General features: G+C 39.7%; 2 non-coding genes across 2 annotated transcripts; both read right to left on the reverse strand.

Annotated features, from left to right (window-relative positions):
• Positions 1 to 34,685: 34,685 nt before the first annotated feature.
• LOC148561724 (small nucleolar RNA R71) lies at positions 34,686 to 34,789 on the reverse strand. Its single transcript, XR_015886903.1, has one exon. It is a non-coding gene; the product is annotated as a small nucleolar RNA R71 (small nucleolar RNA).
• A 5,294-nt stretch (positions 34,790 to 40,083) lies between these two features.
• On the reverse strand, positions 40,084 to 40,191 carry LOC148561725 (small nucleolar RNA R71). Its single transcript, XR_015888198.1, has one exon. It is a non-coding gene; the product is annotated as a small nucleolar RNA R71 (small nucleolar RNA).
• Positions 40,192 to 72,089: the final 31,898 nt, after the last annotated feature.

The raw sequence follows: 72,089 nt of genomic DNA on the forward strand, positions 1-72,089 counted from the left end.
ACCACCATGCCAAAGGGAATCAAGCGGATTTACTTGAATGATGAGGCTCGGCTATGGCATCAGATACTTAGCAACTTCATTATGCCGAGTACTCACGAGACTGAGATACCAGCCGCTATGATCACCCTCCTATGGTGTGTGATGGAGGGTAAGGACCTGTACCTGCCACGCTTTATCCGGTACCATATGGCCAGGGTCCACGTCCGAGGCACTCTTCCCTTTCCTTATTTGGTTACACAGCTAGGCCGTCGAGCTGACGTGCCTTGGGAGGATGCTGATGAGAAGCCGCCTGCTGCAGAATGCAAGAAGATTATCCCTCACAGCAGGAACTTTCTAGCTTTGGGCTACAGACCTCCATTCCTCACTGCTACTGCCGACATAGCCACACCATCTGCCGGCCCCTCTTCTTCCACAGCTACCCCTGCCACCACCACTGCACCTCCACCTGCCCCAGAGCCCATCTATCATCTAGTGCACCGCCTGTTTCGATGGCTTGACCAGATGGAACGTCGCAACAAGCGACGCTATGAGCACCTGAAGCTGATGATACGATCTGGCGACATCCCTTCCTAGCCTGACATACCATCTGAGGCATCTGAGGAGGAGACGGATGATCACGAGGCAGAGACCCATCCCAGAGCGAGGCAAAGCAGGCAGGCACAGAGCAGGCCACATCACATCAGGAGGCTCTGCCTCAAATTTAGGCTGTAGACCCCGAGATCCCTATCCAGTCAGCACCTCCTCTGCAGCAGGCTGATCCTCCGACCGCCACCACAGAGACTCCAGCTACCTACCTTTCCAGTGATGACACCCCTTCATACCCTGCTTGAGTGAGCATCGGGGACGATGCTACATTTTAAGTGTGGGGAGGTCGCCATCTCTGGCGTTCTTTTTTGGTGAACCACTACATACTCTTTTTATTTATTTTGCTACTTTTCTGTATTTTTATTTTTATTTTTATTTTTATTTTCTCAGTACTTATATATATTGCTATTTTTATGTATTTATTTTATGTTGCACTCTAGTTCATATTTTAGCCATTTAGTTTTAGTAGCAATTCTAACTTATTAGTTATAGAAATTGTGGATTAATTAGTATAGTTTACCCTTTTTAGCATAAGATAGCTTAGTTTAAATTGAAAAATATAAAAAAGAAGTAAACTAGGAACTTGAACATAATAGAAACAATCCACACAACTTGTATATATAGCATTACATGTTAGTTAGTTAACAACATTTCATCAAGGAGAAACACTAGAACTTTAAAGCCATTCAATATAAGTTTTACATTGAGAATAATGGGAATTTTTAACTAAACCTGCATGACAACTGATAAATGATTTTTGAGCTAGAGAACACACACCCTGTGAGTTTTGAGCTTAATTGTATGGTTACATTCAAACCATAATATTTTATTCCTGTGTGTTCTGCCCTTCTTTTTTATTCTGATATTCTTTACTTTGTTTTAATCTATATGTCCGATTATAGAATATAACTACATACCAAGAGAGTGATTGAGGCCATTATTTGATTTTAGCTCACTTATCCCAAAATAGCCTACCTTTTACATCACCCTTGTTAGCCCCCTTGAGCCTTTAAATCCCCTTTTATTCTATAAACCACATTACTAGCCTTAAGCAGAAAAACAAAATAAAAATCCCAAGTTGAATCCTTGGTTAGCTTAAGATAGGAAGTATGTATGGTTTAAATGTGGGAAAACCTATTGGGAACATGGATGATGAAAACAAAAGGGTAGAAAAGTTAAAAAGAATGAAATAATTCAAAATAAAAAAGTTTTGGGAAGCATGCTCATGTAAAATCAAAATAATTGAATTACCATGTGCATTAAAAAAATTTAGTTTTCAGTATTTAAATAAAGGGGACACAAAAGAATTCCCCAAATGTGAAATAAAGCAATGCACATGGGATAAAAATAATAAACATTGAAACATGAGCATGTAACATCAAAAGTGAAAAAATATGGGAAAATAGGTAAAGAAGCTTTGCTTTACAAAGTATGTATGTTAGGTGAGATCTTAGACTAATTAAGGATTCACTTATTAGCTCACTTAGCCTTATACATATACCCTTACCTTTACCTTGGCCCATTACAACCTTAGCTAAAGACCTCATGATTTTTGGTATGTCTATATTCTATAATTGTTGATTGGTTAGATGAAGAACAAAGTTATAGAAAGTAAGAATAAAAAGAAGAATAGAGTGATTAACCCAATAAACACTGAGTGACTAGAGAGTAAACACAAAATCCAGTGAGGGTTCAATAGCTCATTAACATATATCTCTGCTAAAATTATTAATTGTTTTGCAAGTTTATAAAATGTTTTTCTCTCCCATCTCAATTGTAAAGGCACTTTATCATTATCTAAGGTTTGGCTCTATATATATGACTCCTTGAGAATGTGAATTAATTCAACTACATGTAAGCTTTATATACAAGTGAATAAAAATTAGAATTGCATCATTCATTTAGGTAGTTGCATTTAGATTAGATTGCATTGCATGACATTCCACCACTTTAACCTAACATTACTCTTGGACTTAGCATGAGGACATGCTATTGTTTAAGTGTGGGGAGGTTGATAAACCCATATTTTATGATATATTTTGTGCTTAATCTGAGTGATTTATTCAATCCTTCACCCACTTATTCATATTAATTGCATGATTTTATTTTCCCTTCCTTATTATGTGATGTATGTGAAAAACATGTTTCCTATGCTTTAAAATTAACTATTTTAATTACCTTTATTTCCATTTGATGCCGTGATTAGTGTGTTGAGTAGTTTAAGATCTTCTAAGGCAGGAATGACTCAAAGGATGGAAAGGAAACATACAAAAATGGAAGGAAAGCATAAAATGGAGTTTGTGAAGAAACTGGCAGCCACGCGATCGCATGGACGATGCGGACGCATGCCAAGCGCGAAGAAGCAGCGATGCGGCCGCATGACTGACGCGACCGCGTGCCTTAAGCAGAACACATATGACGTGGCCGCATGACTGACACGACCGCGTGATAAGGAAAACTTCGAATGACGCGACCGCATGACCCACGCGGACGCGTGATAGAGGCCACGCACCAGAAATTGCAGAAAACGCTCCCAGCAAATTTCGAAGCCCTTTTTGGCCCAAATCCAAGTCCAAAAGGCATAGACCAGAGGTTATGAAGTGGGGGAATGCATCCATTCAAAGGAGAGTTTACTATGACCTCTAAACCATCAATCTCCCGCTCTTTCAATGCACTCTTGTTGGATTTAGTTTTCATTTAATGCAATTTTATGTTTTCATGTTATTGATGTTTAATTGAGCTATTGTTGTTATTTCCTTGCATTGGGTAGTTGTAGAATTTATATTTCTTACAATTTACCATGCTTTTATTTTATGCCTTCTAAGTGTTTGACAAAATACTTGGTTGGATTTTAGAGTAGCTTTTTGAGCATTCTTTTCTTGGCTTGGAAAGAGAAATTAGGCAATCTTGAGCCATTAATACCTAACTTATGTTGGTGATCTAAGGTTGTTAGTTAATATTGTTTCGATTGACTCTAATCTCTGGTAATTCAATTAAGGAGTTGATTAGGACTTTTGGATTGAGATTAACTAGTCTTATTTGACTTTCTCTCAATGTGAAGATAACATTATACCTTCTTCCTATGTTGAAGATGACTTAATAGGATTAACTCTTGTTAAGTAATGTTGTATGATCATTAATGACTAGGATAGAAAGCTTAAATTCTCAATCCTTGCCATGAATGTCTCTCTCTTTATTACTTGCTTCCTTTAGTTGCTTGCTTTACTTTTGTTGCCTTTTTAATTTCTTGTTTTATCAACCCAACCCCCTTAAACCTCATAACCAATAGTTGGGCATTCGATTGCAATTCCTAGGGAGAACGACCCGGGACTAATACTCTCGGTTATTTTTATTGGGTTGGACTTATGACAACAAAAAATTAAACTTGTGACAACCGGGACTAATACTCTCGGTTTAGGCTATGCTCACAACGAAATTATTTTGTTAAATTCTGAACCGGTATAAATCCTCATATCAGATCCTATGCCAAAAAGTTTAGTTGGGTTTTACTAAATGTGAAGCAATGTAGTGTAATTAGAAAAGGTGTGTAATTTGTTGTGATGTTATTATGTTGTTACAAGTTGTATTCTATTTTTAAGAAAATACACTAAATTGATAAAACTCAGGGTATACCATATAAATATACCCTAAAAGTTGTGGAGAATAAAGGTTGATATTTCTGTGATCATTGTTAAAAAGTGGGATTTAATGATCCGTTGAGGTCACAGTTTCTTTGTGATGAATTCTCTGCAACCTTTTAACAGCAAACTTCTTTATGTGACCATGTTTTCTGCACTCAATGCTAAACTCTCGATTTTCAGAATTTTGATTTCTTACACCTTGCTGATTACAAATAACACTTCAATTCTTAGAGCTGATGAAGTTTCACTCATTAGGGTGATCTTATAGCAAAAATTTCAGTTGGGTTTTACTAAATGTGAAGCAATGAGGTGTGATTAGAAAGGGTGTGTAATTTGTGGTGATGTTATTATTTTGTTACAGAATTCTATTCTATTTTTAAGGAAAAATACTGATGGCCAAAACACTAGGTATACCATATAAATAAAAGCTATGCATTTATACTTTTATCTAAATTTCACACATAACTATAAACATGAGTCAGTCTACTTAACTAATTATATTTTGAGGAAAAAGAACTGAATGGCTAAAACTCAAAGTATACTACATGAGTAAGGGTATTTGACTTAGGTTACTATTCAGCGCTTTGTATTCGTGCTAATAATAGAACTTGAATAAGTTTTTCTCTAATTGAATTCCTTTATCTATGTCAACTAAGTCATGTGTCCAACTAACGTATACACATATTCTTTCAAACTGTGTTTCCTTGGCTGTTGGTGTAAGAATCAAGCCTAATTAACTAACTAATTAGATAATTAAATTGCCCAAAATAGAATCCAAAAATTTAGAACGAGAATTTAGGGATTTGAATGTGATTTTTGGACTCAATGGCTTTTTCTGAGTCAGAAAATGTATTTTCTACAAAAAACCGAGAAAAATTGCGATCCGACAGTTGAACCGGTTGAACTGGTTCAAGTCTGCCCGGTGCAGTGCGAGAGAAAATGAAAACAGTAAAAAACCTTAGAAAAATATTAGAAATACAAAATCGGGCGTTAATTTTAAAGGTTTGGCCCAAAGTTGGGCCGAACGGGATAAAAATGCTAACGGGTTTGACCGGGCCCAAGTTGGGCCGAAGCCCAACACATAAATAGGTTCATTTAGTGAACGCATTCAGCAACAACACTTAAAACACAACACCCACACACAGCTGAGAAGAGACGATGGAGAAAACCCCCATGAACACTATTCACTCTCATCTTCTCAATCTCATATCTTGAGCTACGGAGCTCCGATCGCCGTGCCGTCTACGGCCACGCGTTCCTTGTGAAGAGCTCTACAAAATCCACACAAGAAACTGTTAAGAAAATCACAGAATCTTTTCAGTTATTCTATCCAAATTTTCGAATCCCAAGGTGTTTGATTAAGTGAAATTTTGTGATTTTGGGTGTTTAGGTGCGCTCTAGCCTTTGATTAGCTTTGGATTTGGCATCCAAAACTATTGGGTAAGGTGAGTTATTCTTGAACCCTTGTAAATTGATTTATGGTGAGTATTATGTTTTGATTTATGTGAAATATGTGATATTAGCTTGAATACTGGAGCTTTTTCGTAACTGTTGGTGCTTGTGGGAGTTATATTAGTAGCTTGGATTGTGGTTGGAAGCTAGCTTGTGCTCATTTGGAGGTTTGGTTCATATTGGAAATTAGCCAAGGTATGATTGCAGTTTCCTCTATGTAGTATATAATATTCATGGATACTTAGGCTAGTGACCCATAGGATAGGTTTGAATTAAAATGGTTGTTAAGTTGTTGAATGATGATGTATGATGATTTATGATGGGTTGATGATTTTTGAGTTTAATTATGATGATTGATAATGATATGATGATGATGAATGATTGTGTGGATTGAAAAGTGGTTTGGTATGATATATGTGGTGTTGAGGTTGATGAAATGGTAATGTGGATGGAAAATTTGAATGAGTATTGATTATAGTGTTATACATTTGATGTTGAGGTTGAGAATAATGCAATGTGAATCAAAATTTAGTAAGAATGGTGTAATATGATACCAGGGGTAGATTTTGACGTAAAATGGAGTTTGGAATGGTTTTATTTGGTTTTGGTTGAGTATTGCAAGGAATTGAGAAATTAGTGAAAATTGGTAAAAACTGGTTTTTAGTAAACTTTGACAGGTCATAACTTGTATCTCAGTTTTCAAAATTGGTTAAAAGTTGTTTGGAATTAAAGTTTATTGAAAGGTCTTCAAATTGATATAAACTTTGTAAAATTTAGATTTTCGTAGAGGAAGTTATGATCATTCAAAGTTTGGTGTCAAAATCTGAGATTCTTCAAAGTTGTAGAATTTTGTGATTTCTGGTATGTGCGCACGCACAGCCTTGTGCGTACGCACACCCCTGTGAAAATTTAAACCTGTGCGCACGCACAGCCCTGTGCATACACACAGGCAGGGGAAGGTTTCCTAAGAGCGCTAGCACAGCTTGTGCGCGAACATAACCAATGAAGAATTACAGCCCTGTGCGCACGCACACGTTGGGAAAGGCAGTCTGTTGGGGGCGCTAGCACAGCTTGTGCGAGCGAACAGAATTGTAAAAATTTGTACTTGTGCGTACGCACACCCCTATGCGTACGCACACGTTTAAAAATTCTCTTGGACGTGCGCACGCACAGCCCTGTGCATACGCACACGCCTTGTTTAATAACTTAAACTTTGTTTTTAAACTATTTCACTTTCCCAACAAGCTTGTAAGCTTCTGTGACACCATTTTAAGACTCTTGGGCTTATTTTTAGGGCATTGAAACATGGGAAAGGTCTTAGGAGAAATGATTTAGTTTTTTATTTGAAAATGAGAGAACGGAGGCTTAGGTTTCTGGTGTACTGAGGATTGGTTTGGTGGATTGAGAAGGGCGAAAGATGTATGAGTTGAGAAAGTGACGAACTAATGAGTTCGGAATAGGAATGTTGAATTGTCAGTGGTTGAGATGAGTCGAGGACTTGGAACGAGATGATGGATCCACGATATACTGAAAGTTTTTTTGAAAACCACTGATGTATCATTTAATCCTGCCAGTTGATGTAGCGGCGGTGGCGTAAAGACGGTGGTTAATCCCGCTTATGTTGAGATGTAAGGTCTGTGGCAAGAGTATCCTCCTCGCATCCCTTCGGATCAATAGAGTGTGCCGGCACAAAATCCTGGAAGGTGATCCAAGCACCATATCTCAGGGGTTCCCAATGATGATTCCAAAGGGCGATATCTCCATGGAGATGTGTCGGGTTGGTAGTTGAACCGATAATGTGATATCACAGCCAATAGGACAGGCATTCATCATGTGCATCTTCTACCTGTTTATTTGCTTTGCCGACTTGTAATTGTATGCCTAATTGTATAATATGCCTAATTGCTTACTTGAATTACTTGTCTTATATGCTTCTACCTGTGTTTTACTTGCATTGAAATTATCTGTGTTTTCTATTGGGATTGAAGAGGTTCGAAAGGCGGTGGCAATGGGATCGCATGGAGGATAGGTTGGTGCAGGCTGTGGGACAGCGGAGAACTGTTAGACTAGAAAATCCTCTATGTTAGATTACCCTTTTAATATGTTAAGGTTTTGTATATGCTGTACTATTTTTACTTATGTCTTAGGATTGAATCTTGTGATGGATATGAAGTCTAAGATTGCCTTTGGCATCCCGGGGTCTTATATCTTACATCACTAGGTACTGTTACCATACTGAGAACCTCCAGTTCTCATACCATATTTCTGTTGTGTTTTTCAGATGCAGGTTGCAACCTACCTCGGTGAGTTGCTCTGATGGTGACAAACACGGAGGATCATGGATACTTTTTGGAGTCTTTTTGATTATTTTGTTTACATATCTCTCACTTTTGTATTTTATTTTTGCCCAGAGGCTTAATTTGAGAGAGAAAAACTTGTATAAACTATTTTTAAACTTCAGTTTCTGTTTGGTCTGTGTATACGGCTAGCCAGCTTAAACTCCGTGAGCCATGGCTAGATTCTTATGATATTAAGTTCTTATCTTTGTTATATTATATCTATATCTTGTGCTTTAAGTTAGTAGCTCTGTTAGTATGTTTTACGCTTTTCAAATCCTATTTTTGAGCTATACCCTTCATCGGGCTTCTAGAATATATTGTTTCTTTCTAAATATTATATGTCTGAGCTTAGAACTGTTGTAACCTTTGATTAACCTGTGCTTTACGATGCGAGGTAAAGCTTAGGCTAATTAGGGTGTTACATTTAGTGGTATCAGAGTGGTTCGTTCTCATGAGCCTGAGGTCTGGACCGATTTTACTTCATTGCATACTCTGTGTGTATTTTATTTGATGCTATTAGGTTATCTATTTGATATTGCATAGCATGCTTGTTTGTGAGTGACTATTTGGGATAATTGAAGCACTAGGCTTTTGATATTGAGACTGATCTCCTTGATATCGATTATTTGGTGTAGACAGGAACCCTGATGGCCACTCATAGACGAGGTCGTACACGTTATTGAGCTGAGAGTAAGAATACACAACACTATGGAGGCTAATACTACTGCGACTCTGCAAGCTGTGCAGAGGTTAGGCCAACCTGCTGGGAATGGAAATGGAAATGGCGAAGGAAACACGAATGAGAATGCTGAGGGAAACAGCGATAACATGGTAGGTGTTCCGATGACCTTGGCCACTTTTCTCAAGGTTCATCTGCCAAGTTTCAGAGAATTGACTAACCCCACGAAAGCAGACAGCTGGTTCCAGGCCATGGAGCATGCTTTACAGGCACAACATGTCCCAAACAACCAATATTTGGAGTTTGCCGCTTACCAACTTTCGAGAGAGGCCCAGCATTGGTGGCAAGTAGAATGCCGCTTGCTACAACTTCAGAATGCCGACGTTCCTTGGGATGTATTCCAAACGGCCTTCTATAGGAAGTATTTTCCTGAGTCTGCAAGGGAAGCGAAAGAGATGGAACTTATGCAGCTGAAGCAAGGTTCCTTGTCTGTGGCAGATTATACTAGAAAATTTGAAGAGCTTTGTAGGTTTTCTAGGGTGTGTCAGGGTGTCTGGAGACCTATAAAAGCTGAAAATGTATTAAGTACTGACGTTAGGATTTTATGGTGGTAAAGAATTTTATAAAAACAGTCGCGTTATAGATATAGTCTCTAAACCAACAGAAATCCCTTCGTACAAACGTTTTGGTTGTCACAAGTAACAAACCCCTAAATAAATTGATAACCGAAGTATTCAAACCTCGGGTCGTCTTCTCAAGGAACTGCAGGGAAGTATGTTCTTATTATTGGTTACGGAGATTGTAAATTGGGGTTTTGAGAATGAGGAGCGAATAGTCTTATTAGCAAATACAGTAAATGAAGAACAAGCAATTTAAAATAAATAAATGACTGTAAATAAACTTTTGGCAAGGTATGAGAAATTGGAGGTCCTATCCTAGTTATCCTTATCAATGATGATGAGAATTGAATCTTAATTCCACTTTGTTAACCTTTACTAAGATAAAGGAAGGTCAAGGGATTAATTGGTTTGATCTTTGGATCCTATTTATTTCCTAAGAAAAGATTGGGATTATTGAAGTTCAATTTAATTAACAAAGATAACAACTATCAATCATGTTTGAGTTTGATAACTCTTGAGTTATTGATTCCCTAACCAAGACCAAAAGGAGAAAAGTAAATCTACTGGAATAAAAATGTCTTCAGATGGGAATAACAATAATGTAGATAAAATAAAGCAAGATTAAACTGAAATACCTCAAATAACATTAATTCAAAAGAGTAATCTGTAACATGGAAGAATTCATAAATTAAATTGCAAAAGTAAATAAAAAGGAATATTGAACCTGATAAAGAGATAATCCTGAAAGCGAATAAAATTCTAATTCTAATTTCTAATCCTAAAGACAGGAGAGAGAGGAAAGAACCTCTCTCTAAACTAAATCTAAATCATGAAAACTAACTAAAGTGGATACTCCCCTTGAATGGATGCATTTTCCCACTTCATAACCTCTGGTCTATGCCTTCTGAACTTGGATTTGGGCCAAAAAGGGCTTCAGAATTCGCTGGGAGCATTTTCTGCAATTTCTAGTGCGTGGCCTCTATCACGTGTTCGCGTGGGTCACGCGATCGCGTCATTCAGAGTTTTCCTTGTCACGCGGTCGCGTCAGTCATGCGACCGTGTCATATGTGTTTCGCTCGATGCGCACGGTCGCGTCAGTCATGCAACCGCGTCGCTGCTTCTTCGCACTGGCATGCGGCCACGTCGTCCATGCGATCGCGTGGCTGCCAGTTTCTTCACAAACTCCGTTTTATGCTTTCCTTCCATTTTTGTATGTTTCCTTTCCATCCTTTGAGTCATTTCTGCCTTAGAAGATCTGAAACTACTCAACACACTAATCACGGCATCGAATGGAAATAAAGGTAATTAAAATAATTAATTTTAAAGCATAGGAAACATGTTTTTCACATACATCACATAATAAGGAAGGGAAAGTAAAACCATGCAGTTAATATGAATAAGTAGGTGAAGGATTGAATAAATCACTCAGATTAAGCACAAAATATATCATAAAATATGGGTTTATCAACCTCCCCACACTTAAACAATAGCATGTCCTCATGCTAAGTCCAAGATAAATAGTAAGGTAAGGTTAAAGTGGTGGAATGCCATGCAATGCAATCTAATCTAAATGTAACTATCTAAATGAATGATGCATCATGCAATTCTAATTTTTATTCACTTGAATATAAAGCTTGCATGTAGTTGAATTAATTCACATTCTTAAGGAGTCATATATATATATATATATATATATATATATATATATATATATATATATATATAGGCAAGCCTTAGATAGTGATAAAGTGCCTTTACAATTGAGATGGGAGAGAAAAAAAACATTTTATAAACTTGCAAGACAATTAATAATTTAAGCAGAGATATATGTTAATGAGCTATTGAACCCTGACTGGATTTTGTGTTTACTCTCTAATCACTCAGTGTTAATTGGGTTAATCACTCTATTCTTCTTTTTATTCTTTCTTTCTATAACTTTGTTCTTCATCTAACCAATCAACAATTATAGAATATAGACATACCAAAAATCATGAGGTCTTGAATTAAGGTTGTAATGGGGCCAAGGTAAAGGTAAGGGTATATGTATAAGGCTAAGTGAGCTAATAAGTGAATCCTTAATTAGTCTAAGATCTCACCTAACATGCATACTTTCTAAAGCAAAGCTTCTTTACCTATTTTCCCATATTTTCCCACCTTTGATGTTACATGCTCATGCCTTAATGTTTATTATTTTTATCCCATGTGCATTGCTTAATTTCATATTTGGGGAATTCTTTTGTGTCCCCTTTATTCAACTACTGAAAAATAACACTTCTTCTTTTTTTTTTAATGCACATGGTAATTCAATTATTTTGATTTCACATGAGCATGCTTCCCAAAACTTTTATTTTGAATTATTTTATTCTTTTCAACTTTTCCACCTTTTGTTTTTATCATCCATGTTCCCAATAGGGTTCTCATACTTAAACAATTACACAATTTCTATCTTAAGCTAACCAAGGATTCAACTTGGGATTTTTATTTTGTTTTTCTGCTTAAGGCTAGTAATGTGGCTGATAGAATAAGAGGGATTTAAAGGCTCAAGGGGGCTAACAAGGGTGATGTAAAAGGTAGGCTATTTTGGGATAAGTGAGCTAAAATCAAATAATGACCTCAATCACTCTCTTGGTATGTAGTTATATTCTATAATCGGACATATAGATTAAAACAAAATAAAGAACATTAGAATAAAAAAAGAAGGGCGGAACACACAGGAATAAAATATCATGGTTTGAATGTAACCATACAATTAAGCTCAAAACTCACAGGCTGTGTGTTCTCTAGCTCAAAAATCATTTATCAGTTATGTATGTCATGCAGGTTTAGTTAAAAATTCCTATTATTCTCAATGTAAAACTTAAGGTGGCTTTAAAGTTCTAGTGTTTCTCCTTGATGAAATGTTGTTAACTAACTAACATGTAATGCTATATATACAAGGCGTGTGGATTGTTTCTATTATGTTCAAGTCCCTAGTTTACTTCCTTTTTATATTTTTCAATTTAAACTAAGCTATCTTATGCTAAAAAAAAGGGTAAACTATACTAATTAATCCACAATTTCTATAACTAATAAGTTAGAATTGCAACTAAAACTAAATGGCTAAAATATGAACTAAAGTGCAATATAGAATAAATGCATAAAAATAGCAATATATATAAGTACTAAGAAAATAAAAATAAAAATACAGAAAAGTAGCAAAATAAATAAAAAGAGTATGTAGTGGTTCACCAAAAAAAATGCCAGAGATGGCGACCTCCCCACACTTAAAATGTAGCATCGTCCCCGATGCTCACTCAAGCAGGGTGTGAAGGGGTGTCATCACTGGAAGGATGGGTAGCTGGAGTCTCTGTGGTGGTGGTCTGAGGAGCTGCCTATGGCAGAGGAGGTGCTGACTGGATAGGGATCTTAGGGTCTACAGCCTGAATCTGATGCGGGGTCTCCTACTGGTGTGCTGCCTGCTGGGTGCCTGCCTGCTCTGCCTCCTGCTGTAGATGAGTCGCAGCCTCGGGCGCATCCGCCTCCTCCTCAGATGCCTCGGATGGTGTGTCAGGCTCGGAGGGGATGTTGCCAGATCGTATCATCAGCTTCAGGTGCTCATAGCGTCGCTTGTTGCGATGCTCCTTCTGGTCAAGCCGTCAAAACAGGCGGTGCACTAGATGATAGATGGGCTCTCGGGCAGGTGGAGGTGCAGTGGTGGTGGCAGGGGTAGCTGGGGCAGCTGTAGAGGAAGAGGGGCCGGCAGATGGTGTGGCTGTGGTACCAGGAGCAGTGAGGAAAGGAGGTCTGTAGCCCAAAGCCAGAAAGTTCCTGCTGTGAGGGATAACCTTCTTGTATTCTACAGCAGGTGGCTTTTCATCAGCATCCTCCCAAGGCACGTCAGCTCAACGGCCTAGCTGTGTAATCAGATAAGGAATGGGAATAGTGCCTCGGACGTGGACCCTGGCCATATAGTACCGGATAAAGCGTGGCAGGTACAGGTCCTTGCCCTCCATCACACACCATAGGAGGGTGATCATAGCGGTTGGTATCTCAGTCTCGTGAGTACTCGGCATAATGAAGTTGCTAAGTATCTGATGCCATAGCCGAGCCGCATCATTCAAGTAAATCCGCTTGATTCCCTTTGGCATGGTAGTGTTCTGACCCATAATCCAAGGAACGGTCGGGTCAAGGGCTATCCGGGCCTTGACTGCATCCCAATCAAACTTCATGAAGCGCATATCCTCCTCAGCTCTTTGATAACCATCCAGCTGATCAATTTTAGGCAGAAGTTTCAGAACATCTTCAATGGCCTCTTCAGTGACCAGAATTTGCTTCCCTCTAAGGTTCACTGCATCTAGGAAAGTTTTGAAGTAATTGCAGTAGAATTCCCTAACCCAAGATGCATTGACCTCAGTCAGGTTTCTCTCCAGAAAGAACCAGCCTCTTTGTTTGATCTGATCAGAGGTGTATTGCTGGAGTTCTTCTGGGATCTTCAAAGTCCTCTCCAGGTATAGGTTCCTGGAGGTTGCAAACACCGGATACTTCAGCTCATAGTATCAGTTTGCAAACTTTACTAGATGATTAGCAGGGAGTAGCTGGTCAGCCTTCTCCTGCGGGGTAAAATTTTTCTCCCGCCAGGAGTCATCGTGCATGATGTGCATGATGGACATGGAGGATTCTCCTCTTTTACGTTTGCTAGTAGTTGCCTTTGCTTTTCCCTTTCTCTGGGAGGCAGACATCCTGAAAAATAGAAAACCAGGATATAATAAAAACAGGAAAATAAATAGGCAAATAGTCAAAAGAAACACAAAGTGGCAAAGGAGCAATAGGATAAGGAAAATGAGTTAAGTAAATGTGCATTAAGGATTGTATAGGAGTTAAAAGTTCGAAAGGAAGAATTCACAATCCAAAATGTAATAGAAGGCATGTTAATTAGGAAAAAATTGTCAGTATGCCATGGTTAGAAGGTTAAAAGAAAGTGAAAAACCAGAAGAGATGTTTTGAAAGGTTAGTTTGGTTAGAATTGAAAAAGAGTTCAGGAAGTTAAAATTAGTGAGTTAGTGAAAAATGGGGTAAGGTAAGTGGCATAAGGATAAGTTTCTAAGTAACAAGCATTCATAATTAGAAGCTACATGTAACTCACAACCAAACAAGGAAAATAGGTTGATGATGATTCAGATAGATATAGAAATAGCAAAAATTGGAATCAAACATGAATGGAAATATTTTACAGAAATTTGGGCAGCATTCCGGCTAAAATTGGATTGTCCAGGAAAATAAACAGCAACAGAATAGTTCATATGAATCAAAAATAAAGCTGCAATTACATATAAGGAATAAGAATCATGAAAAATCAGAGTAAAGAGCAGCATGAAACAAGAAATTATAGCATATGAACAAAACTAACATCACAGCAACGGCAGAATTACAAAAATAATGAAACAAGAAACACGAACAGCGCAATTAAAAAGACCTAAATCCACTAACCACATCCTAGGCTACCTAACAACCTAGAATCCACTACAACATGCATATCTAACTAGCCTAAACATGAACATAAATAGAAAAATATGAATTAACTACGAATTGATAGAAGGGTGGCGTTCGTCGGAACCTGGTAGGCCAAATAAGGAGAGTGGGGCAGCGAGGTGGCTAGGGATGGCGGTGGTGGTGTCCGGCGCAGCGGAGGAGGGTGGCGCGGCGGCGGTGGCTGCTGTTTGGAGGAAGGGAGGGAAAAGGGAGGGGAATGGGGGTAGGGGGTAATAGGGGAAGGAAGGGGGGCTGTGGTTGGCGCTGGGCAGTGGTGACGACGGTGCGGTGGTGGTGATCGCGGAGGAGGGTAGTGGCGGTGGAGGGAGGAAGAAGAAGAAAGAGGGGGGAAAGGAAGGGGGATGGGTGGCCGGCGGGGTCTGAGGGGTGGTCGGCAGTGGCGGCGGTGGGTGATGGTGGCTGGGTGGCGGTGCTTGGTTGGAGAAGAAGAGAGGAAGAAGAGGGATTTGGGGGGGTGGGGGCGCGACTGATAGGGTTCGCATGACTGGAGGTATAAATTTGAATCCACGCGATCGCGTGGGGCACGCGGTTGCGTGGTTGGGGTGAAATGGGGGTCAACGCGATCGTGTGAGTGGCGCGATCGCGTCGAGGGCAAAAAGAGTGAATGATGCGATCGCCTGGGGCATGCGATCGCGTCGTTGGAATTTGTGCGAAACGCACAGTTTCAGCGTCGTTTCAGCGCAACTCTCTGTCTCCTTTTGGGTGTTTGTGCAATCCATGCGACGCGATCGCGTCGCTCACGCTGTCGCGTGAGATGTGTGTTGTGCAAGTGACGCGATCGCATCAGGGACGCGACCGCGTGGGTCGTTTGTGCTAAACGCACAATGGCCGCACGATTCCAGCCTAACTTTCTGGACGTTAGATGTTTACGCCGATCTCCAGGTCATGCGGCCACGTGAATGACGCGGTCGCGTGGGAAGTATTTTTCGCAACTTGACGCGATCGCATGAATGATGTGGTCGCGTGGCACACCCTTTTTTTTATGCAGGTATGCAATTATGCAGTATGCAGAATGCAATGATTAATATGAATACGATGCAAAACTCCAGGTTCAATATAATAAAATGAAATAAAACTTGTAAACAAATAGAACTAAATAAAAAAAATTGAAAAAGGAACGATCATACCATGGTGGGTTGTCTCCCACCTAGCACTTTTAGTTAAAGTCCTTAAGTTGGACATTGGATGAGCTTCCTGTTATGGCGGCTTATGCTTAAATTCATCCAAAAATCTCCACCAATGCTTGGAACGCCAATAGCCTCCGGGGTCCTGAACTAGGCATGTGAAGCTTCTGAGCAGCTTCAAACAGATTGTCAGGCTCCTGGGGTGATGATTGTCAGCATAGATTCCAAGATCCCAAACTTGGCTTTGAAATCCGCCTTCGTCTTGATCTATACTTTTCCATCTGGGCGGTTTAGAAATTGGATTCTCACCAGGATATCCAAACATTTTCCGAGATCCATCTGATTGATCATGATGCCAATCCGTGCACTTCGAGTTGAAGCGTGGAACCTTATTAAACCTTTTGTACCAGCTCTGAGTACGAGCTATTTCCCGCTTACTCTTAAAGCCGCAAAGAGCTCTAAGCTGGCCATCAGTTTCAAGCAAACCATATTCAAGTAGAAAAACACAGTTAAAGGTTAAGGATTGTTCTAGGTGGTTCCAGTGGTTCTGTAGGTTCTACTCCCTTGTGATCTTCTGTGAATTTCTCCACTTCTTTGCAAGATTCTTCAAATGTATCCATGTCCTGATCAAAGCCATCTATGTCTTCCTCATCACTTAAGTCATAGACTAGAGGTTGAGAGAAATCTACCTCCGTATCATCTTCGTAGTCACTTGGGGAAGATCCTTCGATCTCAAAGAATTCACTTGCGGATGCAAGTTCATTACTAGAAGAACTTGACTTGAGATTATCATCATCAAGGAAACTTGCTTCTTGGGTTATTCTGTCTAGTTCTTTATGAAGGACTTGCTCTGGAGATTGCGCACAATCCTCCTTAGCATCAATTGTAACATCCTTGACAGAATGCTCCACAACTCTGGATTCCCATGGAGGTTCAGCGTCTCCTAAGTCTTCAACCAACTCTTCTTCTTTAATAATGACATCTTCCTCTACTTGTTCCAGGATGAAGCTATGCTCTGTCTTGTCCACTGGAGTTTCTAGTATCTCCTTCATGCTACGCTCTTCTTTAGATTGTCCACATGGGGCTGTGGGAGGTCCTTGAATGTTCGAACGTCTAGAAGATAACTGACGTGGGTGGAAATTGGCTAATTAAGAATGATTATAAAATATGCATTGCAAGTATAGTTCTCAACCAACCAGAAATCCGCTTTATCAATTTAGAAGGGTGTCACAAAATTAAAATTAAAATACTGGGAGTATAGATCCCAGGTCGTCTCCCAACGAGTTGCAGGAAAGTGTGCTATTTTATTAATCAGATGTTTTCAAAAGAAGTTGAGTTGGGTAAACAGGGAATTAAATTGGGGAAATTAAGTAATTTAAATAAAAGCCTTGACTGGGAGTTGATTAGATAGAAGCCCTATTCTTGTTGCAGTACTCTCAAGATTAATTGCCAATTGAGATTTATTGTGTTTAGTTGTCCCTTACTAAGTAAGGGAAAGTCAAACAAATTGGAATGCTGTTCTATCCACAGGTTCCAATCCACTCTTGGGAGGATTGGTGTTAGTGACTAGAGAGCAATCCAACAATAAACCCAATTACAATCTTTCTCTTGAGCATTCCAACTCAAGGATTCCTTTCATCGACTCCCCATCAAGTTAGGGGACTACTCGCTCATTGTAAATGTAAATTCATAACGTAAGAAAAGGAATTAAAGAAAGACATGATAAATAATGATCAAGGATTAATTAAAAATAAAAGTAATTCTTGTATTAATAAATGCTAAAATAATCCAATAGTAAAATTAAGTAAATCAAGGAACATGGGAGAGTAAAAGACAAGTGAAGAGAACGAACTAGAATGTCGAAGTCTTGATGAGGCAATAACTCTTCTCAATATCCCAATGCAAAACAATGAACATAGCAAATCCTAAAAAAAACTATGAATGTGTAGAGAGAAAAAAACCTAGAGGAGGAGTAAAACTAGATGTAAAAAGTAAAACTATGCGAAATGAATGTTCTCTCTGGTTTCTGCATGTTCTCTGGCTCTAGTCCGCTTTTCTGGGCCGAAAACTGGGTCAAAATGGGGCCCGAAATCGCCCCCAGCGATTCTGCAGATTATGCAGATCGCGCATGTCACGCGATCGCGTCGCTCATGCGGACGCGTCATTCGGCGTTCTGCTTTTCCACGCGGTCGCGTCATCCATGCGGCCGCGTTACTGCGATTTGCTCTTCTCCGCGCGGTCGCGTGATGCCAGGGCATCTTGGCCAGTTTCACTGACCTTTTCTTTACTGTTTTTAGGATAGTTTCATACATTTCTTTAGGAAATAAGCTAGTTTTGGGTAAATATTCACTTATGCCTTTATTCAAGCATACATTGTGCATTTTACATAATTTCATGAGGATTTTGCATAAGTTTAGTGACAAATATTATGTTGCATTACTCATGACTTGGACTAGAGCTTTGATGCACTTTATTGCTGGATTTCAGGACCAAAAAGGAAGCAAGAAAAGGGGAGGTAACTTGCAAGATTAATGAGAAAAGTGATTGCCAATAACATTCTCAAAAAGCCATCAATGCCCACGTTAGAGATTCACTTTAACTAAGTTAACGTGAACTCTAACGTGGAGAAGAGAAGTTGAGCCAACGTTAGTGACACTTAACATTGTCACTAACGTTGGCAATTACTCATAAGTGGCCACGTTAGAAGCCACGTTAACCTAGTTAACGTGGCCTCTAACGTTAAGGGGGGGGGAAGAGGAGCCAACGTTAGTGACACTCAACATTGTCACTAACGTTGGCCTATGGTGCAAAGTACCACGTTAACTCCCACGTTAACTTGGTTAACGTGAGAACTAACGTAAAGGATGAAGAGTTGTCGACAACGTTAGCGACACTCAACATTTTCACTAACGTTGAAGCAACCACACAACCCCTAAGAGTCACGTTAACCTCCATGTTAACTTAGTTAACGTGGAAGCTAACGATGAGGAATGAAGGATGAGCCAACGTTAGTGACACTCAACATTGTCACTAACGTTGGGATGGCTAAAGATGGCTACGTTAGAGGCCACGTTAACCTAGTTAACGTGGACTCTAACGTGAGACCCAGGGGCACATTGGAACGTTAGTGACAATGTTGAGTGTCACTAACGTTCTCGAAGGTTGGCAAGGACCATGTTAGAAGCCACGTTAACCTAGTTAACGTGGGCTTTAACGTGAAACAAGAAGGGGCACACTGGAACGTTAGTGACAATGTTGAGTGTCACTAACGTTCTCGAAGGATTAACAAGGCAACGTTAAAAGCCAGGTTAACCTAGTTAACGTGGGTTTTAACGTAAGGCAAAGGGGTGCATTGGAACGTTAGTGACAATGTTAAGTGTCACTAACGTTCTCGAACTTATATTCTCACTAAATATTAACACCCCTAACGTCCTGAGCTGAAGTCTCTGCCCACTTAGCACTTTCTCTCTGCAAATAAAGCCAAGCCCAAATGAAGAAAAGAACTGCTTCAAACTCAAGATCCAAAGGCCCAAGACTTGAAGAGTAAACTAGAAGCTGAGAAGAGTAGTATATATAGGAGTAGCTTTGAATTGTAAAAAAGCTCTGGAGGCTGGGAAAAAGAGAACCAGTCTCTGTATTTTACTTTCTTTGCAAATTCTAGTTTTATGATGTATTCTCCATCTTTGTTTTCATTTTCAAGAGCTATGAACAACTAAACCCCTTTCGTTGGGTTAGGGAGCTCTGTTGTAATTGGATGGATCAATACTAATTTTCATTATTCTTCTTCTATCTTTCCTCTTGATTTTACTTGAAAGCTTTCGATCTTCATCCAATTGAGTAGTTATCTTGGAAGAGAAGCTATTCAAACTTGGATCTCTTTTGAACCTTGAAAGAGGAATGAAGAGATCAAGCTAGAAATGCTTTCTCATGCTGGACCAAATTGGGTTTGGATGGGTATGTGACTATAACCCTCTCAATACTTGATTTGGGAAATGCATGTGGTATAATCAGTGACCATACTTCATCTCTTCTCATGAGCAATTGACCAAGGAATTGTCTATTGATCAAGATTTGAGAGATTGAATTGCAAGAAATTGTAATTCAATCACTTAAGATTGCCAAGGAGATCAATGAGTGCATTGATTGAGGAAGAGATGAAAATGAACTTGATCCGGAGAATTGCAACATCTCCTAAGCCCAATGAACTCCCCATCTCTGATCTTACCCATTCTCTTTAATTTCTGCCATTTACTTTTATGAGCAAATCCCCCATTCCCATTTACAATTCTGCAATTTATTTTCAGTCATTTACTTCCAGTCCTTTAATTCTAGCATTTACTTTTCTGTTATTTACATTCCCGCCATTTTATTTTCTGCAACTCTCAACCCAAATCCTGGTTTCGCTAAACTAGAACATTCTTCTAATTAAAGTTGCTTGATCAATCAATCCCTGTGGGATTCGACCTCACTCTATTGTGAGTTTTTACTTGACGACAACTTCGGTACACTTGCCGAAGGGAGATTTGTTGAGAGACAAGTTTTCCGCGCATCATCGCGTCGTCCATGTGGCCGCGTCGCTTCTCGCTGGTCAACTCCTTAATTTCTTGTGTTCCTTCCGTTTTTGCAAGCTTCCTTTCCAATCTCCAACTCATTCATGCCCTATAAAGCCTGAAACACTTAACATACAGATCACGGAATCGAATGGGATAAAGGAGAAATAAAATACGTAATTAAAAAGTCTCTAGAAAGCAGTTTTCAATCATGCAATAATTTTAGGAAGGGAATGTAAATGCATGCTAATTTAATGAATAAGTGGGCAAAGATCATGATAAAACCACACAATTAAACACAAAATAAACCATAAAATAGTGGTTTATCAACCTCCCCACACTTAAACATTAGCATGTCCTCATGCTTTGTTGAAGGAGATGAAATAAATGAGTAAGAACATGTAAAACCTATGAAATGCAATGCAATCTATATATATGAATGCAACTATATGACTTTTGTCCACTTGATCAAAAGTAAATAAGATCTTCAAAACAATTACAAATCCAATTCCATTAACTCAATTCTTATACAGTAAGAACAGACAAAAATGCAAGAAGATAGCTCATGAAAGCAGGGAACATAGAAATTCAATCATGGAACCCTCACTGATAATGTATGTACACTCTAGTCTCTCTAGTGTATAGGGTCATCACTCTATCCTTCTCTAATCATGCTCTCTAATTTTTGTTCTTCTCTTAACCAATCAACAACATTTAATATACCAATGCAAATATCATGAGGTCTTTTCAGGGTTGTAACGGGGCCAAGGTAAGGGTAAGGATATATATGGCTAAGTAAGCTTATAAATTGAATCTTTAATTAACCCAAGCTTTAACATAACCTATATATATTCTATATAACTTCTAAAATTCACACCTAGCTACCCAGAAATCTCTTTCACATCCATACTCATGTATCAACCTTTTTATTTTGATTTTATCATACATGCATTGATCTTTTGAATTCTTAACTTGGCATTGGGGTAATTTTGTTCCCTTATATATATATTTTGCATAAACATAAAAATGAACATAGCTTATCAATGCACATAGAGTTTTAATTCTTAAAGTTTCACATGAGTAACTATCCAAATTTACAGTATATTATCATGACTCATTCCTTTATTATCCTTTGTTCCCACAATTTCCCATACTTAAATAACACTCACAATTCTATCTTAAGCTAACCAAAGATTCAATTTGGGATATTTAATTGTTTTTCCGCTTAAGACTAGTAATGTGGTAAAATATAGAATAAATGGGATTTAAAGACTCAAAGTGGCTAACAAAGGTAATTGAAAGGGTAAGCTTATTTTGGATAGTAAGCTAAACAAATAATGGCCTCAATCATATGCAAGCATGTAAATATAATAAACATTGGACATATAAGATGAAACAAAATATAGATTACAATCATAGAGAAGTAAACACACAAGAATAAAATAATTATGGTTAAATAATGTAACCATTCATAAAGGCTCAAATCTCACAGGTAGTGTGTTCTTTAGCTCAAAAATCATGTTCCAAATACAACTTCAAGCAAATTTAACATAAAAGTTTTAATTAAAATTAGTGAAATTTTGTTCCAAAGATAGAGTCTTAGAAGAAACTTATTGTCTTTTCAATCAAACAGAACATGCATGCAACTAATCTATTACTATGCAATTTATCCTATTCTACAAAAGAAAAACTAACTGAATATCCTAATTTATTGGTGTATAGGGAAGAGAAATTACCTCCGAAAGTCAGGTACTGACCGACCTCCCCACACTTAAGGCTTTGCACCGTCCTCGGTGCCATCTGTCAAGAACAAAGGTGGGCTGGTAGCAGTATCTCCACAGTTGGGACCATCATGGCTCCCTGTGCTGGTAAAGAAAGTGGAGTCCGGGGTGTCTGAGTCCTTGAAGTGTTCCTTGAGTAGCTCCTTGAGGTGTTTGAATCGGCGCTCGTTACGGTGCTCTCTCATCTTAGCTTTGTGTTCCTGCCAATCCAACCTTTCAAGTATCTGATAGAGCAGTTGGGCTGTTGTAGGTGCTTGTGGTGTTGAAGAAGGAATATCTTCAACTGGTTCAGTATGCTGGCTAATAGTGGCTGCTGGAAGTCTAAGGTACTTCCCATTGGGGACATACTGATCATCTCGCGAAAGCATGGCTTTGGTGTCCCCAGCTCTGTAGGAGACTCCGGCGGCTGAGACAAGATCTGAGACCAAGGCGGGAAAAGGTAGGTTGCCCGCAATTTGTACGTGTCCCATGGCATTCCGGATATGTCTTGGTAGATTCAGAGGTTGGTCTGTAAGGATGCATGATGCCAGGGCATCTTGGCCAGTTTTACTAAACTTTTCTTTACTGTTTTTAAGGTAGTTTCATGCATTTTCTTAGGAAATAAGCTAGTTTTGGGTAGATATTCACTTACATCTTGATTCAAGCATACATTGTGCATTTTACGTGATTTCATCAGGATTTTGCATGAATTATATGATAAATTGGATGATGCATGATCCATGATTAAGAGCAAGACTTTGATGCACTTTGTTTGATTGATTTCAGGCCAAAAGAAGAAGAGAAGAGCCACGTTAGTGGCTACGTTAGTTACACTAACGTAGGCACTAATGTGGAAGGAAGGAAAGCCCCAACGTTAGTGAGAAAAGTTAGTGGCATTAACTTTGAAGAAAGGAAATGGAGCCAACGTTAGTGACAATTAACATTATCACTAATGTTGGACCAAGCTCATAAGTGGGCACGTTAGTTGCCACGTTAACTTAGTTAACGTGGCCTCTAACGTTAAGAAAGGGGGAAAGCCAACGTTAGTGACATTCAACATTGTCACTAACGTTGGCCTAAGTTACAACAAAGCCACGTTAGCTCCCACGTTAACTTAGTTAACGTGGAGAAAGGTGGTGATCGACAACGTTAGTGACACCAAACATTCTCATTAACGTTGGAGTGAACTCACAAGCCCCCAATAAGCCACGTTAACTCCCACGTTAACTTAGTTAACGTGGTAGTTAACGTGGGCAAAAGTCCCACCTGGCAGCCTGACCATGCCTTCTTCAAACATGCATAACTTGAGCCACAAAGCTCCAAATGAAATGATTCCAGTGGCATTGGAAAGTAGGATTCCAGAGCTTTCCAAGCATATATAGAACTACATGGTTGACACTAAATTTGAGGGAGAAAACCTGCCCCGAAAGTGCAATGATGAACATGGTATCAGCCTGTATTTAGGCCAACTGACCTCTTCACCTTCCAAGAAGTATAACTCGAGTTGTATAGCTACAAATGATGCGCTTCGAAAAACATTGGAAAGTAGACATCCAGGGATTTCCAATGATATATAATAGTATGGGGTGGACACTAAGTTTGAGCTTCAGAAACGGGAAATCGCTAGCGTTATTGGCAATCAACATTTCCAGTAACGTTGGCATATATGCCAGTGATCATTTCCACTTCAAAGGAGCATAACTTGAGCTACAGAGGTCCAATTGAGGTGATTCCAGTTGCGTTAGAAAGGTGACATTTAGAGCTTTCCAATGATATATAATACTCTATAGTGGGCATGAAATTTGAGCACAAACAAGAGGCATCTTTTAAGCCCCAAAAATACCAACTGGGCAGCAAGTGCAACGTTAGCCACAATAACTTTAGCACTAACGCCACACTTGTAGCATTAGTGTGGCTAACTTTAGCACTAACTTTAGCACCTGGACCTCAACTTAACTCACTTCTCTCTCAAGTCCACTTCCAAGCTCAAGCAAGCAGGCCCACAATTGTCAACCAATCAAGGCCGCAAGAAGCATCTAGAATAGGAATTTTCATTTAATTGTAATTTGCTTTTAATTTCATTTTGTAATTTAGGAGAGCCTATATAAAAGGCCTTAGTCTTTACATTGAAAGAAGCCCGGAAAAAGGGAGAATTCTGAAAAGGGGGATTGAAGAGGGGTCTTCGGACTCCCTTCCCTCACACACTTTTCTTTTTCTTTCTTTGTACATTTCATTTATAAATTTTGAAGTTTTATTTCTAGTTTTAATCTTCATCTTTACTTTTCTGCACTTTCTTTCTTTTCTATTTTTGTAGAGCAATGATCAACTAACTCTTTACATTGGGTTAGAGAGCTCTATTGTGATTCAATGGATCAATTGTAGTTCTTATTCTTCTTCTTCTTTCTTTCCTCTTGATTTTACTAGAGAGCTTTCGATCTTCATCCAATTGGGTAGTTATCTTGGAAAAGAAACTATTCATACTTGGATCTCTTCTGAACCTTGAAAGAGGAATGAAGAGATCATGTGAGAAATGCTTTCTCATGCTGGACCAAATTGGGTGTGGATGGATATGTGACTATAATCCTTCCAACACTTGATTTGGGAAATGCATGTGGTATAATCAGTGACCATACTTCATCTCTTCTAATGAGCAATTGACGAAGGAATTGGCTATTGATCAAGATTTGAGAGATTGAATTACAAGAAATTGTAATTCAATCACTTAAGATTGCCAAGGAGATCAATGAGTGCATTGATTGAGGAAGAGATGAGAATGAACATGATCCAGAGGATTGCAATATCTCTTGATCCCAATGTTCATTTTATTTTTAGTTCTTACATTTACTTTTCTTGTCATTTTACTTTTTTGCACTTTATTGCTTTCTTTACTTCTCTGTCAATTTACATTTCCTTGTTACTTATCACTCCATTATGATTCGTCTAACTAGGATAATCAATTAACCATTGATTGCTTAATCCGTTAATCTCTGTGGGATTCGACCTCACTCTATTGTGAGTTTCACTTGACGACAATTCGGTACACTTGTCGAAGGGAAATTTGTTGAGTGACAAGTTTTCCGTGCATCAAGTTTATGGTGCCGTTGCCGGGGATTAATTGTGATTAACAAACTACCGGTTGATTGATTTACTAGATTAGACACTTTTCTTTTGTCTTTGTTTTCTTTTATTTCTTTATTTTCTTTTGCTAACTAACTGTTTGTGATATTGCCTCACTGAAAATTTCCTCATCTGTGACAATGGAGATTCCAATTTCTTTTGGTGATTATTGTTTGAGACAGAGCTTTCTGCAGGAAAGAAAGGAGCATCCATCATATTCTAGTCAATCAAATTTCATGGGAAACTCTCCACCACCACAGAATGATTCAGTTTACTATGCTCATGGTGGGTGGGAGTATCAAGAACATGAAATGGGGTACTTTCCAGAGCCACAAAATGATCCATATTTTGGTGAAATTGATCACTACTCAAGTTGTGGCTGGGAAGATCAAAATCAAGGAGATTTCACTCATTCATACCCCATTCATCAAGAGCCATCACCTCTCAATTATACAACCTCACCTCCAAGTTTCACATGCCTAAATCCTTCATCATTTGAGTATGCCTCAGCACAAAAGTCTATCCAAAATCCATACAATTCATTTCACCATCCACAAAACTCAATCCACTACCCACAAGAGTTATACCACTTTCAGAACACACAACCACAAAACAACCAATTCCATTCACAAACCAACCCCGCCCAACCATTACAACCTACCCAACCACCTTTAGATAGACTTGCTAGGATGGAACTCTTCATGGAAGAGCTCAAAAGAAGTAGAGAAGAAGAGAGACTCACTAGGATAGAACTCCTCCTTGAAGAAATAATGAAGACAAACAAAGAGGAGAAAATAGCAAGGGACCATGAAGAAAAATTGAGACAGAATGCACAACTCTATTCTAAAGAATAATGCATTGAAGAGCTGAGAGCACAAAGAGAGACCACTTCACTCTCTCCAGAAACAGAGGAGTTCATTCAAAGGTCAAGAACAATGGAGGAAGTCAATCAAGGGAGCCCACACTCCAATGAAACAGAGAGTTGCATAGAGGGTGAGTTCATTGAACCACCAATTCAAGAAGTTCTTGATGAAGAGGATGCTTCAACCATCATACAATACCCAAATCCTGAAATCAAGGTCGTAAAGGCAATCAACATGAACACTAACAAAAGGATGGTGACCAAGAAAAGAAGGACAATATTCATGAAGAAGAAAAGGTCAACTAAAAGCTATCCCACCCCTACCCCCAACAAGCAAGTTTACTCAAGCTAACAACAGAAGAAGGCTTGCTGGGGAGAGGCACTCAAAACAAGGGGCATTAACTTGCTCCTCTTTCCTCTTGAGGTCATTCCTCTTAACAAACTGGAAGAAGAGGAAGAAAGTTGTGAACAACATGTCAAGCTAATGACATTAAAAGAGCGCTTGTTGGGAGGCAACCCAACCGTAGGTAACATTTTCTTGCTTTGCTTAGTTTACTTTCAATAATTTGGCATATGATTGCACTTTAAGTTTGGTGTTGCCATGCAACAATTTGATTTCCAATCTTCACTGGGTACTTGCAACAGTCTAAATCGACAGTGGCACACTAAGTTTGGTGTTGCCACTTAACTTTCATGCAAAGTACCATGCCAACACCACTCATCAATGCAATCACATTGTCTCTGTTTTACTTCTTGTGCTTTTGTTGTGATCCATAATCTTGCTTGCTGAAACACATGCATACTCACACTTTATTTTAAGACATTCATGATCCATCATAAACCCCGTCACCACTGTTTTAATTGTTGCTTGAGTATAAGCAATCATTCTATGTCTGGTGTGGGAAGGGGAAGAATAGGAGGAAAAGGGCAACAACAATGAAGATAAAATACAAAGTGGTAAAGTTCCTTTCTCCTCTTACTTATTTCCAGAACTTTAATTTGCATGATTGTCTTCTATGTTCTTTGTATGCATGTGTGATTTCTCCCTGTGAATAAGCATGTCAATTCTGTCTTTTAAGCTTTTTGTTGATTAGAGCTGTGTTTGCTAGTCTGAATGTCATTACTGCATCATCTCCTTACTTACTTGTATGCTTGTCCTTTTGAATCAAATGAAAGGAGAATGAGTGTTTTTAAAAGACCAGAGTAGAGTTCATACTATGAAATGAGTTCATGAGTTTGTGGTGTGGTCATAAGTTAGCTAAGTTGGTTCAACCACAAGGGTGGGAAGACAACTATCTGTCATGAATACTATGCTGGAGACACACCCCATGAGACTAGCTAAATAAGAAGATCCTTATAAGAAAGAGGGAAAGAACAATGAAAGTGGAAGAATAAAAGAAAAAAAGTAAGCAATAAGGCTAGGCACCAATGGTTTTAATCTTGAAGCATGTGTCTGTGGTGCACCTGTGTGAGGGATCTACTTGGATGAATAAGCACTTTGGGGTGCTTCATCACTTGGTAACTTGGGTTAACTAACCCGGGATTATCAGCTGAAAGTCCACTATCAAGAGTAACCCTCACTACAGAGCATTTAGTAACCCAAAGAGGTGCTGGACACCAAGGTCTCAAGAAAAGAAAATAAATAAACTATATGCCTGTGGTGTGTATGTATGGGGGAGAGACTTGAGCAAGTAAGTCCTTAGGGGTGCTTCAACACCTAGCACCTTGAACCAACTGGTTCGGGAGTGTTGGCTGAAAGCTTATTTTAAAGAGTTGCCCCTTACAGAGCACTTAGCTTAAAGAACACAAATAAGCCCTAAAATGACAACAAAAGGATCAATGAATAAAAGTCTCATGGGATGCAATCACAGTGAGTATTCTAGGACATGATAAAGGTCTGAAAGCCAGTAAAGGAATGAACCTAAGTTGCTATGCATGAAACCACCATAAAACCAGGGACATGACTTCCACAAGAATGACTCATTTCTCTTGGAATTCATTCATCATTCTCTTGTTGCAGTACTTGCTTAGGGACAAGCAAGCTTTAAGTTTGGTGTTGTGATGCCAGGGCATCTTGGCCAGTTTTACTGACCTTTTCTTTACTGTTTTTAAGGTAGTTTCATGCACTTTCTTAGGAAATAAGCTAGTTTTGGGTAGACATTCACTTACATCTTAATTCAAGCATACATTGTGCATTTTACGTGATTTTATCAGGATTTTGCATGAATTATATGATAAATTGGATGATGCATGATCCATGATTAAGAGCAAGACTTTGATGCACTTTGTTTGATTGATTTCAGGCCAAAAGAAGAAGAGAAGAGCCATGTTAGTGGCTACGTTAGTTACACTAACGTAGGCACTAACGTGGAAGGAAGGAAAGCCCCAACGTTAGTGAGAAAAGTTAGTGGCATTAACTTTGAAGAAAGGAAATGGAGCCAACGTTAGTGACAATTAACATTATCACTAACGTTGGACCAAGCTCATAAGTGGGCACGTTAGTTACCATGTTAACTTAGTTAACGTGGCCTCTAACGTTAAGAAAGGGGGAAAGCCAACGTTAGTGACATTCAACATTGTCACTAACGTTGGCCTAAGTTACAACAAAGCCACGTTAGCTCCCACGTTAACTTAGTTAACGTGGAAGCTAACGTGGAGAAAGGTGGTGATCGACAACGTTAGTAACACCAAACATTCTCACTAACGTTGGAGTGAACTCACAAGCCCCCAATAAGCCACGTTAACTCCCACGTTAACTTAGTTAACGTGGTAGTTAACGTGGGCAAAAGTCCCACCTGGCAGCCTGACCATGCCTTCTTCAAACATGCATAACTTGAGCCACAAAGCTCCAAATGAAGTGATTCCAGTGGCATTGGAAAGTAGGATTCCAGAGCTTTCCAAACATATTTGGAACTACATGGTTGACACTAAATTTGAGAGAGAAAACCTGCCCCAAAAGTTCAATGATGAACATGGTATCAGCCTGTATTTAGGCCAACTGACCTCTTTACCTTCCAAGAAGTATAACTCGAGTTGATAGCTCCAAATGATGCGCTTCCAAAAGCATTGGGAAGTAGACATCCAGGGCTTTCCAACGATATATAATAGTATGGGGTGGACACTAAGTTTGAGCTTCAGAAACGGGAAATTGCTAGCATTATTGGCAATTAACATTTCCAGTAACGTTGGCATATATGCCAGCAACCATGTCCATTTCAAAGGAGCATAACTTGAGCTACAGAGGTCCAATTGAGGTGATTCCAGTTGCGTTAGAAAGGTAACATTCAGAGCTTTCCAAAGATATATAATATTCTATAGTAGGCATGAAATTTAAGTACAAACAAGAGGCATCTTTTAAGCCCCAAAAACACCAACTGGGCAGCAAGTGCAACGTTAGCCACAATAACTTTAGCACTAACGCCACACTTGTAGCATTAGTGTGGCTAACTTTAGCACTAACTTTAGCACCTGGACCTCAACTTATCTCACTTCTCTCTCAAGTCCACTTCCAAGTTCAAGCAAGCAGGCCCACAATTGTCAACCAATCAAGGCCACAAGAAGCATCTAGAATAGGAATTTTCATTTAATTGTAATTTGCTTTTAATTTTATTTTGTAATTTAGGAGAGCCTATATAAAAGGCCTTAGTCTTTACATTGAAGGAAGCCCGGAAAAAGGGAGAATTCTGAAAAGGGGGATTGAAGAGGGGTCTTCGGACTCCCTTCCCTCACACACTTTTCTTTTTCTTTCTTTGTACATTTCATTTATGAATTTTGAAGTTTTATTTCCAGTTTTAATCTTCATCTTTACTTTTCTGCACTTTTTTTCTTTTCTATTTTTGTAGAGCAATGATCAACTAACTCTTTACATTGGGTTAGAGAGCTCTATTGTGATTCAATGGATCAATTGTAGTTCTTATTCTTCTTCTTTTTTCTTTCCTCTTGATTTTACTAGAGAGCTTTCGATCTTCATCCAATTGGGTAGTTATCTTGGAAAAGAAACTATTCATACTTGGATCTCTTCTGAACCTTGAAAGAGGAATGAAGAGATCATGCTAGAAATGCTTTCTCATGCTGGACCAAATTGGGTGTGGATGGATATGTGACTATAATCCTTCCAACACTTGATTTGGGAAATGCATGTGGTATAATCAGTGACCATACTTCATCTCTTCTCATGAGCAATTGACGAAGGAATTAGCTATTGATCAAGATTTGAGATATTGAATTACAAGAAATTGTAATTCAATCACTTAAGATTGCCAAGGAGATCAATGAGTGCATTGATTGAGGAAGAGATGAGAATGAACATGATCCGGAGGATTGCAATATCTCTTGATCCCAATGTTCATTTTATTTTTAGTTCTTACATTTACTTTTCTTGTCATTTTACTTTTCTGCACTTTATTGCTTTCTTTACTTCTCTGTCAATTTACATTTCCTTGTTACTTATCACTCCATTATGATTCGTCTAACTAGGATAATCAATTAACCATTGATTGCTTAATCCGTTAATCTCTGTGGGATTCGACCTCACTCTATTGTGAGTTTTACTTGACGACAATTCGGTACACTTGTCGAAGGGAGATTTGTTGAGAGACAAGTTTTCCGTTCATCAATGCACCATAGTAGAATGGCCATGTCTGCAGTGAAGGAGGACTCGTGAGTGCTCAGAAAGACGTAATGGGACATGATCTTTGCCCAGACGTGAGCCTCCAAGGTAAGTGCTGAAACCGAAATTCTCTTAGGGCGAGTACGATGGTATCCGTAGATCCATCTGCTGCCCGGTAATGCGATAACTCTGAGAACAGCGTCCCAGTCAAATTGGTACATCTGGCGCTTGAGTGCGGCTTCTTGAAAGGCGTCCAATCCTTCTGGAATAGTGGGAAGACTTTGAGCTTTCTGAATGGCTTCTTCTGTAATGGGGACTTACTTCTGACGGACAAAGATAGACTGCAGGGTTGGCAGGTAGAAGTTAGAGTAGAACTCGACTACCCAAGAAAGATTGATCTGCCTCGGTTGTCTCTGTTGGAAGCCCCATTGTCTTCGTGCAATTTGCGGCTCAACAAAAGTAGCAATATGGGGCGGAAGGATAAAAAGGTGTTCGTTGTTGTAACTCCGTTCAGCTAGAATGGGGAACATCTGCTCACAGTAGTGATTGGAAAATCGCGCAGTGTCCTTTGCTGGGAAGGCTTTTTCTTTTCATCAACCTTTATAATCCTCTTAATCCTTTTGATGCCAGGGCATCTTGGCCAGTTTCACTGACCTTTTCTTTACTGTTTTTAGGATAGTTTCATACATTTCTTTAGGAAATAAGCTAGTTTTGGGTAAATATTCACTTATGCCTTGATTCAAGCATACATTGTGCATTTTACATAATTTCATGAGGATTTTGCATAAGTTTAGTGATAAATATTATGTTGCATTACTCATGACTTGGATTAGAGCTTTGATGCACTTTATTGCTTGATTTCAGGACCAAAAAAGAAGCAAGAAAAGGGGAGGTAACTTGCAAGATTAATGAGAAAAGTGATTGCCAATAACATTTTCAAAAAGCCATCAATGCCCGCGTTAGAGAGTCATGTTAACTAAGTTAACATGAACTCTAATGTGGAGAAGAGAAGTTGAGCCAACGTTAGTGACACTTAACATTGTCACTAACGTTGGCAATTACTCATAAGTGGCCACGTTAGAAGCCACGTTAACCTAGTTAACGTGGCCTCTAACGTTAAGGGGGGGGAAGAGAAGCCAACATTAGTGACACTCAACATTGTCACTAACGTTGGCCTATGGTGCAAAGTACCACGTTAACTCCCATGTTAACTTGGTTAACGTGGGAACTAACGTAAAGGATGAAGAGTTGTCGACAACGTTAGTGACACTCAACATTGTCACTAACGTTGAAGCAACCACACAACCCCCAAGAGTCACGTTAACCTCCACGTTAACTTGGTTAATGTGGAAGCTAACGATGAGGAATGAAGGATGAGCCAACGTTAGTGACACTCAACATTGTCACTAACGTTGGGATGGCTAAAGATGGCTACGTTAGAGGCCACGTTAACCTAGTTAACGTGGACTCTAACGTGAGACCCAGGGGCACATTGGAACGTTAATGACAATGTTGAGTGTCACTAACGTTCTCGAAGGTTGGCAAGGACCACGTTAGAAGCCACATTAACCTAGTTAACGTGGGCTTTAACGTGAAACAAGAAGGGGCACACTAGAACGTTAGTGACAATGTTGAGTGTCACTAACGTTCTTGAAGGATTAACAAGGCAACGTTAAAAGCCACGTTAACCTAGTTAACGTGGGTTTTAACGTAAGGCAAAGGGGTGCATTGGAACGTTAGTGACAATGTTAAGTGTCACTAACGTTCTCGAACTTATATTCTCACTAAATATTAACACCCCTAACGTCCTGAGCTGAAGTCTCTGCCCACTTAGCACTTTCTCTCTGCAAGTAAAGTCAAGCCCAAATGAAGAAAAGAACTGCTTCAAACTCAAAATCCAAAGGCCCAAGAATTGAAGAGTAAATTAGAAGCTGAGAAGAGTAGTATATATAGGAGTAGCTTTGAATTGTAAAGAAGCTCTGGAGGCTGGGAAAAAGAGAACTACTCTCTGTATTTTACTTTCTTTGCAAATTCTAGTTTTATGATGTATTCTCCATCTTTGTTTTCATTTTCAAGAGCTATGAACAACTAAACCCCTTTCATTGGGTTAGGGAGCTCTGTTGTAATTTGATGGATCAATACTAATTTTCATTATTCTTCTTCTATCTTTCCTCTTGATTTTACTTGAAAGCTTTCGATCTTTATCCAATTGAGTAGTTATCTTGGAAGAGAAGCTATTCAAACTTGGATCTCTTTTGAACCTTGAAAGAGGAATGAAGAGATCAAGCTAGAAATGCTTTCTCATGCTGGACCAAATTGGGTTTGGATGGGTATGTGACTATAACCCTCTCAATACTTGATTTGGGAAATGCATATGGTATAATCAGTGACCATACTTCATCTCTTCTCATGAGCAATTGACCAAGGAATTGGCTATTGATCAAGATTTGAGAGATTGAATTGCAAGAAATTGTAATTCAATCACTTAAGATTGCCAAGGAGATCAATGAGTGCATTGATTGACGAAGAGATGAAAATGAACTTGATCCGGAGAATTGCAACATCTCCTAAGCCCAATGAACTCCCCATCTCTGATCTTACCCATTCTCTTTAATTTCTGCCATTTACTTTTATGAGCAAATCCCCCATTCCCATTTACAATTCTGCAATTTATTTTTAGTCATTTACTTCCAGTCCTTTAATTCTAGCATTTACTTTTCTGTTATTTACATTCCCGTCATTTATTTTCAGCAACTCTCAACCCAAATCTTGGACTCGCTCAACTAGAACATTCTTCTAATTAAAGTTGCTTGATCAATCAATCCCTGTGGGATTCGACCTCACTCTATTGTGAGTTTTTACTTGACTACAACTTCGGTACACTTGCCGAAGGGAGATTTGTTGAGAGACAAGTTTTCCGTGCATCAAGTTTATGGCACCGTTGCCGGGGATTGATTGTGCATCAACAATGATTAGATTGGAAGATCACTAGATTGAGCATTTTATTTTGTGAATTTCATTTTCTGTTTGAGTGATTTACTTTTTGTTTTAGTTATACTTCTTCCCTTCAACCTCTACTCTTTTGTTTTGTCTTTGTTATTTTTAATTCTGTTTGCTAACCCACTAACTGTTTGATATATTGCATCACCCACAACTAATAGCAATTCTGACACAAATACTGTCTGCACCTATTTTCTCTGCTTGTACTTGTTGGTTGTATGACAGGGAGAAGAAGCGGGGCTTCAACTTCCTTTGATTCTGAACCGGAGAGAACCTTCCTTAGACTAAGGAGGGAGGCAAAAGAAAAACGAGTAGTTGGTGCTGAAAAAGAGGAGGAACAGTTTGAGGAATACTTTGAACCAAACATGGAAGAAAACATGGAAAATCATCATGAAGAAGAGACTCACAACCATGGCAGAGGAGGTGGAGCAAATCATGCTGGGGAGGATAGAAGAGTTTTGGGCTCTTACATTAATCCAAACCCAGGCAATTGTGGAAGTAGCATCCAAAAGCCAACAATCCATGCCAACAACTTTGAACTTAAACCACAGCTCATCACCCTTGTTCAGAACAACTGTTCGTTTGGAGGAGGTGTTCAAGAAGACCCCAATCAATATTTGACCACCTTCCTGAGAATATGTGACACAGTGAAATCTAATGGTGTTCATCCTGACGCCTATAGACTGCTCTTATTTCCCTTCTCACTCAGAGACAAGGCAGCCAAGTGGCTGGAATCCTTCCCAAGGGAGAGCTTGACAACTTGGGAGGATGTGGTGAACAAATTCTTAGCAAGATTCTACCCTCCTCAACGAATCAATAGGCTGAGAGCTGAGGTTCAAACCTTCAGGCAACAAGATGGTGAGACTCTATATGAAGCATGGGAGAGGTTCAAAGACTTAACAAGGAGGTGTCCACCTGACATGTTCAACGAATGGGTCCAGCTGCACATTTTCTATGAAGGGCTCTCTTATGAGTCAAAGAAGGCAGTAGACCATTCATCTGGAGGATCCTTGAACAAGAAAAAGACCATTGAGGAAGCCATAGATGTTATTGAAACAGTAGCAAAAAACGACTACTTCTATGCTTCCGAAAGAGGGAACACAAGAGGAGTGATGGAGCAAAACAATGTAGATGCTCTGTTGGCCCAAAACAAGCTCATTACCTAGCAGCTGGCTGACCTCACCAAGAAGATGGAGAGGAACCAAGTAGCAGCAATCTCCACTTCATCAACAACACAAGAAGGAGTAAACGAAGAAGCAGAGGGGAGTCAGGAGCAAGCCAACTACATTGGGAATTCACCAAGGAAAAACTATGATCCATACTCCAAGACTTACAACCCTGGATGGAGAAATCACCCGAACTTTGGGTGGGGAAGTGAGCAAGATCAAAAGTAATTCACCCAGAGGACATCTCAACACCCCCACAACAACACTTCTCCACATACTTATCAAAACCAAAATAGCACATCTACTCCGAACCACTCATCAATTGATGACAAGCTCTCTAAGATTGAAGCCTTACTTGAAGGAATATGCCAAGAGATTCAAGAAAATAAGGTGTTCAAAGAGGAGGTGCGAGTCAATATTAAGAACCAGGGAGAGACCATTAGGAAGCTGGAATTCCAGGTGGGATATTTAGCTGAGAAGATTCCCAAACCTACTGATAGCTTCCCAAGTGACATGGAGAAAAACCCCAAGGGAGAAGCAAAGAAAGTAAGATGGGAAGATTGCAAAATGGTCACTACAAGTGATCAAGAGATTGAAGACAAGCAAGGAAAAATGCGCAAACAACCTAAAGACAACTCAACAAAGGAGGAGGATAGAAAGCACAAAGAACCAGAAATCTCACAACAAGAGCTGCTGAAGCTCTATGCACCATTCCCTCAACTGCTAAATGGTGCTGTGGGAAAAATAATATACTCAAGGTTCCTAGACTTGTTTGCATCTCTGCATGTGAACATACCATTCATCAAGGCAATTCAACAAATGCCTGCATTCATCAAGTATATGAAGGAACTTCTTCCCAGGAAAAGCTCACTCAAGGGAGGGCAGATGATGAGCGGATAATTTATACGCTTTTTGACATTGTTTTTAGTATGTTTTTAGTAGGATCTAGTTACTTTTAGGGATGTTTTCATTAGTTTTTATGTTAAATTCACATTTCTAGACTTTACTATGAGTTTGTGTGTTTTTCTGTGATTTCAGGTATTTTCTGGCTGAAATTGAGGGACTTGAGCAGAAATCAGATTTAGAGGTTGAAAAAGGACTGCTGATGCTGTTGGATTCTGACCTCCCTGCACGCAAAGTGGATTTTCTGGAGCTACAGAACTCGAAATGGCACGCTTCCAATTGCGTTGGAAAGTAGACATCCAGGGCTTTCCAGAAATATATAATAGTCCATACGTTGGCCAAGAATTGATGACATAAACTGGCGTTCAACGCCAGCCTTCTGCCCAAATCTGGCGTCCAGCGCCAGAAAAGGATCCAGAACTAGAGTTGAACGCCCAAACTGGCACAGAAACTGGCGTTCAACTCCACAAATGGTCTCTGCACGTGCTACACTTAAGCTCAGCCCAAACACACACCAAGTGGGCCCCGGAAGTGGATTTATGCATCAATTACTTACTCATGTAAACCCTAGTGACTAGTTTATTATAAATAGGACCTCTTACTATTGTATTAGGCATCCTGGATTGTATTTTGATCCTGTGATCAGGTTTTGGGGGCTGGCCATCTCGGCCATGCCTGAACCTTCACTTATGTATTTTCATACGGTAGAGTTTCTACACTCCATAGATTAAGGTGTGGAGCTCTGCTGTTCCTCAAAGATTAATGCAAGTACTACTGTTTTCTATTCAATTCATCTTATTTCGCTTCTAAGATATCCATTCGCACCCAAGAACGTGATGAAGGTGATGATTATGTGTGACGCTCATCACCATCTCCCATATGAACACGTGCCTGACAAACACTTCCGTTCTACATGAAATAAGCTAGAATGAATATCTCTTAGATCTCCTAACCAGAATCTTCGTGGCGTAAGCTAGAATGATGGCGGCATTCAAGAGAATCCGGAAGGTCTAAACCTTGTCTGTGGTATTCTGAGTAGGATTCAATGATTGAATGACTGTGACGAGCTTCAAACACGCGAGTGCTGGGCGTTAGTGACAGACGCAAAAGGAGGGTGAATCCTATTCCAGCATGATCGGGAACCAACAGATGAATAGCCGTGCCGTGACAGGGTGCGTGAGCATATTATTCACTGAGAGGAGGGGATGTAGCCACTGACAACGGTGATGCCCTTGCATAAAGCCAGCCATGGAAAGGAGTACGACTGATTGGATGAAGATAGCAGGAAGGCAGAGGTTCAGAGGAACGAAAAGCACCTCCATTCGCTTATCTGAAATTCCTACCAATGATTTACATAAGTATCTCTATCCCTATTTTATTATTCATTATTCGAAAACCATATCACTGTTTTATATCTGCCTAACTGAGATTTACAAGGTGACCATAGCTTGCTTCATACCAACAATCTCCGTGGGATTCGACCCTTACTCACGTAAGGTATTACTTGGACGACCCAGTGCACTTGCTGGTTAGTTGTATCGAAGTTGTGACAATTTATGAATTGAGATTAGAGCACCAAGTTTTTGGAGCCATTACCAGAGATCACAATTTCGTGCACCAAGGTTTTGGCGCCGTTGCCGGGGATTGTTTGAGTTTTCGGCAAGCTTTTGGTCCGGTAACATCAGTGCCAGATTCCCTTTTGATCCGGCAACAGCACCAAGTTTTTGGCGCCGTTGCCGGGGATTGTTTGAGTTTGGACAACTGACGGCTCATCTTGTTGCTCAGATTAGGTAATTTTCTTTTCGTTTTGTTTTCAAAAATTTTTCAAAAATATTTCTAAAATTTTCTCATCTGTTTTCGAAAAAAATAAAATAAAAATGTTTTCAAAAATTTATTCAAAATTTTTAAGAATGAATTCTAGTGTTTCATGAAGCATGTGAAGCCTGGCTGGCTGTAAAGCCATATCTAAATTTATTTGGACTGAGGCTTGCACTTTGTTATCAAAGAGCAATATACTCTCGTGTTAAAGACTAAAGCTTGGCTGGCCATTGGCCATGTCTAGTGTTTTGGACTGGAGCTTTCATTGAAAGCTTGGCTGGCTAGTGAGCCATGTCTAATTCCTGGACTGAAGCTTTAGACTAACATGGCAAGATTCCTAGAATTCATATTAAAAATTTTGGAATCCTTATTTTTTTCTTTTTTTCATATAATTTTCGAAAAAAATCCAAAAAAATTAGAAAATCATAAAAATCAAAAAAATATTTCATGTTTCTTGTTTGAGTCTTGAGTCATATCATAAGTTTGGTGTCACTTGCATATGCATCTAGCATTTTTCAAAAATTTCATGCATTCATAGTGTTCTTCATGATCTTCAAGTTGTTCTTGGTAAGTCTTCTTGTTTGATCTTGATGATTTTTTGTTTTGTGTCTTTTCATGTTTATCATATGCATTCTTGAATTCTTAGTGTCTAAGCATTAAAGAATTCTAAGTTTGGTGTCTTGCATGTTTTCTTTGCATTAAAGATTTTTCAAAATTGTGTCTTGATGTTCATCATGACATTCAAAGTGTTCTTGGTGTTCATCTTGACATTCATAGCATTCTTGCATGCATTCATTGTTTTGATCTAAAAATTTCATGCATTGCATATTTTTCATGTTTTTCATAAAAATTTCAAAAATAAAAAAAATATCTTTCCCTTTTTCTCTCATCAAATTCGAAAATTTGGATTGACTTTTTCAAAATTTTTTAAAATCAAATTGTTTCTCATGAGTCAAATCAAATTTTCAATTTGAAAATCTTATCTTTTTCAAAAATCAAATCTTTTTCAAAATTCTTAGTTATTTTCAAAAATTCCAAAATTATTTTTCAAAAATCTTTTTCTTATTTTTATATAAAATTTTCGAAAATAACTAATCAATTAAGGTTTTGATTCAAAAATTTGAAGTTTGTTACTTGCTTGTTAAGAAAGATTCAAACTTTAAGTTCTAGAATCATATCTTGTGATTTCTTATGAATCAAGTCATTAATTGTGATTTTAAAAATCAAATCTTTTTCAAAAACTAATTTCTATCATATCTTTTCAAAAAAATCTTCTTATCTTATCTTTTTCAAAAATATCTTTTCAAAATATCTTTTCTAACCTCCTAACTTCTTATCTTTTCAAAATTTGTTTCAACTAACTAACTAACTTTTTGTTTGTTTCTTAACTTTTTCAAAACCACCTAACTAATTCTCCCTTTCTAATTTTCGAAAATACCTCCCCCTTTTTTAAAAATTTCTTTTTAATTAACCAATTATTTTTATTTCTATTTTCAAAAAAAAAATTTTTCGAAAAAAAAATTTTACTAAATATTTTTCAAAAACGATTTTCAAAAATCACTAACTCCTTTTCAAAAATAATTTTCGAAAATTATTCCTCCCCCATCTCATTCTATTTATTCATTCATATCCTAACATCTCATTTCATCTCTCTTCCATCCTCACAGTTGCATTTCTTCCTTTACATCACATTCTTTGTCTCCCCCTTCTCTTCCACTCACAAAGGGATCCCTATACTGTGGTATAAAGGATCTCTATTATTATTATCATTTTTCTGGCCATTCTTCCTTGTCATATGAGCAGGAGCAAGGATAAGAACATTCTTGTGGAAGCAGATCCAGAACCTGAAAGGACTCTGAAGAGAAAATTAAGAGAAGCTAAAATACAACAATCCAGAGATAACCTTTCAGAAATTTTCGAACAGGCAGAGGAGATGGCAGCCGAAAATAATAATAATGCAAGGAGGATGCTTGGTGACTTTACTGCACCTAATTCCAATTTACATGGAAGAAGCATCTCCATTCCTGCCATTGGAGCAAACAACTTTGAGCTGAAACCTCAATTAGTTTCTCTGATGCAGCAGAACTGCAAGTTTCATGGACTTCCATCTGAAGATCCTTTTCAGTTCTTAACTGAATTCCTGCAGATATGTGATACTGTTAAGACTAATGGAGTAGATCCTGAAGTCTACAGGCTCATGCTTTTCCCTTTTGCTGTAAGAGACAGAGCTAGATTATGGTTGGATTCTCAACCTAAAGACAGCCTGAACTCTTGGGATAAGCTGGTCACGGCTTTCTTAGCCAAGTACTTTCCTCCTCAAAAGCTGAGCAAGCTTAGAGCTGATGTTCAAACCTTCAGACAGAAAGAAGGTGAATCTCTCTATGAAGCTTGGGAAAGATACAAACAGTTGACCAAAAAGTGTCCTTCTGACATGCTTTCAGAATGGACCATCCTGGATATATTCTATGATGGTTTATCTGAGCTATCAAATATGTCACTGGACACTTCTGCAGGTGGATCCATTCACCTAAAGAAAACGCCTGCAGAAGCTCAAGAACTCATTGACATGGTTGCTAATAACCAGTTCATGTACACTTCTGAAAGGAATCCTGTGAGCAATGGGACGCCTATGAAGAAGGGAGTTCTTGAAGTTGATACTCTGAATGCCATATTGGCTCAGAACAAAATATTGACTCAGCAAGTCAATATGATTTCTCAGAGTCTGCATGGAATGCAAGCTGCATCCAACAGTACTCAAGAGGCTTCTTCTGAAGAAGAAGCTTATGATCCTGAGAACCCTGCAATAGCAGAGGTAAATTACTTAGGTGAACCTTATGGAAACACCTATAACTCAACATGGAGAAATTATCCAAATTTCTCATGGAAGGATCAAAAGCCCCAACAAGGCTTTAATAATGGTGGAAGAAACAGGTTTAGCAATAGCAAGCCTTTTCCATCATCAACTCAGCAACAGACAGAGAACTCTGAACAAAATGCTTCTAATTTAGCAAATCTAGTCTCTGATCTATCTAAGGCCACTGTAAGTTTCATGAATGAAACAAGATCTTCCATTAGAAATCTGGAAGCACAAGTGGGCCAGCTGAGTAAGAGGATCACTGAAATCCCTCCTAGTACTCTCCCAAGCAATACAGAAGAGAACCCAAAAGGAGAGTGCAAGGCCATTGACATAAGTGCCATGGCCGAACCTGTAAGGGAAGGAGAGGACGTGAATCCCAAGGAGGAAGACCTCCTGGGACGTCCAGTGATCAATAAGGAGCTTCCCTCTGAGGAACCAAAGGACTCTGAGGCTCATCTAGAGACCATAGAGATTCCATTGAACCTCCTTATACCCTTCATGAGCTCTGATGAGTATTCCTCTTCTGAAGAGAATGAGGATGTCACTGAAGAGCAAACTGCCAAGTTTCTTGGTGCAATCATGAAGCTGAATGCCAAATTGTTTGGCATTGATGCTTGGGAAGTTGAACCTCCCTTGTTCATCAATGAACTAAGTGATCTGGATCAACTGACATTGCCTCAGAAGAGACAGGATCCTGGAAAGTTCATAATACCCTGTACCATAGGCACCATGATCTTTAAGGCTCTGTGTGACCTTGGTTCAGGAATAAACCTCATGCCCCTCTCTGTAATAGAGAAACTGGGAATCTATGGGGTGCAAGCTGCTAAAATCTCACTAGAGATGGCAGACAGCTCAAGAAAACAGGCTTATGGACAAGTAGAAGATGTATTAGTAAAGGTTGAAGGCCTTTACATACCTACTGATTTCATAGTCCTGGATACTGGAAGGGAAGAGGATGAATCCATCATCCTAGGAAGACCTTTCCTGGCCACAGCAAGAGCTGTGATTGATGTTGACAGAGGTGAAATAGTCCTTCAATGGAATGAGAACTCCCTTGTATTCAAAACTCAAGGATCTCCCTCTGCAACCATGGAGAGGAAGCTTGAAAAGCTTCTCTCAAAGCAGAGTCAACCAGAGCCCCCACAGTCAAACTCTAAGTTTGGTGTTGGGAGGCCACAACCAAACTCTAAGTTTGGTGTTGAACTCCCATATCCAAACTCTAAGTTTGGTGTTGGAGAGTCTCAACAAAGCTCTGCACATCTGTGAGGCTCCATGAGAGCCCACTGTCAAGCTATTGACATTAAAGAAGCGCTTGTTGGGAGGCAACCCAATGTTTATCTAATTCTTATTTTTATTGTTTTTCATGTTTTCTTAGGTTCATGATCATGTGGAGTCACAAAATAAATATAAAAATTGAAAACGGAATCAAAAATAGCAGAAGAAAAATCACACCCTGGAGGAGCATCTGTCTGGTGTTCAGCGCCAGAACAGAGCATGGTTCTGGCACTGAACGCCCAAAATGGGCAGCTTCTGGGCGCTGAACGCCAGAACAGGCATGGTTCTGGCGTTCAACGCCAGAAATGGCACACAAATGGGCGTTGAACGCCCAAAATGGCCACCAACCTGGCGCTGAACGCCCAGAGTTGGATACAAAGGCATTTTTACATGCCTAATGGGTGCAGGGATGTAAATCCTTGAACACCTCAGGATCTGTGGACCCCACAGGATCCACTCAGGATCTGTGGACCCCACAGGATCCCCACCTACCTCCACTCACTTCTTCTCACCACTCTCTTTCACACAACCCCATAAACACTCTTCCCTAAAAACCCTCACCAATCACCTCAATCTCTCTTCCCCACTAAACCTTCACCACTCACATCCATCTCCTCTTCCCCATAAACCTACCTCATAAACTCCACCTACCTTCAAAATTCAAAACCAATTTCCCACCCAAACCCACACATATGGCCAAACCAATACCCCCCCTCCCCTTCCCTATATAAAGCAATACCCCCCCTCCCCACCCTAAACCCTCCATTCTTCATCAAATTCACACAACACACCCCTCTACACTCCTCTTGGCCGAAACCACATCTCCCTCTCCCTCTCCATATTTCTTCTTCTTCTTCCTCTATTCTTTTGTTTATTGCTCGAGGGCGAGCAATATTCTAAGTTTGGTGTGGTAAAAGCATAGCTTTTTTGTTTTTCCATTACCATTGATGGCATCTAAGACCGGAGAATCCTCTAGAAGAGGGAAAGGGAAGACAAAAGCTTCCACATCCGAGTCATGGGAGATGGAAAGGTTCATCTCCAAAGCCCATCAAGACCACTTCTATGATGTTGTGGCCAAGAAAAAGGTGATCCCTGAGGTCCCTTTTAAACTCAAAAGAAATGAGTATCCGGAGATCCGACATGAAATTCAAAGAAGAGGTTGGGAAGTTCTAACAAATCCCATCCAACAAGTCGGCATCTTAATGGTTCAAGAGTTCTATGCCAATGCATGGATCACCAAGAACCATGATCAAAGTAAGAACCCGGCTCCAAAGAACTATGTTACAATGGTTCGGGGGAAATACTTAGATTTTAGTCCGGAGAATGTGAGGTTGGCGTTCAACTTGCCATACATGGAAGAGAACGCACGCCCCTACACAAGGAGAGTCAACTTTGATCAAAGGTTGGACCAAGTCCTTATGGACATATGTGTAGAAGGAGCTCAATGGAAGATTGACTCCAAAGGCAAGCCGGTTCAACTAAGAAGATTGGACCTCAAGCCTATAGCTAGAGGATGGTTGGAGTTTATTCAATGCTCAATCATTCCCACTAGCAACCGGTCTGAAGTTACTATAGACCGGGCCATCGTGATCCATAGCATCATGATTGGAGAAGAGGTGGAAGTTCATGAGATTATACCTCAAGAACTCTACAAGGTGGCTGACAAGTCCTCCACTATGGCAAGGTTAGCCTTTCCTCACCTCATTTGCCACCTATGCAATTCAGCTGGGATTGACATAGAGGGAGATATCCTCATTAAAGAGGAAAAGCCCATCACTAAGAAAAAGATGGAGCAAGCAAGAGAGCCCAGTCATGGAGCTCAAGAAGCGCAAGAAGCTCATCACCATGAGATTCCGGAAATGCCTCAAATGCACTTTCCTCCATAAAATTATTGGGAGCAAATCAACACCTCCCTAGAAGAATTGAGTTCCAATATGGGACAACTAAGGGTGGAACATCAAGAGCACTCCATCATGCTCCATGAAATAAGAGAAGATCAGAAAGCAATGAGGGAGGAGCAACAAAGACAAGGAAGAGACATAGAAGAGCTCAAGGACATCATTGGTTCCTCAAGAAGGAAACGCCACCATCACTAAGGTGGATTCATTCCTTGTTCTTGCTTTCTCTATTTTTCGTTTTCTATATTATGTGCTTATCTATGTTTGTGTCTTCATTACATGATCATTAGTAGTTAGTAACTTTGTCTTAAAGATATGAATGTCCTATGAATCCATCACCTCTCTTAAATGAAAAATGTTTTAATTCAAAAGAACAAGAAGTACATGAGTTTCGAATTTATCCTTGAACTTAGCCTAATTATATTGATGTGGTGACAATGCTTCTTGTTTTCTGAATGTATGCTTGAACAGTGCATATGTCTTTTGAAGTTGTTGTTTAAGAATGTTAAATATGTTGGCTCTTGAAAGAATGATGACTAGGAGACATGTTATTTGATAATCTGAAAAATCATAAAATGATTCTTGAAGCAAGAAAAAGCAGCAAAGAACAAAGCTTGCAGAAAAAAAAAAGAGAAAAAAAAAAAGTAGGCGAAAAAAAAAATATAGAAAAAAAAAGGAAAAGAAAAAGCAAGCAGAAAAAGCCAATAACCCTTAAAACCAAAAGGCAAGGGCAAATAAAAAGGATCCCAAGGCTTTGAGCATCAGTGGATAGGAGGGCCTAAAGGAATAAAATCCTGGTCTAAGCGGCTAAACCAAGCTGTCCCTAACCATGTGCTTGTGGCGTGTAGGTGTCAAGTGAAAACTTGAGACTGAGCGGTTAAAGTCAAGGTCCAAAGCAAAAATAAAGAGTGTGCTTAAGAACCCTGGACACCTCTAATTGGGGACTTTAGCAAAGCTGAGTCACAATCTGAAAAGGTTCACCCAATTATGTGTCTGTGGCATTTATGTATCCGGTGGTAATACTGGAAAACAAAGTGCTTAGGGCCACGGCCAAGACTCATAAGGAAGCTGTGTTCAAGAATCATCATACTGAACTAGGAGAATCAATAACACTATCTGAACTCTGAGTTCCTATAGATGCCAATCATTCTGAACCTCAATGAATAAAGTGAGATGCCAAAACTATTCAAGAGACAAAAAGCTATAAGTCCCGCTCATATGATTGGAGCTATGTTTCATCGATAGTTTGGAACTTATAGTATATTCTCTTCTTTTTATCCTATTTGATTTTCAGTTGCTTGGGGACAAGCAACAATTTAAGTTTGGTGTTGTGATGAGCGGATAATTTATACGCTTTTTGACATTGTTTTTAGTATGTTTTTAGTAGGATCTAGTTACTTTTAGGGATGTTTTCATTAGTTTTTATGTTAAATTCACATTTCTGGAATTTACTATGAGTTTGTGTGTTTTTCTGTGATTTCAGGTATTTTCTGGCTGAAATTGAGGGACTTGAGCAGAAATCAGATTCAGAGGTTGCAAAAGGACTGCTGATGCTGTTGGATTCTGACCTCCCTGCACTCAAAGTGGATTTTCTGGAGCTACAGAACTCGAAATGGCGCGCTTCCAATTGCGTTGGAAAGTAGACATCCAGGGCTTTCCAGAAATATATAATAGTCCATACTTTGGCCAAGAATTGACGACGTAAACTGGCGTTCAACGCCAGCCTTCTGCCCAAATCTGGCGTCCAGCGACAGAAAAGGATCCAGAACCAGAGTTGAACGTCCAAACTGGCACAGAAACTGGCGTTCAACTCCACAAATGGCCTCTGCACGTGCTACACTTAAGCTCAGCCCAAACACACACCAAGTGGGCCCCGGAAGTGGATTTATGCATCAATTACTTACTCATGTAAACCCTAGTGACTAGTTTATTATAAATAGGACCTCTTACTATTGTATTAGGCATCCTGGATTGTATTTTGATCCTGTGATCACGTTTTGGGGGCTGGCCATCTCGGCCATGCCTGAACCTTCACTTATGTATTTTCATACGGTAGAGTTTCTACACTCCATAGATTAAGGTGTGGAGCTCTGCTGTTCCTCAAAGATTAATGCAAGTACTACTGTTTTCTATTCAATTCATCTTATTTCGCTTCTAAGATATCCATTCGCACCCAAGAACGTGATGAAGGTGATGATTATGTGTGATGCTCATCACCATCTCCCCTATGAACACGTGCCTGACAAACACTTCCGTTCTACATGAAATAAGCTAGAATGAATATCTCTTAGATCTCCTAACCAGAATCTTCATGGCGTAAGCTAGAATGATGGCGGCATTCAAGAGAATCCGGAAGGTCTAAACCTTGTCTGTGGTATTCTGAGTAGGATTCAATGATTGAATGACTGTGACGAGCTTCAAACTCGCGAGTGCTGGGCGTTAGTGACAGACGCAAAAGGAGGGTGAATCCTATTCCAGCATGATCGGGAACCGACAGATGAATAGCCGTGCCGTGACAGGGTGCGTGAGCATATTATTCACTGAGAGGAGGGGATGTAGCCACTGACAACGGTGATGCCCTTGCATAAAGCCAGCCATGGAAAGGAGTACGACTGATTGGATGAAGATAGCAGGAAGGCAGAGGTTCAGAGGAACGAAAAGCACCTCCATTCGCTTATCTGAAATTCCTACCAATGATTTACATAAGTATCTCTATCCCTATTTTATTATTCATTATTCGAAAACCATATCACTGTTTTATATCTGCCTAACTGAGATTTACAAGGTGACCATAGCTTGCTTCATACCAACAATCTCCGTGGGATTCGACCCTTACTCACGTAAGGTATTACTTGGACGACCCAGTGCACTTGCTGGTTAGTTGTATCGAAGTTGTGACAATTTATGAATTGAGATTAGAGCACCAAGTTTTTGGAGCCATTACCAGAGATCACAATTTCGTGCACCAGCAGACTATAGTGATGAACAAGGAATGTAGTGCCCTTATTCAACCTGAGTTGCCTACAAAAAGAAGAGACCCAGGAAGTTTTCATATACCTTGTGCCATAGGTGAAAACATGTTCGACAGAGCACTATGTGATTTAGGGGCCAGCATCAACTTACTGCCCTTATCCCTGGTGAAGAGGCTGCAGATCAATGAGATAATGCCCACAGATGTCATTATCAGACTGGTTGACAAAACTCAAAAGCAAGCAATAGGAGTGGTGGAAAATGTGTTGCTAAAAGTTGGGAAGTACTTTCTCCCAACAGACTTTGTCATTCTGGACATGGAAGAGAGTCACACTCATCCAATCATATTGGGAAGACCATTCCTAGCTACGGCCAGAGCACTTATTGATGTAGAGAAAGGGGAGCTAATATTGAGAATCCATGATGAACGACTCAGCTTCAATGTTTTCAAACTCTCACAAGAAACAGATCAAGAGGACAAGGAACTAAGCACAAATGATAATGAGACACTGAAGGAGGAAATAAGCACTGAAGCACAGCCAGTTCATTCTGAGATCCCCTTAACTGACAAACAAGGAAAACAGTAATTGCCACAACTCAAGGAAAAGTTGGAGGAACCTAAACCTCTTGAGGCAGGTGAAGACAGCACCACAGCTCCTTTAGAAAAAGAGGTCACCAAGGGGAAGGCAACCTCAAAAGAAACAAAGAAGAAGGTACCAAGAGGGTGGAAGAACAAGAAGATCCCTACGGAAGACTTCTCTCCAGGGGATAGAGTTGTCTCAGCCTACTTCCCAGATATTCCCCCTAATCTCCCTACTGTGCCATCTCAATTACCTAAGGTCTTCACTATCAACAGAGTTCTTTTCCTGGAACATGTGGAGATTATTGATCCAACCAATGGATACAAGTCCACAGCAAGAGGGGAGGACTTTAAGCACTACCAACCACCATGATGAAGGAAAAACGTCAAGCTAGTGACGCTAAAGAAGCGCTTCATGGGAGGCAACCCATGTTTTATATGCTTTCAGATGATAATGAATAAGTCAATCTTTATGAGCTTCAATCCAAACTTAACAAACAATTGGTGAAAATCTTCTTATGCAAAATATAGTGGGGAACAAGTTTGGTGTTCAAAGCAAACCAAGATGCATGCTAGTCTTGGAAGCTTTGAACAAAACTTTTCATCACATTGCTTCAAACTAAGTTTGGTGTCACCCCATGGTGCCACCAAAATGCATATAAGGACCCACCAATAGTTAGTTAGTTAGTTAGAATTCATAAACAAATAATCAAATCCTTTCTTTCATTTTTTCTAGCCGTAGATTTTTTTTATGATATTAATTTCCTTGTTTTAAATCTTTATAGAAAAGGAAAAGAAGCATAAAAAGGGATTGATTGGACAATTAAATGGGGGAGATTTCGCCACTTAATGAAGAGCACTACACACATGTCTCAAGAGGAAACGCATGGGGAAACGCTGCCATGCAACATTGGAGAAAGAAAACCCTTGAAGACCGAACCAATCACTATCATTAAAGTGATGATCCTTGTCTTTCCTTCATATACAACCCCATCCGTCCATCTAGTAAACATTCATGCAATCCACACCCTTCACTCACTCATGATTTTCTTATATAAGTGAACCTTAGTCCATGCTCACTCCTCACATCCAAATCCCCACTCTCCACACTTCTATTGGCACACTAAACTCTTCATCACAAATTGCTTTAACCAACCCACTCTTCATCTATCCGAAGCCCCAAATCCCCTCAAACAACAATTCAAGTCATGGCATCATCAAGCTCAAAGAGGCAAAAGAGGAAAGGGCCTATGGAGAGTGCTCCTTTTGATGACAAGAGATTCAAGACTGCCTTTCATGAGCATGGATTTGAGCGGATAAGTGCCAGAAGGATATTGCCAGAATTAATCTTCCAAATCAATGCCAATGAATCACCACAGATTTGGAGAAAAATCGAACAGAGGGGGTGGCAATTGCTCACCAGTCCAGAGGGGAAGATCAATGAAAACCTCATCAAAGAATTCTATGCAAATGCAGTTAGAGAGGATAAGACCAAAGCCCCAACCTTCAAAAGCTATGTGAGAGGAAGGGAGGTGGACTTCAGCCCAAGTGCCATAACAAGAGCTCTTCACTTAAAATCACCTCATTTTGATGAGGAGAGTTATCAGGCAAGGATAAGTAGAAGCCCCGATAAGGATGAGCTCTCAGAAATAGCATCAGATATCTGTGTCATAGTCGCTGACTGGGAGAGGTATTCAGATGGGAGACCAAAATTCATAAAAAGGGGAGACCTTCACCCTGAGGCCAAAGGGTGGTTTGAGCTTGTAAGGAGGTCCATCCTACCAGCTGCTAATAATTCAGAGGTTAACATCAATCGAGCCACTATGGTACAATGCTTAGTGCATGGTGGGGAAATCAAAGTGCATGAGCTCATTGCCGAAGGGATTCAAGAGTCAGCTGAGAAAGCTGACTCAGGTGCCAAACTTTGGTACCCCAGCACCATTCTCCGCTTGTGCAACAAGGCCAAGGTAATATTTGAGGACAGCAGCCCAGACTGGGTGAACCCAGGGAGGCCAGTCACACTCGAGCGAATGGTCTATACCATACCGGCTCAGCAACTAAGAAGGCCACATATAGGAAGGCAAAGGGCCCAGGAAGAAGCTCATCAAGAGGAATATCATCAAGAAGAATATCATGACCCAGCCAACTTGAATATGACTCACCTTCTAAGAGCCGTTGAAGATTTGGGACAGAGACATATGGAAGGACAAGAGCAAATGCTGAACCTTCAAACCAACTGGCTGAGCCAACAAGAAGCATGGCAAAAACAACAAATGGAGCAGCAGCAGGAACACTACTCCCGGCTCACTCAAGCCATCAACCAAGTGAATGAGAGGCAAGAACTTCAAGAGAAGCACTTGCAAGAACTCAACCAGCGGCAGATAGCCCAAATGAAAACTTTCAATGAGTTCAGTGTACTCAATGAAGGAAGGCAACTACATAGGGAGGAGTTCTATGTAAATACTCAAGCCAAGTTGAACTACATGACCAGTAATATGCATCAGCTATACTATGCCATCCCTACATATGATGAGGTCTAAAAAGATTTTGTAGAACAAGAGAGGAAGGTGAAACAGCAAAAAGAGACACTCAAAAAGAAGATGGAAGATGGTGGTTTCTGGAAGAAGCTGCTTGAAAAAGACAAAGGAAGTAGAAGCACAAGCATTCAAGAGAGACACAATGAGGACAAGTAAGGAGGGGAGCAGGGACATCCACATGAATGAAAGGTGGTGGAGATCTTTTTAGTCCATTGTTTTATATGCTTTAAATAAGGAAGATCTTGTATGAAATAGAACCTGCTTCCATGTTATGTTTAAACTTTTTAAAATTCTGTCTTTTAAATTGTCCTTCTGAATAGGTCCATGATTTCTGGTTTAAATGTCACTGCATCATTCCCTTATTTACTTGTAAGCTTGTCCCTTTTGAATCAAATTAAAGAAGAGAATGTTTATGTTTTTAAAAGACCAGAGTAGGGTTCCTAATGTGGAGGTGCATTCATGAATCTTTGGGGTAGTCATAAGTTAGCTAAGTTGGTTCAACCACAAGGCTAGGAGGACAACTATCTATCCTGAATACCTTGCTTTGGATACACTCATGAGACTAAGTTAATAACAAGATCCTAAGAAGAGAAAAGGGAAAGAACAATGGAAGTGAAAAATAAAAGAAAAAGAGTAAGCAATAAGGCTAGGCATCAATGGTTTTAAGCTTGAGGCAAGTGTCTGTGGTGCTCCTGTGTGAGGGATCTACTTGGATGAATAAGCTCTTAGGGGTGCTTTATCACTTGGTAACTTGGGTTAACTAACCCGGGATTATCAGCTGAAAATCCATTATCAAGAGTAACCCTCACTACAGAGCATTTAGTAACCCAAAGAGGTGCTGGACACCAAGGTCTCAAGAAAAGAAAATAAATAAACTATATGCCTGTGGTGTGTATGTATGGGGGAGAGACTTGAGGGAGTAAGTCCTTAGGGTTGCTTCAACACCTAGCACCTTGAACCAACTGGTTCGGGAGTGTTGGCTAAAAGCTTATCTTAAAGAGTTGCCCCCTTACAGAGCACTTAGTCTAAATAACACAAATAACCCTTGAAATAACAATAAAAGGATCAATGAATAAAAGTCTCATGAGATATAAACAAAGTAAGTGTTTAGGGACATGATAAAAGTCTGAAAGCCAGTAATGGAATGAACCTAAGTTGCTATGCATGAAACCACCATAAAATCAGTAATATGACTTCCACAAGGATGACTCATTCCTCTGGATATTCCATTCATCATTCTCTTGTTCCAGTACTTGCTTAGGGACAAGCAAGCTTTAAGTTTGGTGTTGTGATGCCAGGGCATCTTGGCCAGTTTCACTGACCTTTTCTTTACTGTTTTTTGGATAGTTTCATACATTTCTTTAGGAAATAAGCTAGTTTTGGGTAAATATTCACTTATGCCTTGATTCAAGCATACATTGTGCATTTTACATAATTTCATGAGGATTTTGCATAAGTTTAGTGACAAATATTATGTTGCATTACTCATGACTTGGACTAGAACTTTGATGCACTTTATTGCTTGATTTCAGGACCAAAAAGGAAGCAAGAAAAGGGGAGGTAACTTGCAAGATTAATGAGAAAAGTGATTGCCAATAACATTCTCAAAAAGCCATCAATGCCCCCATTAGAGAGTCACGTTAACTAAGTTAACGTGAACTCTAACGTGGAGAAGAGAAGTTGAGCCAACGTTAGTGACACTAAACATTGTCACTAACGTTGGCAATTACTCATAAGTGGCCACGTTAGAAGCCACGTTAACCTAGTTAACGTGGCCTCTAACGTTAAGGGGGGGGAAGAGAAGCCACTCTTAGTGACAGTCAACATTGTCACTAATGTTGGCCTATGGTGCAAAGTACCACGTTAACTCCCACGTTAACTTGGTTATCGTGGGAACTAACGTAAAGGATGAAGAGTTGTCGACAACGTTAGTGACACTCAACATTGTTACTAACGTTGAAGCAACCACACAACCCCCAAGAGTCACGTTAACCTCCACGTTAACTTAGTTAACGTGGAAGCTAACGATGAGGAATGAAGGATGAGCCAACGTTAGTGACACTCAACATTGTCACTAACGTTGGGATGGCTAAAGATGGCTACATTAGAGGCCACGTTAACCTAGTTAACGTGGACTCTAACGTGAGACCCAGGGGCACATTGGAACGTTAGTGACAATGTTGAGTGTCACTAACGTTCTCGAAGGTTGGCAAGGACCACGTTAGAAGCCACATTAACCTAGTTAACGTGGGCTTTAACGTGAAACAAGAAGGGGCACACTGGAACGTTAGTGACAATGTTAAGTGTCACTAACGTTCTCGAAGGATTAACAAGGCAACGTTAAAAGCCACGTTAACCTAGTTAACCTGGGTTTTAAAGTAAGGCAAAGGGGTGCATTGGAACGTTAGTGACAATGTTAAGTGTCACTAACGTTCTCGAACTTATATTCTCACTAAATATTAACACCCCTAACGTCCTGAGCTGAAGTCTCTGCCCACTTAGCACTTTCTCTCTGCAAGTAAAGCCAAGCCCAAATGAAGAAAAGAACTGCTTCAAACTCAAGATCCAAAGGCCCAAGACTTGAAGAGTAAATTAGAAGCTGAGAAGAGTAGTATATATAGGAGTAGCTTTGAATTGTAAAGAAGCTCTGGAGGCTGGGAAAAAGAGAACTACTCTCTGTATTTTACTTTCTTTGCAAATTCTAGTTTTATGATGTATTCTCCATCTTTGTTTTCATTTTCAAGAGCTATGAACAACTAAACCCCTTTCATTGGGTTAGGGAGCTCTGTTGTAATTTGATGGATCAATACTAATTTTCATTATTCTTCTTCTATCTTTCCTCTTGATTTTACTTGAAAGCTTTCGATCTTCATCCAATTGAGTAGTTATCTTGGAAGAGAAGCTATTCAAACTTGGATCTCTTTTGAACCTTGAAAGAGGAATGAAGAGATCAAGCTAGAAATGCTTTCTCATGCTGGACCAAATTGGGTTTGGATGGGTATGTGACTATAACCCTCTCAATACTTGATTTGGGAAATGCATGTGGTATAATCAGTGGCCATACTTCATCTCTTCTCATGAGCAATTGACCAAGGAATTGGCTATTGATCAAGATTTGAGAGATTGAATTACAAGAAATTGTAATTCAATCACTTAAGATTGTCAAGGAGATCAATGAGTGCATTGATTGAGGAAGAGATGAAAATGAACTTGATCCGGAGAATTGTAACATCTCCTAAGCCCAATGAACTCCCCATCTCTGATCTTACCCATTCTCTTTAATTTCTGCCATTTACTTTTATGAGCAAATCCCCCATTCCCATTTACAATTCTGGAATTTATTTTCAGTCATTTACTTCCAGTCCTTTAATTCTAGCATTTACTTTTTTGTTATTTACATTCCCGTCATTTATTTTCTGTAACTCTCAACCCAAATCCTGGATTCGCTCAACTAGAACATTCTTCTAATTAAAGTTGCTTGATCAATCAATCCCTGTGGGATTCGACCTCACTCTATTGTGAGTTTTTACTTGACGTCAACTTCGGTACACTTGCCGAAGGGAGATTTGTTGAGAGACAAGTTTTTTGTGCATCACCTTTTTGTTGAGGGCTTGACTGTAGTTGAAGAGGGTTCTGCTACTAATGCTCTTTTTGTACCTCTTCTTGCTGGTTGTTTGGGAGTAGCTTTCTCCTTTCCTTTCTTGGTGGCCATCCTGAAAAAGGGAAGAGAAAGTAAAATAAATTGAAAGGAATAGAGCGAGGAAGAGGGTGGTGTAAGTGATAATCAATGCACAATAAAGAAGAAGACGTTAACACATGGTCCGGATTACATGTGAAAAGTTCATCAATAGAAATATAGCAAGTGCATGTAGGACAATGAAATGCAAGAGGTTTATTGGCATGCAGGCAAAGGCTTGAGTAGCATAGATCAAGCATTCAATGTCCAATTTAAATATGTTATCACTCGTAACGAACCATCACGTTTGTATTGACAATTAAATTTAATGAATAAAATAGTAAAAGGAATTTGTGAAAATCAAGCATTGAATATTAGAGTAGAAAGTTGTAGAGAAGTTCATAATGCCATATGGACTTTTTCACAAACACATAGCATGCATGTAGAAGAAGCTCTTTAAAGTAAGAATTAGAACATGCCAGTAATCCCTAAAAAAATGATATATCATTGTCAAACAGATTTACAACAATCCACAAGCAAAAAATAATGACTCACATAAATTGATAACACCAAGTAAAAAGGAAAGAGAAAGAAAAAGAAAATATGAATAATGAAGGTAAAAAGAAAAGAAAAGAAGATGACATATAAAAATGAGAAGAATAATAGAAAAGTAGTAAGGGGAGAAGTAAAAAAAAAACTTGTTAATGGGGGTGAGGGAGAGTAAAAAGTGAAAAAGAAGGAAAACGGGAAGAAGGGAGGGGGAAGAAATAAGGAGGGAAAAGAGAAAATAGGATTTGGGGAGAAAAAGATATGATAATTGGCAAATTAGGGTGAGCTGTGCGGCGTAAGCGACGCGGACGCGTGGGGCACGCGGTCGTGCGACTTGCACTGAAGTGGATTGACACGGTCGCGTCGATCACGTGGTCGCGTGACACAATCTATGCTACTGGCTCGAGGGCAGCCTCGCACTCGCACAACTCTCTGTTCAAATTATTATTAGTGCTGAATTTTAAGTGACGCGATCGCATGGGGCATGCGATCGCGTGAGTCGGCTTTAGAAGAATGTGACGCGGTCGCGTGGGTGACGCGGCCACGTGGGTAGAATTGTGCGTTCAGCACCAATCCAGCACCACTCTAGCACAATAATTGGTTGTGCACCCTTTTACATCGAAATCCAGGGTATGCGGCCGCGTGGGGCACGCAGTCGCATGGGAGGCCATTATTCCCATATGACGCGGTCGCGTCGCTGACGCGGTCACGTGGGACGATTTGTGCCATTGGCACGCTTCCAGCGCTGCTCCTGCGTAACTTTCTGTTCATATTAATATTGTCTCCCATCTTTTTGCGGCGCGGACGCATCGCTGATGCGGTCGCGTCGCGTGCTCAAAATTTTTTTTTAAATAAACGTATGTAAATGCAGGTGCACGAAATATACTAATGAAGAGAAGAGTTATTGAATAAGAAAACTAAAAATAAAGAAAAGAACGATTATACCATGGTGGGTTGTCTCCCACCTAGCACTTTGCTTTAACGTCCGTAAGTTGGACGCTCCACTAGCTCAGTCTTCGACTATGTGGGGATCTTCCAAGCGGAAGATCTCGAGCTCCTTGTCTTTCTTCCGCTTCTCGCCATGGTACAGCTTTAAACGATGTCCATTAACTTTGATAAGTTCAGAGCTTGAAGGATAGCTAAGGTGATAAACTCCGTATGGTTCAGCCTTCTCTACTCTGTATGGACCTTCCCATCTAGATCTCAACTTGCTGGCATAAGCCTCAGTCGAGACTTGTAAAGGAGGACTGAGTCCCCAGGTTGGAAATCTTTCCTCTTGATGTGTTGATCATGTACAACCTTCATCTTCTCCTTGTATAGTCTTGAGTTCTCATAAGCTTCTAGGCGAAGGCTTTCCAGTTCTTGCAATTGCAACTTCCTTTCAGCTCCAGCTCCCCCAATTCCCATGTTGCATTCCTTTACTGCCCAAAAGGCTTTGTGCTCTATTTCAACAGGGAGATAACAAGCTTTTCCATAAACTAAGTGGAAAGGACTCATCCCAATGGGTGTTTTGTATGCTGTTCTGTATGCCCAGAGTGCATCTTGTAGCCTGGTGCTCTAGTCTCTTCTATGAGGTTTGACTATCTTCTGCAAGATGCGCTTTATCTCTCTATTTGACACCTCGGCTTACCCATTAGTCTGAGGATGGTAGGCTGTTGCAACTTTATGAATTATTCCATGCTTCTTCATTAGTCCTGTTAGTCTCCTGTTACAAAAGTGGGTGCCTTGATCGCTCACGATTGCTCGTGGTGATCCAAAGCGACAAATAATATGGTTTCTCACAAAGGAAACAACAGTGTTAGCATCATCAGTGCGGGTAGGAATTGCTTCCACCCATTTGGAAACGTAATCCACAGCTAACAATATATAAAAATAACCATTGGAATTTTGGAATGGACCCATGAAGTCAATGCCCCAAACATTAAAAATTTAACAGAAAAGCATAATTTGTTGAGGTATCTCATCCCTCCTTGATATATTACCAAATTTCTGGCATGAAAAACAAGATCTACAAAATTCAGCAGCGTCCTTAAAAAGAGTAGGCCACCAGAATCCACAGTCTAAGATTTTTCTAGCAGTTCTTTGAGGGCCAAAATGTCCTCCACTCTCAGATGAGTGACAGGCCTCTAAGATGGACTAGAATTTTGATTGAGGCACACACTGCCTAATTATCTGGTCAGCGCCACATCTCCATAAATATGAGTCATCCCATATATAATATTTAGACTCACTTTTCAGCTTGTCTCTCTGATGCTTAGAAAAGTGTGGAGGAAAAGTGCGGCTAACTAGATAATTAGCTACAGGCGCATACCAAGGGACTATCTCGGATACTGCTTGCAGGTTATCAAATGGGAAATTATCAGCTATAGGAGTGGAGTCATCTGTAATGTGCTCAAGGCGACTCAAGTGGTCTGCCACTAAATTTTGGTTACCACTCCTGTCCTTAATTTCTAAATCAAATTCTTGTAATAGCAGTATCCAACATATAAGCCTTGGTTTGGACTCCTTTTTAGATAATAAATACGTTAGAGCTGTGTGGTCTGAATACACTACTACCTTCACACCAAGTAAATAGGCTCGGAATTTATCTATAGAAAAAACAATAGCAAGAAGCTCTTTCTCAGTGGTAGTGTAATTGGACTGAGCAGCATCTAAAGTTTCAGATGCATAAGCAATAACAAAAGGATCCTTACCTTCACGCTGAGCCAGTGTTGCTCCTACTGCATGGTTGGAAGCATCGCATATTATTTCAAATGGTTGGCTCCAATCTGGTCCTTTTACAATTGGGGTTTGAGTCAGTGCGGTCTTCAGCTTATCAAATGCTTGTTTGCAATTTTCACTGAACTTGGACTCAATATCTTTCTACAGTAATTTGGATAAGGGAAGTGCTACCTTACTGAAGTCCTTAATGAACCTCCTGTAAAAACCTGCATGGCCAAGGAAAGAACAGACCTCCCTCACAGAAGAGGGGTAAGGTAAACTAGAAATAACATCCACCTTTGCTGGATCGACAGAAATGCCAGTATTAGACACAACATGTCCTAGTATAATCCCTTGTTTAACCATAAAGTGACATTTTTCAAAATTTAATACAAGGTTTGTACTGACACATCTATCTAATACTCTAGATAGTCCATCTAAGTCACCATAAACGCTAAAATCGTCCATAAAAACTTCCATACAGTCCTCAATAAGATCAGAGAAAAGACTCATCATGCACCTTTGGAAAGTAGCTGGTGCATTGCACAAGCCAATGGGCATTCTCTTGTAAGAATAAGTCCCAAAAGGACATGTAAAAGTAGTCTTTTCCTGATCCTCAGGAGCTATATGAATCTGGAAATAACCTGTGTAACCATCTAAGAAACAATAATGTGATTTACCTGACAGGCGATAGATGATATCTGCATCCAGTAGTCTGGTCACTTCCTTCTTAACAACCTCTAAGATAGTGGGGTTCAGTCTTCTCTGGGGTTGATGGACAAGTCTTGCTCCCTCTTCTAAAAATATTCTGTGCTCACATACTTGAGGGTTTATGCCTACTATGTCTGCCAAACTCCAACCAATTACCTTTTTGTGCTTCCTCAGCACACCAAGTAGCTGCTCTTCCTATTGAGGAGTGAGTTCCCTTGCAATGATAACTGGGAACTTCTGCTTGTCTTCAAGGTAAGAATATTTGAGGTGTGGAGGAAGGGGTTTCAACTCTAGCTTCTGCTCATGGTCAGGCTCTGGATTATCTGAAGCTAGTGAAAATACCGAAGTGCCCTCATTGTCGTTCACGAGTATCCCCACACTCGGACCTTGTCCTGTGTGCTTCTCTTCAAATTCCTCCTGATGGACCTCAGCTACTGTTTCATCAATGATGTCACACTGGAGGATAAAATGATCCTCCAGAGGATGCTTCACAACTCCATTCAAATTGAAGATTACTACTCGGCCATCTATTTCAAAAGAGTATGTTCCTGAAAAAGCATCTAATTTAAACTTTGAGGTCTTCAAGAATGGTCTTCCGAGTAGGACTGATGATGGCTTTTCTGAGTCATTTGGGGGCATTTCTAAAATATAAAAATCAGTGGGGAATGTGAATCCCTTAATGCCCACTAAAACATCTTCAGCAACTCTAGCCACTGTAATAATGCTTTTATCTGCTAACACAAAACGAGCTGCCGACCTTTTTAAGGGAGGGAGCCTCAAAATATCATATATAGACAAAGGCATTATACTAACACATACTCCTAAATCACACATGCAGTCAGAAATTATTACACCACCAATAGTACAATTAACCATACAAGGACCTGGGTCACTACACTTTTCAGGTAAACCTCCCATTAAAGTAGTTATGGAACTACCTAAAGGAATAGTTTCTAATTTATTAATTTTGTCTTTATGTATACATAAATCTTTTAGAAACTTTGCATATTTAGGTACCTGTTGAATAACATCAAATAAAGGAACAGTTACCTCAACCTTTTTGAATATCTCTACCATTTTGGGATCAGGTTCCAGCTGCTTCTTGGGCTTCCTTGCAAGTTGTGGAAATAGAATGGGAGTGGTATCTTCTACAGTGTCTGCGCCTTTTGGTGCTCCCTCTTGTGGTTGCGCTTCTTCTTCTTCAGCTATGTCCTGTATGTCCTCTTCTTCTTCAACATCTTCTATTTCCACTACCTCTTCAGCTAAGGCTTGCTCTGGTGGGTTTGGCTCCTCCTGGTTCCTCTCCTGCAGTGTGGTTTCGGACCTGAGGGTAATGGCGTTAATACCACCCTTTGGATTGGGTAATGGTTGAGAGGGGATTCCACTGGAGCTCAAAGACTGATTATTGGGGTTATTCATTGATCCAATCTGTGAGACAAGAGCTTGCAAAGTAGCGTTCAGACCATTCAGAGTGGTTTGAATGTTATTTTCTATGGTCTATTGTCTCCGATCAATAGTTTGTAGTAAGTCATCATTAGAAGACGAAGAAAGATAAGTAAATTGAGAAGTCTACTGTTGGGTATTCTGTGGTCCTTGGGATTGCCTCAGGTGAGGTGCTCTGTAAGGCTGATTCTGATTTTGCTGCCTGTTGTTGTTGTTATTCCACCTCTGATTTTCCTGATTATCTCTACCTCCTCTGTTGTTGTTGTCCCTCCAATTCTGGTTAGAATTATCCTGCCATCCATGGTTGTAATTGCCATATTCATCAGTATAATGACTATAATCAGCACAAATTCCACAGACTCTCTGTAGGACTAACTGTTGGCATTGCTGCGCTGGAGAAGGTTGAGCTTGCTGAACTTGTTGTTGATTCAATTGCATTTGCTTCAGCAAGTTGGTAATTTAACAGATACTCTGAGTTAGTTAGAGCAGCAGTCTCTCTACTAGAGGATACTTCTGTAACGGCTTTTGAACGGCCTTGTTTCTGCCTATGGTTCCTAGTAGATTCAGCTAAGTCGCTGATCAAATGCCATGCCTCATCAGTGGTCTTGTACTTCTTCATAGACCCATTGCTAGCACTTTCCAATGTGGTCTTATCCTGGGGCCTCATGCCCTGTGTGACATAACTGAGTAACACTATCTTGTCAATCATGTGGTGGGGGCATGCTTCCAGAAGATTATTGAAGCGCTCCCAGTATTCATAGAGAGTCTCGTTGTCATCCTGAACAATCATGGAGATGTCTTTCCTCAGTTTATCAGTAACTTCAGCTGGGAAGAAGTTTTCCAAAAATTCTTTTCTGAGTGTATCCCAGTCGGATACAGTTGCTGCGGATTGAGTATAGTACGACTCTCTTGCCTTTCCCTCAAGAGAAAATGGGAAAGCTTTCAGCAAAATTGAAGTTTCATTTGCACCGTCACGCCTGACAGTAGAACAGGCTGCTTGAAAATCTCCCAGGTGATTGATAGGCTCTTGAGCAGGTAAGCCATGAAACTTGGGCATCAGGTTGAGCAGTGCGGTTTTTAATTCAAAGTCTGTAACCACCGCTGGGTGATGCGCTTGAAACGGTTGCACGGTAAAATTAGGGGCTCCTTCCTCCTGGATGGTAACTCTCCTAGGTGCTGCCATGTCGTCTACACATAAAATAACCGAATCAGTAGAACGGGGGCTGGTTTCTTCCTCAAATGACATTTCAGATCCGCCCTCAGAGAGGACTAATTGACGTCGAGCTTGCCTTATTCGTGAGATGGTTCTTTCAATCTCAGGATCGAATACTGGCAAGCTTGGATTAGGAAGTGAACGCGTCATCTAGCGAAAGAAACAAGCAGCTCATAGTAGCAAAATAAAATAAAATGCAAATAAATAAATAAAAATCCAATTAATAACTTTAGCACTCTATTGCAACTCCCTGGCAACGGCGCTAAAAATTGACGTGGGCGGAAATTGGCTAATTGATTATAAAATATGCGTTGCAAGTATAGTTCTCAACCAACCAGAAATCCGCTTTATCAATTTAAAAATCCGCTCTTCTGTGAATTTCTCCACTTCTTTGCAAGATTATTCAAATGTATCCATGTCCTGATCAAAGCCATCTATGTCTTCCTCATCACTTAAGTCATCGACTGGAGGTTGAGAGAAATCTACCTCCGTATCATCTTCGTAGTCACTTGGGGAAGATCCTTCGATCTCAAAGAATTCACTTGCGGATGCAAGTTCATTACTAGAAGAACTTGACTTGAGATTATCATCATCAAGGAAACTTGCTTCTTAGGTTATTCTGTCTAGTTCTTCATGAAGGACTTGCTCTGGGGATTGCGCACAATCCTCCTTAGCATCAATTGTAACATCCTTGACAGAATGCTCCACAACTCTGGATTCCCATGGAGGTTTAGCGTCTCCTAAGTCTTCAACCAACTCTTCTTCTTTAATAATGAGAGCTTCCTCTACTTGTTCCAGGACGAAGCTATGCTCTGTCTTGTCCACTGGAGTTTCTAGTATCTCATTCATGCTACGTTCTTCTTTAGATTGTCCACATGGGGCTGTGGGAGGTCCTTGAATGTTCGAACGTCTAGAAGATAACTGACGTGGGCAGAAATTGGCTAATTAAGAATGATTATAAAATATGCGTTGTAAGTATAGTTCTCAACCAACCAGAAATCCGCTTTATCAATTTAGAAGGGTGTCACAAAATTAAAATTAAAATACTGGGAGTATGGATCCCAGGTCCTCTCCCAACGAGTTGTAGGAAAGTGTGCTATTTTATTAATCAGATGTTTTCAAAAGAAGTTGAGTTGGGTAAACAAGGAATTAAATTGGGGAAATTAAGTAATTTAAATAAAAGCCTTGACTGGGAGTTGATTAGATGGAAGCCCTATTCTTGTTGAAGTACTCTCAAGATTAATTGCCAATTGAGAATTATTGTGTTTAGTTGTCCCTTACTAAGTAAGGGAAAGTCAAACAAATTGGAATGCTGTTCTATCCACAGGTTCCAATCCACTCTTGGGAGGATTGGTGTTAGTGACTAGAGAGCAATCCAACAATAAACCCAATTACAATCTTTCTCTTGAGCATTCCAACTCAAGGATTCCTTTCATCGACTCCCCATTAAGTTAGGGGACTACTCGCTCATTGTAAATGTAAAATTCATAACGTAAGAAAAGGAATTAAAGAAAGACATGATAAATAATGATCAAGGATTGAATAAAAATAAAAGTAATTCTTGTATTAATAAATGCTAAAATAATCCAATAGTAAAATTAAGTAAATCAAGGAACATGGGAGAGTAAAAGACAAGTGAAGAGAACGAACTAGAATGTCAAAGTCTTGATGAGGCAATAACTCTTCTTAATATCCCAATGCAAAACAATGAACATAACAAATCCTAAAAAAAAACTATGAATGTGTAGAGAGAAAAAAACCTAGAAGAGGAGTAAAACTAGATCTAAAAACTAAAACTATGTGGAATGAATGTTCTCTCTGGTTTCTGCATGTTCTCTGGCTCTAGTCCGCTTTTCTGGGCCGAAAACTGGGTCAAAATGGGGGCCGAATTCGCCCCCAGCGATTCTGTAGATTATGCAGATCGCGCATGTCATGCGATCGCGTCACTCATGCGGACGCGTCATTCGGTGTTCTGCTTTTCCACGCGGTCGCGTCATCCATGCGGCCGCGTTACTGCGATTTGCTCTTCTCCGCGCGGTCGCGTCGTCCATGCGGCCGCGTCGCTTCTCGCTGGTCATCTCCTCAATTTCTTGTGTTCCTTCCATTTTTGCAAGCTTCCTTTCCAATCACCAACTCATTCATGCCCTATAAAGCCTGAAACACTTAACATACAGATCACGGCATCAAATGGAATAAAGGAGAAATAAAATACGTAATTAAAAAGTCTCTAGAAAGCAGTTTTCAATCATGCAATAATTTTAGGAAGGGAATGTAAATGCATGCTAATTTAATGAATAAGTGGGCAAAGATCATGATAAAACCACACAATTAAACACAAAATAAACCATAAAATAGTGGTTTATTAATAATAGACTTAAGACTTGCTCCAGTTGATGAAGGGTTGTTTGAAGTTGATCTACTGTTTCCTTGAGGCGAACCTCTGATTCTCAGGGCGATAGATTTGGATATGGTACATGGGGAAGTGGTGATGTTTGGGAGTAATTGGACTGGAATAGGGGTAGATAAGGATCATACGGTGGTGAATGGTGAAAAAGAGCTTGTGAGTGTGGTGGTTCGAAGTTATGTTGAGAGGATTGTCTATAAGCACATGGTGGGGCTTGTGGGTAATTACAAGGTTGTCCACCATGTCTATTGGCTTGGTATGCATCCTAGAATGGTCCTTGTCCATGATATCTTGGAGGGTGTTGTTGCCTAAAGGGTTGATCAGATCCTCTTGGCTCTATCCATCTTTGATTTTTCTGACCTTGATGCATGTTCCTGTTATAACTTCCATTCCTTTCAATAACATTAGAACCAAACTCAAAGCGAAAGGGTTGAGAATTCATAGTAGCTAATAGAAATAAAAAGGGGAAAATAAAGACAAATAAACAAGTAAAAGAAAAATATTTACAATAACTAATAATAAGGCACACGATTGCAGTTCCCCGGCAACGGCGCCATTTTGACGTTAGGATTTTATGGTGGTAAAAAATTTTATAAAAACAGTCGCGTTGTAGATATAGTCTCTAAACCAACAGAAATCCCTTCGTACAAACGTTTTGGTTGTCACAAGTAACAAACCCCTAAATAAATTGATAACCGAAGTATTCAAACCTCGGGTCGTCTTCTCAAGGAACTGCAGGGAAGTATGTTCTTATTATTGGTTACGGAGATTGTAAATTGGGGTTTTGAGAATGAGGAGCGAATAGTCTAATTAGCAAATAAAGTAAATGAAGAACAAGCAATTTACAATAAATAAATGACTGTAAATAAACTTTTGGCAAGGTATGAGAAATTGGAGGTCCTATCCTAGTTATCCTTATCAATGATGATGAGAATTGAATCTTAATTCCACTTTGTTAACCTTTACTAAGATAAAGGAAGGTCAATGGATTAATTGGTTTGATCTTCGGATCCTATTTATTTCCTAAGAAAAGATTGGGATTATTGAAGTTCAATTTAATTAACAAAGATAACAACTATCAATCATGTTTGAGTTTGATAACTCCTGAGTTTCTGATTCCTTAACCAAGACCAAAAGGAGAAAAGTAAATCTACTGGAATAAAAATGTCTTCAGATGGGAATAACAATAATGTAGATAAAATAAAGCAAGATTAAACTGAAATATCTCAAATAACATTAATTCAAAAGAGTAATCTGTAACATGGAAGAATTCATAAATTAAATTGCAAAAGTAAATAAAAAGGAATATTGAACCTGATAAAGAGATAATCCTGAAGGCGAATAAAATCCTAATTCTAAATCCTAATCCTAAAGAGAGGAGAGAGAGGAGAGAACCTATCTCTAAACTAAATCTAAATCATGAAAACTAACTAAAGTGGAGACTCTCCTTGAATGGATGCATTCCCCGACTTCATAACCTCTGGTCTATGCCTTCTAGACTTGGATTTGGGCCAAAAAAGGCTTCAGAATTCGCTGGGAGCATTTTCTGTAATTTCTGGTGCGTGGCCTCTGTCACGCGTCCGCGTGGGTCACGCGATCGCATCATTTGGAGTTTTCCTTGTCACGCGGTCGCGTCAGTCATGCTACCGCATCATATGTGTTTCGCTCGATGCGCGCGGTCGCGTCAGTCATGCGGCCGCGTCGCTGCTTCTTCGCACTGAGATGTGGCCGCGTCGTCCATGCAATCGCGTAGGTGCCAGTTTCTTCACAAACTTCGTTTTATGCTTTCCTTCCATTTTTGTATGTTTTCTTTCCATCCTTTGAGTCATTTCTGCCTTAGAAGATTTGAAACTACTCAACACACTAATTACGGCATCGAATAGAAATAAAGGTAATTAAAATAATTAATTTTAAAGCATAGGAAACATGTTTTTCACATACATCACATAATAAGGAAGGAAAAGTAAAACAATGCAGTTAATATGAATAAGTGGGTGAAGGATTGAATAAATCACTCAGATTAAGCACAAAATATATCATAAAATATGGGTTTATCAAGTACCAGAGGGGGTTGAAGGATAGCATTATGCCTACTGTGGCTCCTATGGAGATTTGTACCTTCTCCGAGTTTGTGAACAAGGCGAGAGTGGTAGAAGAATATGCAAAGACGGTAGCTTCGTCCAAGGACACTCATGGAGGAAATACCAGTAGGGGACGTGGCAAGTATTTCCATCCGAGGGGTCAGAGTTTCAAGAGAGGAGGATATGCGCCTCAAGGACAAGGAGGCTTCAGAAAGAACACTCAGAATCAGTTTCAGTATGCTAAAGGGATAGGGAATTAGAGTAAGATTTCTCCATATTTGACTTGTGTGAGTTGTGGACGTTATCATCCATATGACTCTTGCAAGATTGGTTTAGGTGGTTGCTTCAACTGTGGATTGCCTAGTCACCTTGCGAGGGATTTCACTCGTGGGAAGAACCCGAATGTGGGTCAGAGTCAGCACCAGGGGTGAGTGTTTGCTTTGAACGCCAAGGATGCCTCTAAGGCGGACCCGTTGATGAGAGGTACATGTTTGATTGGCGATAAAACCTTAATTACATTGTATGATACTGGAGATTCGCATTCATTTATTTCGTTTGCTAAGGTTGAGGAACTAAGCTTGAAAGTGTCAGAGTTAGCATTTGATCTGCATGTACATACTCTGCATCATACAGTTATGACTATGTCAGGTTGTAGGCAAGTAGGTTTCAAGCTTGAGGGTAGAGACTTTGTGCATGATTTGATCTATTTACCAATGGTTGGGTTGGAGATGATTTTGGGGTTTGATTGGTTGTCGAGGAACCAAGTTTTGTTGGATTGCTTTGAGTCGTCAATTCAGCTTATGCCGGAAGGAGAAAATGGAGCAGTGATAGCTGAGGGCTATTATCTGAACTCTGTAATGGTGCATCGTAGTGGGAAAGAGTGTCAGGGTTATATTCTGTTGGCTGCAAATATGTTAGGTGATAATCAGGAACTAGACCAGATTTCGTTAGTTAGAGACTTTCCAGAGGTGTTCTCGGAATATATTCCTAAAATTCCACCTTAGAGGGAAATTGAATTTGCGATTGAATTGGTGCCAGGAGCTGGACCAGTGTCGATTGTACCGTATCGAATGGCTCCGATAGAGCTGACAGAATTAAAGGCTCAGTTGGAAGAGTTTCTGAACAAGAGGTTCATTCGACCGAGTGTATCACGATAGGGAGGGCCAGTTTTATTGGTGAGCAAGAAGGATAGAGGAATGCGACTGTGTGTGGATTTTCGAAAGTTGAACAAATTGACTGTGAAGAACAAGTACCCGCTACCAAGGATAGATGACTTGATGGATCAATTGCAAGGAGCTAGAGTGTTTTCCAATATCGATTTGAGATCCAGTTACCATCAGATAAGGGTGAAGGAGGATGATATTCCAAAAACTGTGTTTAGGATGCACTATGGACACTATGAGTTTGGGGTGATGTCCTTTGGGTTAACGAATGTACCTGCTATTTTCATGCATTACATGAACAGAGTCTTTCGTCCCTTTCTGGAAAAATTTGTGTTGGTTTTCATAGACGACATCTTAGTTTATTCCCAGATGGCAAAGGATCATGAGGAACACTTGAGGATTGTGTTGCAAATCTTAAGGGAATTTTGGAAGGAGGAAGTGAATTTCTTAGGTCACGTGGTGAGCAATGGAGGAATAGCAGTGTATCCTTCTAAGGTAGAGGCGGTGATGGCATGGGAAAGACAAACGATGGTGACGGAAGTTAGGAGCTTCTTAGGATTAGCCGGATATTACCGGAGATTTATTGAAGGATTTTTCCGGATAGCACAGCCGATGACTATGTTGACAAGGAAAGAAGTGCCTTTTGTGTGGATGTCAGAGTGTGAAGAAAGTTTTCAAACTTTGAAGCAGAAGTTAACTTCAGTGCTTGTTTTGATTTTATCGGAACCGCATGAACCGTTTGAAGTATATTGTGATGCTTCTTTGAAGGGTTTGGGTTGCATACTAATGTAACACCGGAATGTGGTGGCTTACGCATCACGTCAGCTGAGACCGCATGAGGTAAATTACCCAACTCATGACTTGGAATTAGCGGTGATTGTGTTCACATTGAAGATTTGGAGGCACCATTTGTATGGAGTGAGGTTTAGCATCTTTTCTGATCATAAGAGTCTTAAATACATCTTTGATCAGAAAAGAGCTCAATATGCGTCAGAGGAGGTGGATGGAACTTTTAAAATATTGTGATTTTGAACTAAGTTATCACCCTGGAATGGTGAATGTAGTGGTAGACGCGTTGAGTCGAAAGTCCTTGAAAATTGCTTGGATGAGAATCAAGGAAGAGGAGCTAGTGGATAAGTTTGTGGATCTTAAGCTGGATATTGGTGAAGTTGCCGGAAAAGCTTGTTTGAATCAGTTGCAGATATCAAGTACGTTCAAAACAGAGATTCAGAGGGCTCAGCAAGATGAGCAAAAACTTCAGCAATTATTTCAACCAGTTGGTAAGGAGAGGCATGGAGAATTCACTAAGGATGGAGAAGGATTATGGAGATATAAAGGGAGAATTTGCATACCGGATATCGGGAGTTTGAGGCAAGACTTTGATTCACCCAAAAACTGTCTCTCAACAATTTCCTACCGGCAAGTGAACCGGGTTGTTTTCAAGTAAAAACTCACTGTAGAGTGAGGTCAAATCCCACAGGGTTTGGTAGATTGATCAATGTTAATTGGAGAATTGTGCTAGTTGATCAAAATCAGAATTGAATTGGGATTGCAGAAAGTAAAATTGGCAGGAAACTTAAATTGTAAGGAATTAAAGAGACAGAAATTAAATTGCAGGATATAAAGAACAGAAACTTAAATTGCAAGAAATTAAATGGGAATGGGTGTTAAGCATGAAATTAAAGACGCAGAATATAAAAGAATGGGTAGATCAGAGATGGGGAAGCTCATTGGGGTCAGGAGATGTGATAATTCTCTAGATCAAGTTCATTTTCATCTCTTCCTCAATCAATGCATTCATTGATCTCCTTGGCAATCTTAGGTGATTAGATCCCAATTCCTTGCCAATCTAATCTCTCTAAGCATGAACAATTTCTCAATTCCTTGATTTAAGTGCTCATGGGACGAGATGAAGTTTGGTCGCTGATTATACCACACAAATTCATAGATCAAAGTATTGGTAGGATTACATGTCACTATATCCATCCAAACCCCAATCTAATCCAATGTGAGAAAGCATTTCTAGCATGATCTCCTCATTCCTCTTCCAAAGTTCAGAGGAGATCCAATTATGAATAGCTTCTTTCCCAAGATAACTATCCAATTGGATGAAGAACGAAAGCTTTCTAGCAAAATCAAGAGAAAAGAAAGAAAAAGATGAATGAAAACTAATATTGATCCATTAAATTACACAGAGCTCCCTAACCCAATGAAAGGGGTTTAGTTGTTCATAGCTCTCAAAATAGAAAATGGAATTGAAGGATACATTTTGAAATTGAAAGAATGACAGAAAATGTAAACTAAGCTAAAAAGTAAAACAGAATTAAAAGTCCTCTCTAACTTAAATTCTAAGATATTTATACACTTTCTTCCATTGATCTTCAATCTCTGAATTGGGCTTTTGGCCTTGATAGAATTGGGTTGAAGTTGCTCCAATTGGTTTCCCTTGCTGTTGAGAAGAGATCTGTTTGAATTGCAAGTTCTGGTGCTTCAAGTTGGAGTCAACGTTTGATGGCCAACGCTGACTCAAACGCCTTTCTTATAAACCAGACAAATTTGCTGTCATTGGCGTTTGACTCAACGTTGGAGTGCCAACGTTCTTCTAGTCACGCGTACGCGTGCCTTGCGCGTTTGCGCCTTTGGGGTCACAATGCTTATCCACGCGTGCGCGTGCTGCACGCGTGCGCGTGGATGCAAAAATCCCAATTTCTAGTTTTAAAAGCTTTTAGAAGATGTTGGCTTTAACGTTAGACTGGCAACGTTCCCTCCAACGTTGGCCAATCCACGCGTGCGCATGCCGTACGCGTGCGCGTGCATTCTCAGAAGTTAGGCCCACGCGTACGCGCCATGGACGCGTACGCGTCGTTGCGTGTTTTCAAATTCAGAATTTTGAAGCCACTATCGCGCATGTTAGCCACCAACGTTTGAGGTAGAATTTGGGGCCCGACGTTACCCATCCACGCATACGCATCAACTACGCGTGCGCGTGGATTCCCAAAATTTCCAATCCACGCGTATGCGTACAGCACGCGTGTGCGTCGCTACATATTTTCAAAATCTCCAGAAAGCTCATTTCATCACAACGTTGGGGGTAACATTGGCTTGCCAACGTTTCCTCAAATGTGAGCACCAGCAAATTATGCAGAAAATTGCTCTGCCTCCCTTCCAACGTTACTTCTTTTTCATCTTTTCCATGCTCCTTCTTGAACTTCCTTCCATGCCTTCCTTCACCTGTCATCAACCAATACATACATCAAAGCCTTGCTAAACTCCTGAGAATTCTCATCATTCTTAGCATACAAGTAATTATAGCATAATTCTCATGAAATTGCATCAAATTAACAATGGTTAGATGAATCTAGGCATGCATGAATTTTTATCCCAATTGCTTACTTATAACTCAAGAATGTGCATAAAACCTATTAAAAACAAAGCAAAAGGCTAGTAAAACTAGCCTAAGATGCCCTGGAATCACAACACCAAACTTAAATCTTGCTTGTCCCTAAGCAAGCACTGAATTATTGAGAAGAAAGAATGAAATAGAAGGTGATGTTCATATCAGCAAGTCATTATTATTAGTTCATGGGGTTTTATGCAGAAAATGTGATAGCTCACTTTTTATTGATCTTTAGGCATAGACTGTCTCCCTTAAGCATCAATTAACATACTGCTATGACCTCTTATTATTCACTCATCCTTGGTAATTGCTTTTCTTTATTTTCTTTTTCTGTAAACTTATTCTTTGATTCTAGCAGCTCAGTGTCATGTGTTGTAGCAGCTTCTTAGCTTATTTGTACTCAACACATATTCACTACAAACACTTGGCTCACAATTCTTCTTAAGACATTGGTGCCCAGCACCTCTTTGGGTTACTAAATGTCTTGTAACTAGGTTGCTCTTGATAATGGATTTTTGGTTGATAATCCCGGGTTAGTTAACCCAAGTTACCAAGTGTTAAAGCACTCCATAGAACCTAATCATCTAAGCAGATCCTAGTACAAAGACACCACATGCATATGTCCTAAGGTCCAAGCTATTGGTGTCTAGCCTTATTCTTTGCTTTCTTCTATTTTTGGCTGCCACTTTTGGCTTTTCTTTTTCTTTCTTTCTATTTGTTTTTCTTTCATCCAAGGGCTTTTGTTTGCTAAGATTCATAGACAGCATCCTAGTTTACACTAAAAGGGGAACAATCTATCCTTTATTCATTATAAGTGAGCTACTACACAATCAGACATATGTACCACCACTTACTGTTATTTCAATTCTTGCTAAAAAGGAACTATTCCACTTCTGTTCAATTATTTCTTTTATTAAAATTGAAAAAAAAACACTCAGGGGACAAGACAAGCATTTAAACAAGTGAAACTGAAAACACACACATCTAGACTAGCACACTTATTGCAAAGATTAAACACCACAGAATGCAAAACGACTTAAACTAAAAGTTGACTATTAACATGGGTACATTCAGACTTCCAATTTACACATTTTAGAGTAGAAATAGTCAAGCAACAATACAACCTCTTGAAGTCCAGTTGCTTCGTCTCTGTCATCACCATCTTTGGTTGTTGTGTCCTTCTTTTTCTTCTTAGCTGATGGTGTGTATTCCTTCCAAGAGATTGATTGAATTCCTGCAAAGTTATTAGACCCAAGCACTTGAGAGATTGTTAGCATGCATGTATGTTTGTAGGCTTTCCAACTTAGATTGGTGTGTGAACACCAAACATAGTTTCTTGCAGCAAGTTGGGTATATGCATAAAACATCAAGTACTTTTACTAAGAAATTAAACTATGAACTAGAAAACAGCCATGAACTAAATAGCAAACTAGAAACTAGAAAACAAACAACTTTTGAGTAATTTCTCTGATTGTTTGGAGCTGATAACTAGTTATGCTGAGGGTAGAATGTGTCTTTAATGAAATCCGTGGTGGGACACCAAACTTAGAATTACACATTCACCCTTAAAGTTCTTTGTGTGTAACACCAAACTTAGCTCTTTGCAATATAGAGAATCCACTTCACTTATTTATTGAATTTAACTAGGGAAGGATAACTACCTTTGGTTGGGTTGCCTTCCAACAAGTGCTCTTTTATCGTCACTAGCTTGACGGTCAGCTCTCTCAGTTGAGCCTATATTTTATCTTGGAATCTGCCCCCATGTCACCCAAGTAGTGTTTGAGCCTTTGTCCATTCGCAGTGAAGGTCCGTTGTGAGCTTTCTTCCATGATTTCTATGTGTCCATAAGGTGAGACTTTGGTGACAAGAAAAGGGCCGACCATCTTGATTTAGTTTTCCCACGGAAAAGTTTCAGTCTGGAGTTGTAAAGTAACACTCTCTGTCCTTCCTCAAAGCTTCTTGGTGCCATCTTGAGGTCATATCTTTCCTTTGCCTTTTTCTTATAAATTTTGGCATTTTCATAGGCCTGGGATCTAAATTCTTCCAATTCTTGCAATTGCAAGAGCCTCCTTTCACCAACAGCTTCACTATCAAAATTCAATAACCTGAGAGCCGAGAAAGCCTTGTGTTCAAGCTCTAATGGCAAGTGACAAACCTTACCATATACCAGTTGATATGGAGACATCCCAATTGGTGTCTTAAAGGCTGTCCTGTATGCCCAAAGGGCGTCATCCAGCTTCTTTGACCAGTCTTTCCTTGAGGCTCCCACAGTCTTTTTCCAGGATCCTTTTTAGCTCTCTGTTGGATACCTCTGTCTGGCCACTTGTTTGGGGATGATAGAGTGTGGCAACCTTGTGCTTCACTCCATATCTCAGGAGGAGGGTCTCTAGTGGCCTGTTGCAAAAATGGCTTCCTCCATTACTGATGAGTGCTCTGGGAACTCCAAAACGGCTAAAGATATTCTTTCTGAGAAAGTTCAGGACTACTGGTGCACGAATTGTGAATCACACTTTTCACAACGCGTACCACTAACCAGCAAGTGCACTGGGTCGTCCAAGTAATACCTCACGTGAGTAAGGGTCGAATCCCATGGAGATTATTGATTTGAAGCAATCTATGGTTATCTTGTAAATCTTAGTCAGGAAGTCAATTATGTTTATCAGTTGAATTGTGAATAACCAAGAGAGCATAAATTAAAGGTTACTTGTTGTGCAGTAATGGAGAATATGTTGGAGTTTTGGAGATGCTTTGACTTCTGAATCTCTGCTTTCCTCTGTCTTCTGATTCACGCACGCACGTCCTCCTATGGCAAGCTGTGTGTTGGTGGATCACCGTTGTCAATGGCTACCTTCCATCCTTCCAGTGAAAACTACGCTCACGC

This window comes from Arachis ipaensis, chromosome B6 (genome assembly GCF_059453495.1).
Source record: "Arachis ipaensis isolate K30076 ecotype BB chromosome B6, ASM5945349v1, whole genome shotgun sequence".
Classification (NCBI taxonomy): domain Eukaryota; kingdom Viridiplantae; phylum Streptophyta; class Magnoliopsida; order Fabales; family Fabaceae; genus Arachis; species Arachis ipaensis.